At 37.2% G+C, this 60948-nt stretch overlaps 6 protein-coding genes across 9 annotated transcripts in view; 4 read left to right on the forward strand and 2 right to left on the reverse strand.

Moving 5' to 3' along the window:
• Nucleotides 1-906, reverse strand: part of LOC114540399 (putative adhesion G protein-coupled receptor E4P) — a 2315-nt gene extending 1409 nt beyond the window's left edge. Inside the window, exons 1-2 of the mRNA XM_028560592.1 lie at nt 696-906; nt 280-405 (exon numbers count right to left, since the gene is read on the reverse strand). Coding sequence (XP_028416393.1) covers nt 280-405; nt 696-906 — 337 coding nt within the window. The remainder of the gene's footprint in view (nt 1-279; nt 406-695) is intronic.
• Nucleotides 907-7110: 6204 nt separating this feature from the next.
• On the forward strand, nt 7111-11193 carry LOC114541733 (radial spoke head 10 homolog B-like). The gene is made up of 3 exons (XM_028561542.1): nt 7111-7318; nt 8906-9043; nt 10215-11193. Exons 1-3 carry the CDS (start codon nt 7116-7118, stop codon nt 10597-10599), a joined length of 726 nt encoding a protein of 241 aa, XP_028417343.1. The 5' UTR covers nt 7111-7115; the 3' UTR covers nt 10600-11193.
• A 9571-nt stretch (nt 11194-20764) lies between these two features.
• Nucleotides 20765-32234, forward strand: LOC114541500 (NEDD8-conjugating enzyme Ubc12-like). The gene is made up of 8 exons (XM_028561418.1): nt 20765-21065; nt 24898-24992; nt 25122-25160; nt 25635-25685; nt 26417-26469; nt 27477-27540; nt 28580-28610; nt 30145-32234. The coding sequence occupies exons 1-8, from the start codon at nt 20963-20965 to the stop codon at nt 30255-30257; spliced, it is 549 nt and encodes a 182-aa protein (XP_028417219.1). The 5' UTR covers nt 20765-20962; the 3' UTR covers nt 30258-32234.
• A 643-nt stretch (nt 32235-32877) lies between these two features.
• Nucleotides 32878-45703, forward strand: LOC114541402. 4 transcript variants are annotated; one of them, XM_028561344.1, is made up of 7 exons: nt 32878-33106; nt 41625-41689; nt 42252-42569; nt 42903-43247; nt 43690-43773; nt 44259-44345; nt 44906-45703. In XM_028561344.1, exons 2-7 carry the CDS (start codon nt 41635-41637, stop codon nt 45229-45231), a joined length of 1215 nt encoding a protein of 404 aa, XP_028417145.1. In that variant the 5' UTR covers nt 32878-33106; nt 41625-41634; the 3' UTR covers nt 45232-45703. The 4 variants fall into 4 exon arrangements, with proteins under 4 accessions (XP_028417145.1, XP_028417130.1, XP_028417150.1 ...); XM_028561329.1 differs by having other exon boundaries at nt 41625-42569; XM_028561349.1 differs by lacking the exon at nt 32878-33106 and having other exon boundaries at nt 41388-41689.
• LOC114541434 lies at nt 33530-35167 on the forward strand. Its single transcript, XM_028561356.1, has one exon. The coding sequence runs from the start codon at nt 34296-34298 to the stop codon at nt 35133-35135; it is 840 nt and encodes a 279-aa protein (XP_028417157.1). The 5' UTR covers nt 33530-34295; the 3' UTR covers nt 35136-35167.
• A 4710-nt stretch (nt 45704-50413) lies between the features above and the next one.
• Nucleotides 50414-58372, reverse strand: LOC114541286. Its single transcript, XM_028561236.1, has 4 exons — nt 58095-58372; nt 53154-53590; nt 52354-52563; nt 50414-51100 (listed from the first exon to the last, which is right to left on the reverse strand). The coding sequence occupies exons 1-4, from the start codon at nt 58213-58215 to the stop codon at nt 50768-50770; spliced, it is 1101 nt and encodes a 366-aa protein (XP_028417037.1). The 5' UTR covers nt 58216-58372; the 3' UTR covers nt 50414-50767.
• Nucleotides 58373-60948: the final 2576 nt, after the last annotated feature.

Below are 60948 nucleotides of genomic sequence, written 5' to 3' on the forward strand. Positions count from 1 at the left end.
TGGGGCCAGTTGTTCACTAGCGCTAACCCTCGGTTAAATTTTAACCCAGTGCGTTTGGACCGCTGTTAGTTTTTTCCTTTCCTGTTCAGCCTTTGACAAAATATGACTTTTCTCGGTCCAGAAAAGATTTATTGAAGAAGATATTTAACTTTGTAAATAGGGGAATAAAGAATTTGATGAAAAGATTTGGTTTAACCCAGGGTTAAGCTAACGGGCTTTTGAACAGCCGGAACTAATAAGGCAGTATGCGTCGATGTTCGTCGATGTTGATCTGTTTACCATATCCAACGTGAATAACTTCGGTTTCCCCCAGAATAAACGTCACCGCTACAATGCTGCTTGGAATGGACAGGGCAAATGTGACATAACGGCTAAAACCAGAGCGACTTGAATTAGAAGCTTTGCCTGAAAAAATACGGACAATTATATAAATATGCATGGTTTGTCAGTTATTGTAGATGAATGGGGTAACTTCCAGAATTTTATGTGTTTACGGGTGGAAGGTTTTCGCTTTGCACATTTAAACTTCAATTTTCTGTTAACATGCATTATATTGTTTCTGACGTGCAATTGAACGCGGGTTTTGTATCACCCACCTTTTCGGGAAAACGTTTTGGACACGTCGAAACTCATAACGGTCATCCATGCAAATGACAAAATTATCATGAAATGTAACGCAACTGCCATAGCTTTACATCCATATGATGTTGTATAAGGACTAGCCAATAGGAGAGCTTGATATGCCAGCAACGATAGTGATAACCCAAGCAAGACGAGGCCTGGGATTGTTCTCAATGTTGGAAACCGAGCGTATGTCATTACAACAGTCAGTAGACACGTGATTGATAAGGAGATACCAATAACAGTGAGGTAACTTTGAATAACTTCATCCAAACTCTCCTCCATCGCATGATCAGGCTTCGTGCCTCCATCTTGCTCACCGTTAGACCTTTTTGAAAGTGATTTGTAGTCAAAAAAGAGAGACAACGAAGGCAATTCAGGAATAATATTAGCAGGAGGTCTTTCGAATTCGCTGGCGTTTTTTCCGTTACACGAGGCACAATGAAAATTTTTGTATAAAACATTGTCTGCCATTACCAATTGAGAATATACTTTACATTTGTTGATAAGATCATTGTATTGAGAGTTCTCGGCAGTGCTCACCAAAGCCTCGCATAAAGCTGACAGAACACAAGGATTTGGTGATGTAGCGCTTTTATTTTCCGGTGATAAATACCAGGTACAATTCTCTCTTAAATAAGGGCTCTCATTAGTAAGATTACTCCAGTTAGTTACCGGATCTAAACACACAACCATTAGACCCCAGTGTTTAATGTTAGTCATTCCATGACATCGTGCACAATATTCATTTCTGTAAGTCTTTCCATCTTCGCCTGTCACCGGAAGACGTTCGGTTAGGTTCATACGGTTGCTGCCAGGTCTGATGCAACTTCTCGCGCTCTGATTGGTCAAAATTTTCGTTTCCGGGCAGCGATTTATCATCATGTACGCAATGTTTCCAGTGCTCCAGTAATATTTTGCTTGTTTAAACTTGGTGTCCACACAATCCCACTTCTCTTGCATAGAAATATTGAAAGGTTTGGTAACCACGTTACATCTGAGTAAATGATCAAAAAATGAAACTAAATTGACTTTTGTATCATTATTGAAGCGTCTTAAAGTCATTTTAGCTTCAACGTTTTGTCGGCAATACTGATTCTGCCTTAGCCTGTAAACTCTACTTTGTTCTAAACATCATGCAAGAACACAATGGCCGCGTTCACGCTAATCTTTTTTATCGATCTCAGATCAATCTTAGTGGTAACGCGGCTATATTTACCTTGCTAACCATATCATTTTGATAAAACTTATTCATAACAACCCTTGTAAACTAATTAGAATTAATGTAGTTGTACCTAAGGGTGTATTCGAGCTAATAAAATGACTCGTTTTCATTTGCTTTCTTTAAGTATCTTCTATGTTCTGCGGAACGTGTATTTACAGCATGCATGCACAAGTCAAGAACGAGCAACTATAATTTCGACTGAACGTACCTTCGCCAATAATCATAGCAACAATCTCTGAAGAGAGGACACAACCTGTCACATTGACAGTGAACACCACTATAGTTTCTAGTTTCATTGCAACGGTCTCCACAAGATCTTTCTTTTTTTTTAAGAATGAACTCGGAACGACCGGGTATTTTATCAAAGTTCGCATCCATTATCGCAATTTCAAACTTTTTAAAATCATCATGTAATTCATCGTATCCCTCGGACAAAGGATCATCTGAAAAAGAATTATATAAAAAAGGTAATGATACGCAGTAATACCCAACCAATAACAAACGTTCTTAAAATTCTCATCTGAAAAAATAACGAAATCCTCGTTCCCGTCCTTACCGTATATCTTGGATTTCTCTGCCATCTTAATGAAACTTACTAACAGCACCAGGCATCCAAAGAAGTGTAACATAGCGGCCATACCCGACGCGTTTAGGTTCTGTAAAATCACACAAATTGAACTTTTAAATCTTCCTTAGTTGAATGGAAATTTCCACTTTCGTATAAGGAGTAAATGACACTTATGGCATTACGAAAAACAACGCCTAGCTACTTATCAAATTTTATTACTTTCCGTCACTCACAATCGTAGCTATACGATTTAAGAAACAATTATAAAGTGCCTCCATTTTGACAAGCCATCGACAAACTTCTTCAAACCGATATCGGGGCCATTTCCTGAAACAGCTAATTCGGACAATTTAAGCGAGTACGAGAGTGTTTTTATTGATTCATTCAAACCTCCATTATGCCATCCAGAGAAGATAGAAATATTCCTGTACCATAAGGTGGTTTAATACTTATCTCATCCAGTAAACGTCCCATAAAAGACTATTCTGATATTTTTCTGAATGCCTGCACATCATAAACGCTCATCCATTGATTTTATCAGGGGGGATGATTTCATACAGGGGCCAGTTGTATAAAAACGTAGTAAACTCTTAACCATATAGTTAGTGGCAGAATTGACCAATCAGAGTCACGTATATTTCTGAGTTAACTACGATTTAACTACGCAAAATGTAGTTAAGAGTTTTTTACAACCGGCCTCAGTTCTGTGTGCGCAAAATCTTCACTAGCTTATTTTCACTAGCTTGAAACCGATATCGATCGACGTTAACCTGCATGACGTGTGGTAATAGTAATAGACAAGTATAGCAAAACTACTTACTGCAAATCACTAGTTTTGGACAAGTATTATATAGTCTATATGCACATACATGCAGTGGGGTCAAAAGTCTGCGTCCAGTCAATAATAATTATGATGTCCCATTGATATAACGACAGCACAGCATGTGCATACAAACACGATAAAAATTATATATATTGTATATTTCTTGTACAATTTAAATATCATACCAATTAACCAGAAATTAAAACATAAAGGGGATATTACTTTCAGAAAACGCGCAAGTTCAGATAAAAATATTATCCAATCTCCAACTCACAAGATACATTCATTGTAAATTAGGAAAAATTATCGACTGGACTCAGCGGACTTTTGACCACCACTGTAGATGCAGCTGATTTTCACGAGGGGCGTCATACACACAAATATTAATAAACAGGACTATTTACAAATACAAGTCGAAAGAATAAACACGTCAAGTTTGATTATGAATATACGTGCTTTATTTTTCCTTTAAAAAATATGCAAGGTTTCTGCTTGTTGAAGTTCCTGTGGCTCAACTATACGAAAAGGGCATTTTTCGAAATCTAGAGTTTTAGGTTCAATGTGGGCGAAATCTGTTTCAGAAATTATAATTTTTCTGATTTCCATTTTCTTATATTTCTTGTGGAACAGGTGCTCTTTAAGATCGCCCTAGTTTTACAAATTCTAATTTTAAACGTCAGGATTAACAATTTCTAAATAAATCTACTTGCTTTCCCTCCTGAGCAAGTACTAAACTATCAACGATCATCTCAAAAACACAAAAATAATTATTTAACATCATTGTTTTCTGTCATATTCCCCACCAGTTTGTTTACTAAAGGACATTTTCTTCTTCTTTAAATCCAATGCTAGCCCATTCTAGACCTTCGCCTACCTCGATCGCATTTATCTGAGCTCATTCACACTCAAACTCATTGAGATCTCAATTTTCTTATAACTTCTCCATGATGGTATTTTCAGTCAAACTAAATGCATATAGCTTAATTTTCAATGTTTTACCTTAAATTTTTTCATTGACTGAGAAAAAAAATTCTCATTGATGAATAATATAAATTATAACACTTTCTATGTCACACTCAAAGCGTGTGAGTGACTGAGTGTGCAAGCATGAGTAAGCTTTTTGAATACAGGCGTATATGCATGTAATCTCGCTACAAATACTAGCATTAATTTATTATCTTGCAAGAGCGTCGTTTCTGGCTCCGTTTCATCAAATGTTAAAGATCCTTTTGATCCTTCGTTTTGCATGCCTTAATTCAAAAGCGAGATCCTAGGAAATTTCCTTATTGCCTATGTCATGGCTGATAAAATCAATTGTGTCGCCTGAAGTTTAAGATTGTATTTTAAATTCCTTTCTCGCCACCAACCATGCAATATATAGAAGCTGTATATTCAACGATATATAGGAGTCGTTACAACTTAACCAGACACACTAAAGACTAAAGAGTTCATAAAATAATTTTCATTGCTTGCCATCTTATAAAGCCTAATTAAGGCCTGTTTTAGATGTTGAACTTTTAATGTGCCGAGCCTAATGATAATGAGCTAAGGTCTTTGTTAAAGATCATTTGCTTCGATTCGGTTCATGAAACGCTTGAGGTCTGAAATTAAACGATCTAATCACAATCACTAAACGATAATTCACATCTCCTATAATAATAAACATACATGTAAAGTATAGACTGATACATTCATGAAATGTGTATATTAAGCTCACCGTGCACCTTTGTTGTGTCTTAGGTCTTCGACTAGTTTTTTGGTTCGCTCTGTTTAGCTAGGTTTCTCGCAACAACGTTTATATCCCAAATCCCATACAGTGGCGTAGCCGGCCTGACGTTTTTGTCCCGCTACATAAATTTCGCGTTATTATAATTTTTTCATTTCCTTAGCAATTCATTGTTTTCAAAGTCAACAAGCACCAAAATATTAGCATAGCGGGGCAAAACGTCAGGCTGGCTACGCTACTGGTAGTATACTGGTAGTAGTATATATACTCTTTGGATCAATGCGTCGCGAATACGTTTACTTTTAATACTCTTTAGTCTTTTGATAATCAACTATTATATATCAAACATATCATTTAACTTTAGTGTTGAGTATTACTGAATAATATCCCTTGTGTACAGTATCCATGCATCAACAGACAACAACTTTTGGAACGGTAGCTCCTCGCAAGAATGATTTTCATTGGCTGAACTTTACAATACATTTCTGTTTCAACCAATAGCACAGCTTCGTTCTTTAAAAGTTATAGAAAAGCATTATCCAATTGGGCGAAAGCTTCCGAGCACTGCGACATGTCTCTTTGGAATATTCCTTGCGGTGATGCATGTCAGCGGAAAATTAATCTGCACACAATTTCGATATCTTCCTTCCATGTTGATCATTATTTCTGGAATTTCGAGACGCGATTTCGTAGGTGAACATATTCCAGTGGCGTAGCCAGAACGATATTTGGGGGGGGGGCATCTTTATATTTTCATGTTACGCCGGATTAATCAATGCTGGCTTCGCCACTAAAGTACTATCCGTAAATATGCTTGATTTTCATTCTTTATACAACTATCTAGAATATTTTTTGTATCTATCTTGGGCGGCAGTTTCGTTGCGCCGTTCCATCTTGTGACAAATAAGCTCGAACCCCTCATTCTGCTCAGTTCAATTGCCCAAAGCACAAAACTTGCTTATGTACTTGTTGGGACAAGATGCGATCATCATATGACCTATTATTATTTTTACCGGGACCATTCGCGTTCGTGCCTTCAACCCAATGTGTCACATAGTCGTTGCAGTGTTTGTACAGGTCGCTGATACACCGTCATTTCTCACGTCTTGCCAAGGCTAGCTGATAGTTTTAACAGGTTTACATGTATATATGTAGCCTTATAAGGGAAAATAAATTATGTGCTATGGAATAATGATGAAATGAAAAGTAGTGCATCAGAAATTCATTTAAAAAATAAGCTTGAATAAGAAGAACAATCTTGCAACCAGGACCCGCGAACCTTCAGGGGAAGGAGAACTCCCGAAAATGACAGGATATTCAGTATTTTAGTTTGAATTTGTAATCGTGGGTCAGCCTGTAATTGCATAGGAAGCCCAGACAAATGAGTTGAAGTTAATAAAAGTCCGTAAAACACTTGAGATATGTGTTAAAATTAATTAAAGTATGTTATATGCTACAAAACTACTGTTAGAACCATGTATGTAGCGTGCTCCAGAGGCGCTGCCATTTGACTATGCAACTAGTGACGTAACTTACTATATCATATATATCCTATATATATATATATAATATATAATATATATATATAATATATATATATATATATAATATAATATATTACTAATATATAATATATATATATAATATATATATATATATATTAATATATATATTTACGTCACTAGTTGCATAGTCAAATGGCAGCGCCTCTGGAGCACGCTACATACATGGTTCTAACAGTAGTTTTGTAGCATATTACATACTTTAATTAATTTTAACACATATCTCAAGTGTTTTACGGATTTTTATTAACTTCAACTCATTTGTCTGGGCTTCCTATGGTAATTGGTCAGGTAAGGCCTCTCTGAAATCATTCGCCCAATGTTTTTGGCCTTAATTTATCAAAAAGGCAAATCTTTTAGGTATTAATTATAGAAACATTGATATGAAACACACTTGATATGAAATGTTTACGAAAACGTTGAGGGAATACTGCATAAATTGCATAAATGTTCAGATCCAAGCTCTGTTCCCAGATGACGTATTGATTGACGCCGCATCAATCGCCGCATCCAGTTTGTCACGGAGCACCCTCTCATATGACCATATTCATCCCCCATATTCCCTAACCGGTACAACCACAACAACAAAGATGGGAAATAAAAGCGACAAAGGTCAATCTTCCGTGGAAGAGGATGATTTTGTTACCGTAAAATCTTACAAAGGGGAAACAAAACACGGGAAGCGGCATGGTCGAGGTGTGTATTTATACCCAAATGGCGATATGTACGACGGGGGATGGCGAAAATCAAAGAAGTATGGGAAAGGAGTTTACGTTTATGCCGACGGCAAAAGGTGCGCATTTCCTGATAGTTTACACAATACTGGGCTACTAGCATATCTTGCATAGATAATTACTAAATATTGAACTTGTATTTATGTAATACTTCGCATTATTGCTATATTTCCAAAAATATAAATGTTATATTTTTACCGTTGACTAATTTAATAATATTAAACACGAACGAGCAAATTGCGTGATTCCATTGAATATTATCTCATGATTAAAAATCAAATATTCTATTGATGACGATATTTATTCATTTACGTTCATCTTCTGTATATATACTGTATATGTATGCGGTTTTACTTTATACGACCATGGTTTATACCGTAAAATTTTGATCCTTAGATCTATAAAAGGTCCAGTGCATTTCAGGGACAATTATAATGTATTTTACCATTTTTAGAAATGCAAACCAGACAGTGGCATTGTATTGGCACTGTTGGAATGTTTGATGTGTACTTTATCTGCATTGTGTCACAATCCTTGTCAAAATGTGGAGAATAAATTCATTGAATGAGCATTTGAATAGGATTTACCGAACGTTTTGTTGACGCTCAACAAAATGATAAAATTATGCATGCGAATAATGCATGAATATTTTCCAAGTGATCTACCAGAGTTACAAACACTATCTGCTAGTATCTCTTGATAATTGATATATAGTTTACGATACTCTTTAATGCAAATTTACATTCATTATATAAACAAAATAATACTACCTATACCTGTTGGTAGGAAGACATATGACTATGGTCATTACTCTATCATCTTTAATTAACAGTCTTCCAAATTTATTACATGGGTATATACCTTTACCTGTGTTAAGGCATGTTTACACAATCAAATTTTGTCAGATCCAGTTCACTTCTGATGTTTTATAATCTGTTGACTTGCAAAGTATATGGGTAGCAAATCAAGTTTTATAAGGCTCCAATGCGGTACACAGATAAATATATACCGTACTAGGGTATAAACCTTGCATCTCAAGCCACAGTGGCATTTAATGAGCAGGCAATAAAGCATTATCATGACGTTTGGGGCATACTCCCACCAGAATTTTCTCTCCAGAAATCTTATTTAGTGGGATTTATTTGTGATAAATTTTTTAGAATTTCAAAGATTATTTAATAATTTGACAGGGCATGACCGAACAAGCGAGGTCAATAATCTGTTTATTATATGGCTGAACTGCACTCATGAGACAGCCATGATACTCATACTGGTCTAGATATGGAACGTTCAGACCACAGCCCGGATATGGTTTTTTACAGACCGGTAGTCAACCAATCAGAATAGAGGATTTTGGAAAGCCATATAATAATCAGTGGCAGATCTATGGGTGTGCAGAATGAATTACACAACTTAATTTTAATAACAACACTATTGGTTATAGATTTGAAAAGAATATTTTTACATTAAAATCTACCAATGCAATTCTGATTTTAAGCTGTAGTAATTTATTCTGCACACCCCTAGATCTGCCACTGATAATAATATACATACAGTATATGGTAGAATATTGCATTGTGTTATTAAGATAGTGCTTGTTTTCTAAATCTTTCTAAAATTCTAATATTTGTCTCTTTTCATTACAGAAAAGAAGGCTACTTCTACCATGATGAATATATTGGTAAAGAACCAAATGAGAAAATCAAAAGGCGGATGACTAAAAAGAAAAATGCTGATCAGGTGGACAATAAGCATGAGGAAACTAAGCAAAATGATGGAGTAAGGTAAGATTAAGGTAATTTTAATTGATGGAATAAGGTAAGATAAGGTAATTTTAATTGATGGAATTTCTTCAAAAGTTTCCTTGGCAATAATGAGTGCTTCTTTGTCTCACGTGATCACACACATGACAAAGCTATTCTCTTTTGTTACATGCAAGATATGAAGCCTGAAGAAACAGCAATGTCACATGTGTGACCAGAGACCTTGTATCACCCTAATAGTGATTTTTGATGTTAGGTAAATATTAGGTACTAAATGGATGATGTTATACACTAGTTGGTCACAGTATAAATAACTTGAAGCAAAGTCTGCTCAAGTAGGGGGGACCTTTAAGGTTTGATGCTCTACAAAACTAAATTCATGTCATGTTTGATGTTTCCACAAGCAATTAGCATCCAAAATGGATGGAATGTAGTGGATTACCTATAATTATTTTTACATAAATAGTGATAACTTAATTTTGAAGCATAATATTTGGTATCAATTGTTACCTTGGTATGCTTAACTACAGACATTTGGTAAATAACATGTTATTGAATGATTTTATACACTAGTCACAATATAAATAACTTACCGGTACAGCAAAATCTGCTCAAGTAGAGGGACCTTTAGTAAGATTTCTCACAGCACCCATGCATATCTATTGTATGCATCATTGTCAATTACTCTGACTTACATGTTATTACCTATTAGCTTTTTGTCGAATTAACATGCAAAACTGAGATGTCTGCTATTAATCTGGCAAGTCAAAGTCTCAAATGTGGTGTTCAATATGCAGTATCCTCAACCCAGAGGTTGAATGCAAATCTATCTCAGAAATTAAAGTTAACCTGTTTCATGGCTCATCAAAATTTCTCCAATTTTGACATTTTACCCACATTTTACATCCAGCTGATCCGACCTTGAGGAAAAGGCCCTGGACCTGGAACTAGCGACCAATTACAAATCTATTTTGCAGCATTTCCCCCCTCATTTTTTATTTCTTCATAAAACTGTTGAACTTTTATAATTATACTATAAATCTGACCGAAATTTCGAGCCGAAAATTGTTTATTTGAACAAGATATTCGATAGCTCTATTTGAAACTATTTTCATTTTTTTCCGCGTTTCCAAATTACTATTACCCAAATTACCATTAATTTTGTTTTACACCATTTTTGAACTTTATGTAGTAACGGGAAGTTAGATGAGACGGATGAAACGACAGAATCGGAAGTGAAATTAAAGACAGAGGGTGGACGGGAGAGACGGATTCAAAGCTTGAGAAGAAACAAATGGCTTCGAGATAAATACGACATCGACGTAAACACAGAGGCTCTTGATTTGGCGAAGCCCAAAAACAGGAAAAATAAAAATATTGAGGAACAAGACGGTGCCGGTAATTCAAAAAGATCTTTTAGTTTTGGCAGTAAAAAACAGAAAAACGAAGATCTAAAGTCTTTTGACGAGGCTACTGAAAGGCGAAATAGTAAAAGATTACGAGAGTCCATCCGAAAAAAATACAATTTACCAACGCCTGATAACTCCAGGATTGTAGACTCGACGAGAAGAAAATAAATTTTGAATTGTTTTAAATTGTAGAGGAATATGAATGAATAAATGGATGCATATAGTATTTAAAGAGGATACTAACTTCACAATTACGTCAATTAGTGGTTTAGAAAAGGTTGGCATCGCCGTTGAGTGTATTGGCTGGTATTGGTTGCAACCATTCATTTGTAAATTGGTAACTAATTATGTCTATTGTTGGTATCAGGCTCTTGCATGGTGCATGTTATGCATAGCTATAGCATTCTTTCTGATTCAACAGATTATAGCATAAATCCTTGCAACTTTAAAAGTAATCTGAAATCACAGGCGAAATTGAAAGCCGAACACAGTTGTTTGGTCTTAGGCTTAGCTACTAATGTTTTAATTTGCCGCCTAAAAATAAAATGTCGGAAGGCAAAAGTATATGTTACTTGCAACTTGCAAGAGCTAGATATTGCATTCCATTGGCTTCCCTTTCGTTCCAATTTAATACGCTGGCACAACTTGCACTACAGTTAATAATAGAACTATTAACTGTGGTTGCGATAAATGCGTCGCTATGACAATGTTTAAACCCTGCTGCACACGAGGGCTATACCAGCTGAGCTAAAGGATCTTCAGTTGATATTGCACAATAATTACACTATAGACTATAGTTGAAAAATCCTACCTATTCTCACATACACCTTAGTATAGCTTAAGAGCAGTTTGATGTTTGAATATCATTTTTCAGCAATGTAAATTTATATAGGGATAATGTATTGAACAGTTGAATGATCTCAACTTGAAGTTATAAATTGAAGTTATATGCTAAAACAACAAGGGAGTAAATCAAGAGGAAAAGGTAAAATACCATCTTGTGGGAGCAAGGGTGAGCAAATAACTTTCACCCAACCATGATTCTCTGTGGTGGAAGTAAAGCATTGGCCATTGAAATTCACTTTGTCAAAAACAAAAAAAAACATAGCCATCTTGGCATCTTCTAGTGTCGAAGCCACAGATATGCAGAGACAAAAAGCTTGAAAATGCCCAACCACAAGAGCATGTGCAATGTCCCCCTCCCCTGACAGATAATTTTACACCGGTAGTTATTTTCACAAGGGGAGTGCTGGCGAGTCTTATATATAAATAGTCATATTTGCATAGTATACTTTTCATTACAGGTCATTAGCTTAATTGTACCTCAATGGGCTATAAAAGTTTTCAATATTATCTAATTGCAGCCTTGAACCCCTGGTCTTATTAATGAATAATATTCATTCCTCCATAGACTGAATTACTCCTGATTAGCCTAATGAATTTAGTCCTCTTGAGTTTGATACCATATACAGAAAATTATAAAAGTGGTTGCATATTGAAGATACACTGCTCAGTCAATGCATGTGCATATTTATTTCTTTTATAAATATAACAATGGTTATAAAAATACCAGCCAACAACATATTAAGAATAACAATGCAGATTCATAACAATGAGTATAATGTGTTTAATATATCTCAGTTGAGTGTTCCAGCAAATTACATGACAATTAATGAGCTCTAGCCTGCTTTATTTCATAGCATCTTCATCCTGAAAAATATAAATGGAGATCTGATCAAGATTTATTCACCAGGTGCAGGAAGTTAAAAAATCAATTAATTATAAGCTATGATAATTGATAAATTGATTTGAATTTGACAAGGCAAACAAGATAATATATAAACAAGGTTTTAACAGTCACCATCATCAGAGGTTGAAATTTACACTGTTTGCAGCAAAAATCTTATTACTTTGTATCAGCACCCACTCAGCACTTTTGTCAGTCAGATCATGTTAATTAATGCTTGAATCTAGTAGACTCACTGGGGAGAAGGTTTACCTATTTACACTATTGTTTGCTATCATGAAAACAAAATAGACCAAACTCAGCAATTGACATAGCCAGGAATTTAATTCCTTCCCCACACAAGTCAAGAAAAAAGATAACGTTTGGCTATATAACATTGCACATGTACCAAAGGTCTAAAATTAAAATAGTATATTTGCTGTTTGTACCATAAGTTTTGATCGATTTATATGGCTCAGAACCTTTGGTAATCAGTTTATTTTCCAGTCCAAAGGCAAAAAACTGAAATTGTTATAAAAACCAGCTTACCTTGATGCTATAAAATAACAGCCGAATGAGAGGCGTCAGCAAAGCTCAAAATCCGCCATCTTCGTTTTCATCTTCTTCTTCGTGTTCGTCATCGGAATCACTTATTTCTGCAAAAAGACTTTCTAGATCGTTCTCACTATTATTTTCATCCGAATGCTTTTCTATGGACTGCTTCATCGCGACAATGTTTTTGCCGACACGATTTCGCCTGTGATTTCGCCTGTGATTTCGCCTGTGATTTCGCCTGTGACACAGTTTAATGATGTACAATATGATATACAGTTGTTGAACTCGGGGCGGAACCGCGGACCCTTTGACATTTGACACAGTTTTTATGATAATATACAGTTATGGAACTCGCGGCGGAAGTGGAACCCTCTGATGTGTTCTCTGTTCTCTGATGTTGCTGTCCCCCTGCCTACGCCATTCCACGCGCCGCGCAAATTGCTCTGGCAAGTGGCAAGTGTATTTTGACTCTAAGGTAAGTTTATAGGGGAAAAAGGTGTCCGAAAGACGAAAAATGTTAATATTTTAAAGCTGCTCTAACGATCTCCATTTTTGCGCCTAAATTTTAAAAACGAACGGTAAATGGTTGTGTTTTTGTAAAAAATAAATGCGTTAGGTTAAAGAGATAAGAAATACAAGCACGAATGATTTTCTTTATAAATATCAAGCTGATTGCCAACATCGTCGCCGTCTCGCCGATTATAAATTAGGCAGTTATTTTTCCATCCAGAAAACATCTGAGCTGATCTTAAAACAAGCATGATTGATGTGTTATTTCTACAATTCAAACACACGAAAAGATTTCTTTGAAAATAATTTATTTTGCCATAAAACTAGCAAAAACTACATGTTTTTTATTCGAATCTTGAACTTGAATTCAAAGGATTTACAATAAACAAATGCAACTTTTACTTATATTAGTTATATATACAATACTTTTTACATGAGCATAAATCCAACTTCACACACAAATGGTAAATGCTACCAGATATTAATTGGCTATCTTTAAAACCAGGAACGGGGAATCGAGGAAGGGAACGAGGAAGGGAACGGGGAATGATAAAACCAGGAATGCGAAAAGCCGGAATCTTTAAAACCAGGAATGAGAAAAGCCGGAATCTTTAAAACAAGGAATGAGAAAAGCCGGAATCTTTAAAACCAGGAATGCGAAAAGCCGGAATCTTTAAAACAAGGAATGCGAAAAGCTGGAATCTTTAAAAACAGGAATGAGAAAAGCCGGAATCTTTAAAACCAGGAATGGGAAAAGCCGGAATCTTTAAAAACAGGAATGAGAAAAGCCGGAATCTTTAAAACCAGGAATGAGAAAAGCCGGAATCTTACGGCCGGAAGTTTGTAACTAAATTAGTTACAATTTCCGCGCGTAATACAAAATATGCTAATTTGACATGGCTATATTTCCGTATTTTACCAAATTTCGCAGCCAAACTTAGCATTTCCACTAATTCAAGTACGCTCAATTCTTTTATCTGTTATATGGAACATAAACTGCATTCTTTTGTGGGAGAAGGAATGGATAATACATATAATTACACAAACGATGAAACGAACACAAGGACTGACAAGGTTAGTTTGTAAACAGTTAAATTTGTTGATTTGGTCTCATTCATAAACCTACAAAGTGGAGCTTTGCGCGTTGCTATCTACCGTTTAATATCTACATTGCTATTGAAATTGAATAATGTTTGGTTGGAAATGAAAACTTTTTGGATCCAAATTTGAATTTCCAGATTTTCATATGAATTGCATACTGCATGATATAAAATATGCAAGAACAACTTCACTAAATACACATATATTTTACCTTTTCTATATTCAGTACATTGTATTTACAGCTACTTAATATATCAGTATAAATCTATGCGAACAACAATTTTGCTCCATTTAATATATACATACTAAGCTTATTTTGCAATATATATTTGTCATAGTTCATGGTAACAGCTTTTCATTATTGAATCAGATTACCCCTGAACAATGCACTACACTTTTGTTGTCCCAAATATAACATGATTTTGCTTGTAAGTAAAGTTGTATAGAAAATAAAAATATTTTAGTGCATTTTGTACCTTAATTAACTCAGATTATAATTAAACAGTTACCATTCTCACCCATGGTTTTAATGACTGGAGGCAGATTAAAAATATACATAATAATCTGTAAGTAACTAACAGTTGCAATCAATTAAAATCTTGGCTCTTTGAGAACAACTTTATGTTGGGATGGAATTTTGGAATATACCCTAGGTCTTGTTTAGAAGAGTATAATTTCCAACCAGCATTTACTTTTACAAATAATTTATTCAAATAAAAATGCTTTAGAAATTGTGTAGGGAAAACATAGCTGTGGTTTTCTAGGCTAGCATGATTCAATATGAAAAGCTTTTACTATGAACTATGACTATACAGGGTGTCTCAAAAAAAAACGCAACCAGTTAAATATGCAATAATATTGTTCGGGTTTGCACCATAGTTCAGCTAAAATGACGTTTAGCATTTTTTTAGCATTTTAAATGAAGGATTAAGAGCCATTTTCAATTCCCAGAGGTGCACTTTAGAGCTGTATTAATGTTCTTGCATATTTAAGCGGTTGTGTTTTTTTGAGACACCCGGTATAGTGCAAAATAATGTATTAAGTGCAGCAAAATTAATTGTTGTTTGCATATATAATTATACATGTATTATATATTCCTCCAATCCTTCCTCCACAAAATAATTCAGTTTATGTTCCATATAACAGATAAAAGAATTGAGATATGTCGTTTAATTTTGGAATATTACCAGTACATTGTATTTGCTGCTACTTAATATAAATCTACTCTACAGTATGAAAACAACAATAGGATATATACCAAAATTCCATCCCAACACAAAGTTGCTCTCAAATAGCCAAGATTTTAATTGATTGCAACTGTTAGTTACTTATACAGATTATTATTGTATATTTTTAATCTGCCTCCAGTCATTAAAACCTTGGGTGAGAATAGTAACTGTTTAATTATAATCTGAGTCAATTAAGGTACCAAATGCACTAAAATATTTTTATTTTCTATACAATTTACTTACAAGCAAAATCATGTTATATTTGGGACAACAAAAGTGTAGTGCATTGTTCAAAAAGTGTAGTGCATTGTTCAGGGGTAATCTGATCCAATAATGAAAAGCTGTTACCATGAACTATAACAAATATATATTGCAAAATAAGCTTAGTATGTATATATTAAATGGAGCAAAATTGTTGTTCGCATAGATTTATACTGATATATTAAGTAGCTGTAAATACAATGTACTGAATATAGAAAAGGTAAAATATATTGTGTATTTAGTGAAGTTGTTCATGCATATTTTATATCATGCAGTATGCAATTCATATGAAAATCTGGAAATTCAAATTTGGATCCAAAAAGTTTTCATTTCCAACCAAACATTATTCAATTCCAATTGCAATGTAGATATAAACGGTAGATAGCAACGCGCAAAGCTCCACTTTGTAGGTTTATGAATGAGACCAAATCAACAAATTTAACTGTTTACAAACTAACCTTGTCAGTCCTTGTGTTCGTTTCATCGTTTGTGTAATTATATATGTATCATCCATTCCTTCCCCCACAAAAGAATGCAGTTTATGTTCCATATAACAGATAAAAGAATTGAGCGTACTTGAATTAGTGGAAATGCTAAGTTTGGCTGCGAAATTTGGTAAAATACGGAAAATATAGCCATGTCAAATTAGCATATTTTGTATTACGCGCGGAAATTGTTACTAATTTAGTTACAAACTTCCGGCCGTAAGATTCCGGCTTTTCCCATTCCTGGTTTTAAAGATTCCGGCTTTTCTCATTCCTGTTTTTAAAGATTCCGGCTTTTCTCATTCCTTGTTTTAAAGATTCCGGCTTTTCCCATTCCTTGTTTTAAAGATTCCGGCTTTTCCCATTCCTTGTTTTAAAGATTCCGGCTTTTCGCATTCCTGGTTTTAAAGATTCCGGCTTTTCCCATTCCTGGTTTTATCATTCCCCGTTCCCTTCCCCGTTCCCTTCCTTGATTCCCCGTTCCTTGTTTTAAAGATAGCCGATATTAATTTCAGCTCATACATGATTGTAATATTCATGAAGGACATGCAAATCAATTTCCAATCTAATCGACGCAATTCTGTGTGGCTTCTATGAGAAGATTAAAAGCGTTCCCAATTTTTTGATGTGAATATTTAATGAAAAATATAAATATTTTGTTCTCTAAAACTATAGCATGGTCATGAACTCAATGTGTCCTCACCTCCCCTCAGTTTACATTGAGTTTTAATGTTGTAGAATTAACCTTGCATGGATAGACTCAAGAACAAGGCTTTTTGTTGAGATTAATTACATGAATATAATTTGAGCAGTTAATGAAAAAAGGGGTAATATAAAAGCTTACCTATATATGAATAACATAAATTTCTTATACTAATATGCAAGCTATAATTCTAGAACCATTGTCTAACCTTGCTGCTGCTGGTAGATAATTCAGTTCTAGAATTTCCATTAGGGCACCAGCCCGAAGAGGGTCCAAAGAGTCTAAAGTGAAATAATAATACACATAGGAGACATAATAGGGTTCATAAATATCAGTAAACTGCGTATGCGAGGTAAAACGTTTTTTAATAGACATCTAACTTGCTATCTTTTTGAACAGTAGAAGTCAATGTCTTGATATGTCGTCTGCTCAAAAGTAACTGACTTTGAGAAGATTGTTTCGCCATCTAGAAAAAAATACGACTGCATGTTGGCGAAATATAGTCAGATAGACCTACATTTATTAGATGAAATACCAAACTTTGAATTTTTACCTGGCAGTTCTAGAAGCTTCGTGTGAAAATCGCACTCCTCGTAGTTGTATTTCCCGTTTTAATTCGTATTATCGCAGTCATTTTTAATCCAAAAGGAGCAATGTCGGATGGATAAATAAAATTTGTCAAAAAAACAAAGAGCAAAAGACCCTTCGCTTTAAAATTGCATTTTTTCTGCTAAAAAATCGAATTTTCCTTATTAAAAAGTGCAAAAACACTTGCCAGAGCCTAGCGCATTAAAAACAGGGGGACAAGATTTGCCGCGAGTTCCACCTCTGTGTAGTACTCCGTGATTTGGCCAGGAGGCAGCAGCAAGTCCTCCGGGAGTTTTAATATAGCTCAGTGGGCGGTAGTTCTAGAACCTGCCAAGCGGGTAAGAAACACCCAACCGCCTGCGTCTACAGAACTACCGAATGACAAAAGTCAAGCCATCGACTCAATATACTCCCCAGGTATATGTGCTCCCCAGGCTGTTGTCAAGAATAGGGAGCAGCAATTAGTATGAAAATTTAAATCTGGTCATAGAACTTGTTTATTCAATGCCAAAGAATTGAACATTTACAAGGAAATCCACATCCATTTTTATCAAAATATTTGTCTGTTTCAGAGTGCTTCAGAGACCCAGCTTGGTTCTTCTCCAGTGACGTCGTTTTGCATTGTACCTAAAAAGCAAAACTTGTCACTTAAAATGTTCCCCTTGCAACTTAATTAATAAATTCATTATTTAAAACCAGAAAGTTGACCAAGTTTTGGAAAACTGTGTAAGGTGACTTAAGCCTTGTTTACACTACAGTCAATTTATTGGCACAATACAGCTAAAATGGATACCCATGCTCAATTTTATTAGTGTCCAGGCTCCAGTATAAAGGCAGGGCACGAATGAAATGGCATGGGTACCCATTTTAGCTGTGCCAATAAATTGAGTGTAGTATAAACAGGGTTTTAAAAGGAAGACATTTCGAGGAAAGGAAAACCATTTGACAGGCAATGTTCATGAAATATGTGATGCTCTTTGTCATATCCCACGACCTCTCATTCACCAGTTACCAATATACCTCGCAATTGTGTTTCTAAACCACATAAATGGTACCCCTTCCACAACTGCTCTAACAGCAGACTATCAGATCAGTGCCACCCAAATTTACAATATATGATGCCTCATAAATTAAATGGTGGTACTGTCGGTTTCAAAGCAAATTTGTTTCTGTGAAGCAAACGACAATTCATATTGCAATGCAAATTATAGAGTTGTCGCCACAATCATTGAAATGGATTTTCCTTGATTGCATGAGTTTTTTGTACATAAGAACAATAATCATTTTACTTCTATGTTATCAACCTATTTTCACCTTGCATTGAATGAATCACCAGTGACAAGTCCACTTACTCACTGTAACGCTTTTAAACAAATACTTTTAAGAGCATCACATATTTTGTGAGTGGCTCATTAGGAGTCCACAATCCTCCAGGCATCACAGTTCAAACAAGCTTTTGTTGTCATGCCAAGCTTTAAGCATAGAAATTGCCAACCTCAGTTTATATTCAGCTGTTGGCCATCAATACAAGATCAATATGATTAGACTGATGAATCAAATTTCGCAGTGGCACACAACCAAAATATATTACCAAAAATAGTGCCTCTCTCGATTCTATAGGGTGAATTAACTATTTCTATGTGTAGTACTACGTTCATGATTCGAATTCAGAGCAAGAGGGAAACTTACCTGATACTGTTTCCTGTCCTCAACCTCACCCACTGTGGGATTGGCCTATTCGTCTTCATTTTTTTGGCCAGTTTTCTTTTGATTTGGAACGATTTGTGGGACGGCTACAAAGTATAAATAGTAAAAAATATACATTGAAAACAAGCCATCCTGCTTCAATCTCCCCTAAATCCAACGAATAAGTTTTTAGATAACTAATTAGAGCTTATTTTTGTGCGTTAAGTATTGAAATTTGAACGATTTTAGCTATTTTTTACTCACCATTTTGCTCTGATACGACAAACACAATAGCAAAATTTCGAAAGGAAGACTCGAGAGTCGAGTGAGCAAAAATTCACCAATCCTTAGATTATGCAAAAAAATTCCTTAGATTTCCGCAAAATACTTAGAATAATTTAGAATGTCCAAATTCCCACTGAGCTATATAAGAATGCATATGATGCAAATTCCGCTCTTTAGGGTACGAGTACGAGTGTTTTATCGTGTTCCATGTCTCTCTTAGAAAGTTTACCAAAATGAGCAAATAGAACGTAAATAACTTCGAATCCCAGTCTTCCCAGAAAACTCAACAATAAACCAGAAATAGGAAAACTGATAATTCACTTCACTTCAAAATGTTAATATCTTGCTTTGCGTGAAGGAACATATGTTTTTCTGTTGACCTGTTTTGTCGCTTTATTAATAATTTCCAACTCCATATCAGTGACTTTATATATTTAGAGTTGCTTTATATCAGCAGATTTAGCACGAGGACGTTAACGTGGAAGAGGACGTGTCCGCCGTGTACATGGCGAATAAATGGACTAATGCAGTGGCATGTCCATATATAGACGAGTGGCACTGTTGCATGCATGTCCATTTTTTTGTCATTTTCGAGTCGTCTTGGAGTCTATGACGTTCGCATCCTTTTGTTAAATCTCCCTATTATCTCAACAATTTTGACGTCATTTTCCTTCTGTCGTCTCGATAAAAGGTCTGAGCACGCTTGTAACTAGCTATTAGCTAATTAGTATAGATAATCATGTGCTTGCTAGCACAATTCAGAGTTAATACTAGTACGAGCGATGTTTGAAACTTTTGATAAAATTGGACGAGCCGCCGGGGCGAGGCTGGAGACCAATCAGCATTCAGTAATTTTATCACGCTAATTGTAAGTTTGATGACTCGCAAAGTCGATATATCTCCAAAATTTTGTGTCTGTTAATAAAGTGTTGAGTTTACAAGATTATGTTATCCTCTAAGTGTCCTTATTTTAGCATCCGTAATTTATCCACTAGTTCAAAAGTTCAAATCCATCGGAAGAAAAGATCATACCTAAAAATGACAGCGAATGTTCTAAGGGTAAACAGACTTCAAAGATTATCTCACTTTTACTTTCTATCGTCGAAATCGAGATCGACTCTGCGACGGAACTATGACGGAGGTCATTGTCAGCACGAAGTCATCGAACTCTTTCCGACGTAAATTCCGTAGAAAAGTTCATCACTTGTAAGTTGTGACTCCAAAGAACAGAGAGAGATCAGTTACACCAACGCCGCAATGATGTAGCCCAGCGGCTAACCGCGTAGAATATAAAATTGGTCGGGGAAAAAATTTGGCCAGTATACAGGGAGAGTTCTTTTGTATTTTTGTAAATATCGTTGTCAGTTTTTAGGCAAATTGCTTCCTACATTCAAATAAAGACATGATTAAGCTATTCTCTCTGAAGCAACAAAAAAAGGAAGGAGAAACGTCTAAGAGCAGCGGAGTAAAACGAGCTTCGGCAGCCCAGTTGAGAATCACGAAAGGTCAGTGTTTTCGTCTTGGTAATTCGTCCTTCCGTTCCCAGAATTTACTTTTATTGCTCGTCAACGCTTTACCTAAAGCAAAGCGTTTTGCCATGTATTGTTTAACTATGTGAGGCGTGTTATGATTAGTATTAAGCACGGATATTTTGTTTATAGCACATGTATACGTAAGTGATACATATATTGTGGGAAACATCTTCCTATGACTTAATCTATTAAGGAAACACTATAAAATTTACCCTAGATGTCGTTTGAAAACGACGGTTAATTATAATGTACACGTGCTTTGAAGTATAGGCGTGATAATAATACAATTTATAGAAATCATTAACAATGCTGTTGTCAAGGCTTATTCCAAAATATGAATCTTGGTATGTGACTGTATTGTTTTCTAATTAACCAGTATATTAGGGTGTGCACCAGAACGTGGTATGTACTCAAGTATAATTGTATTGTATAAGTTTCTGCCACAGCTTTAATTTTTTTTGGTGCTCACAGAAACCCAAATCATAATTGCTTCTTGTGCATCCCTGTAGTAATTAGCAATGGTTTGTTTTGAAGTAATGTTCATCAGTGGTATTAACACTGCTCAATGCTCATGTTCAGGTAAATTCTAATGGTAGTCATAGGATAAGGGAATGACCATACAGTAAATTTCTCATTTATAAATGTATGCTAACATCAATAAGCATTTTGATTTAATTGACATTTATCACATGACCTTGTAGAAGAATATGTAATATAAAATTCATTCATTCATTTTAATTATCACAAAAGCAAATATGTTTTGATTAGGTCTCATATTGGTCGTTCTACTTCTCATCAAATTTAATGAAATAGGCCATACTGTATATTATACTTCCATTTTATCTCCAAGATGAATACTGTACTGCATAACTCTAATTTTGAGCTTAGGATTGTCTCCCAAATATCATTTCTTGATCTACAGTAAAGACCATCACATTACCTAAATGTTCACACTGTCCACATACATCCCTCTTATATCATATATATAGTGCAAGTATATGATGAAAATTTCCATAGTGTTTATTGAAATGTTATAAATTCTTCTTTACAATTTGCATGAAATCTTCACCCTATTTGGCCTAGTACGTTTATAATGCTGTTACCAATGTTCTTTTCCCAATTAATAGCATCTACATAATATATTAAGCCTATTAAAAGATGTTTTTACAAATTCATATACATTATACATTAGTCCTGGAGCTTATAATTGGAGATTATAACTGCATTCTTTTCATAGGCAATCCATTTAAATGTTTTGAGGCTAGGTACAGCAATTATTGCTTAATGCCTACCCATTCCTAAGTTGCAATGTATGATGTGTAACACAATGCACTTGTTTTCAAGAGGTGTATAATCTTTGCAATCCACATATTTTTTTTATTTTTGTCAATTATTTCTTTGGTATGGCCTTTGCCAGTGTGTGAAGTATTGGATTTTATAATTCTCAATATACGCTAATGTTGTGCTTGGAATCACATACCTGTATATAAATACTATACACAACAAATGTCAATTTATTGGCACAGCACTGCTAAAATGGGTAGTGTCGTATACCTGTGCCCAATTTTATTAGCATTGAGACTACCAATACAAAGGCCGGGCACTAATGAAATGGACACACAGGTACCCATTTTAGTTGAGCCATGCTGATAGATTTATGCAGTGTGAACTACTAGTTGACATCAACCAACACCATCAAACTGATAAAATAAAATCCCTCAGATCAGAAGGAATTATCTACTGAATTAGTCTCATTACAATTTTCTCCTTTGCAAATCCGTTAAATATTCTAATTCATTTTATTGCACAGTAGGCTTCCATCTTCACCATCTGACACAGGTCTACGGGACTTCAGATAGAAAAGCCATAAAATATGTGATTTTAGGGCTGAGAGCTGAAATTAAATTCTTGTAAGACACAGTATGAACCTAAATAAGATTTCACTTAGGTTTTGATAAGGAAATTAAGTAAATTCACAGTCAGAAAACATGAAGATGAACCATTTGTAACCTGGCAAAATTAAGGCTATACATAATATCTATTTTAAGATGCTAGATTTTTTTTGGAGAAAGCCCTTAAGATAATACGGTTAAACTGGCGGACAGTACTTTGCACTGATGAAATCACGAATCATCTCGTGTTGACAGAAGAAATCCTAAACAGGCTAATCCCCTGTTGTAATTACGTCAGATTTTTCTAGCAGAGCGTCTGTATGAGCGTGACTCACCATTACGGATACCTAACAACATTCACCCACAGTAGCCTTACGCTCGACAATAATCTGGTAATTCACTAGAACGGGTGACTCCAGTGCAGGCATAGGAATCCCAATAAATACTATTTGAAATAATAGAAGTTAGTCCAGTTGGTCTGTGAGTTCAGTGACGTCGTGATCGCGAAGCATAAGATACAGCATGCTTCGCGATCACAATACACTGATAAATAAAGTCATGCCATTCACGTAGAAAACGTTTGATAAGCTCTTTGAAAGTCAGCTTGGTTTGCATTATAACTACATAGCTACCAGATTCACACAACATCTTAGTTTGCCTTTGCACTTTGTTCAAACTATAGCTACTATTCATTGTGTACCGTTGTCTTTCTGACAAATTCAAAGCTGTTCGCTGTAAATTCAAAATGGTCAAAACTATCCCTAAAACCAAAAGATTACCTCCGGGGTCAATTTGACCTTTTGGCAAAGTAAAGACATTAAAACCTCCAAATTCAGGCCCAAATTCCTACGAGTTTGTACAGTCGAGATTATGTACTTTTGATATTCAGTATTACAGTACTTCTTTATAAGCGCTATAGGATTTTTGCAAACCAGGGGCCGGTTGTACAAAGGTCGGATAAGGCTGTCCACCGGATAGTGTTTTTTCAGTCGCTTTAAAATTGCCTTTTGCTTGGTAAGACTTTCATTAATGTATGTCTTCACTGCATGAATCTCTTTACAAATGAGGAAACTTGACTATGATAAGCGTGGTTAATTTAAATAAAGACAAGTACAGTGGATGCACTTAGAGTATTAGTCCTTAAGGTGTTTATAGGTCAAGTGAGTTGTTCAAAATAGATTTTCGTGGCACACTTAAGGACACACCTGGTTTGTGGTTTATTAGAATTTCCCATATTTATACACGCACTTCCACAAAAAATGGCTCCGAAAATGCCTCCCCATTACGAAAAAAAAACCCACCTTTTTTCTCAGATACCATCGAGCCAATTCCATTGAGCTTGATATCCTAGGACAAGTTGGATAGCCTAGGACGTATTCATGTTCACGTAACGTGAAAAGCGATCAATCAAAAATGTAGAATTTGCTCCTCCTCTTAACAAGCTGGCTACGCCACTGGTTCGTATCATTTACAGGCTTAAGCGAAATAAACAAAACAATATTGCAATAGATATTCATGCAGACAGTAAACTTTATCTGATAAGCTTTCACATAACATATTAAGACATAGAAACCATGACCAGCCGACAATTTAAAAAAGTAAAGTGAAAAGCAAATTCCGAATAAACAAGACATCTTGAGAATCACAATATAATTCAAACAAGACACGGGTTAAGACTGTAAATTTTCGACTTTATTACAAAGTAATCTGTGTCAGTTAATCACGGATTAAGACTGCAGTTAATCTGTGTCTTGTTTGTGAATTATATTTTGATTGTATTTATTCGGAATTTTCTTTTTACTTTATATTAAGACATATATACACTATATAGCATTCAAGAATATATGTAAACAAAGCGTTTGTGCCTATTGCGGACGTTTTCCATCATTTTAAAGGATCTTTTATCTGTTTAGATATAAATGATCTTAGTTTACCAAAGACGTGTAAGATCGAGTTTCCAGATCCGGATGATTTGCTGAATTTTAAATTGGTCATTGCTCCTGATGAGGTAGGAATGGGCAAATATAGCATTGATCTAACATGCAGCCAAGGTTGTTCTATATATTCAGCTTTTCCATGCACGATTGTAGGCTTTAAATTCGTTCATTAATATACGATTCTTTCTTTCATTTTCTAGGGCTTTTATAGAAATGGTCATTTCGATTTCAGCTTTAAGGTAATGTAGCCATGAACTACATTAAGTATATACATTAATAGCAACAGCAACGTTTAAAATGTCTTCCAGATTCAGTTTAATTGTATTGAACCAAATATAGAGAGTAAAGACTCTTTAGATAGCTCATTAACATTGTTAAAGTTCTCCAGCTAAAGTTCTCCAGAATATGGGCATGTTTCCGTATCGCAGTCGTTGTGAGAGATAAATTTCATCTCTTGGAACGTCCCCCTATAGGAATATATACATATTCTGTTCACACGTACTGAAATTTTGTTTATATATACGTATTTAAACGGTTGAAAAAACACTATCCGGTGGGTAGCGCTATCCGGCTTTCATACAACCGACCCCTGTATGGCATCTTTACATTAATCACTGTAATGCTTAAGGTCCCCAGTATTTTTTATATTATTTACCAAGGCATTATCTCAAAAAATTGCAATTGTTGAGTAAAATTTTTCATCAACTTCTCAGGTTGGTCAAGGGTATCCTCACGATGCTCCAAAAGTAAAGTGTGAAACAAAGGTTTGTGATTTATTAACTTATTTTAACTACAGTACGTGTAACTACGTTTACGTTTCCGCATGGCGAATGCTGTGCGATCTTTCAAGGGAGAACACCACACACGTCTTACTCACTTTATATATACGCCGGCCATAAACAACTTTACCAGCTTTAGAGTGAACCACTATTATCACCACTAAAGGTCGTCCTCCACTTGCACGTACTGTCAGTGCGGCCGATTTGGCGTATGCTCGGTGACTCGAAACTGGTCACTCACGTATGCATGACAGTAGAACTGTATTCTACTTTCAAGACTGCCGTCAACGCGCAAGCCGTATACGTGCGATTTCAGCGCGTACGTACGTGCATGCAAGTGGTGGCCGGCCTTTGGAAAAATACTGGGAATCGATGTTCTTCAACTTCTTCAACTGTAAAATGAACAGTTTGGGTGTGAGACATGTTCCTGATGATCTTTAATCTTTAACTTTATTTACAGTAGCTATCATCAAAAACTTGATTTAAAATCAAATTGAGAGATGAAAATTTAGAGGTCTCATATGATGCAGGGACCGGTGGCGCTATATCCACCGGTTCTCTTTCCTAACTGTTAGCTCCAAAACTGTAATTTCATTGTTATTCAAGCAAGCATGCTTAAAACAGTGGTAAAAATCATCATCCGGTGGATAGCGCTTTCCGGCTTTTGTACAACGGGTACCCGATTGATAATATTTTTCCCGCTTTTCATTCTTCAGGTTTATCATCCAAATATTGATCTCGAAGGAAATATTTGCCTAAACATTTTGAGGTATCCTTAGCTTTTATTGTCTGTTTTAATGTTGTACATGTTATAATGGCTATAGCCACTCGTTAACAATGAGGGAGTTTGCCAGGTCGTGCATGAGGTTGGTGCATTCAAAGGAATATCTGACCGAGTCTTTTTGTGCTGACGAATATTTTTTTACCCGACGTTCACTGAAGATCGTATGTCATCGTATTTATCTACGTTAAAGTTTTGTCTCGCAATAGTTGTGGTGTGTTTATCGAATCTTGGAGCAATTTCTCGATGGGCGATTTGATTTGCTCACATAATATACGCGGCTAATCCTCTACGATGTATACAAAAAAACTGTTCGTTTATTTACAATTTTCACCTCTATACTTTATAAAAGTACGATGTGCTGCTGTCTGAATATCGAACAACATTTAGGGTTCGCAACGCTTCTAATGTGTTCAGAAGCTTTCTATTGAAGACTGACACGCGCGTCGGAGTTAACGCCAGAGCAGGCTGCTTGTTCTTGGATAGACTGAGCAAACAAGGTTTTTAAGCAGTTTGTAGTCGTTTTTGTTGAGTAAAACATTTTTCAGATTTATACAAACTGCTGATCAATGTTTCCCTAACCCCCTAGTTGATACCATTTTTGCTAATAAAAAGTATTTTTATCAATTTATCGCTTGTTTCGTCAGGGCGATAAAATTCGCGTGAATATTTTTTTTAGTATTGGAACATTTTAAAAATAACTTTTTCCCATTTTTATTTGAGCGGTCCAACACGACCGGTTATTGTCGTTATCGCCGGCTTTTTATCGGACTAATTGGCAGCTAATCAACGTGCGTCATTTACCTTAAGCTTGCAATATAACATACAGTATATGTAACCTTATTGAATGTACAGTACGTAGAGCTCCCTCGTTTTTCCTCATGCCGGGATACAGCGATGGTCTGAAAATTGGCCTGTAAATCTCCCGAATCATCTTGGATGATCTGCAATTTGATATAATCACATGGTATAAATATCTTCTAATTGTGTTCCAGGGAAGACTGGAAGCCAGTGTTAACGATTAACTCCATCATTTATGGTCTTCAATATCTATTTCTGGTACAGTAAATTCTCACGTTTTTTGCTTAATTTAAACCTGTTTTACAATGAGAATGCACCAAAAGTGTTCTTGGCAACATTGCAAGAAAAACACTTTAGGTCCGTTCACACGTTCCAATTTGTCGGATGCAATTCATTTTTGACGTATGGAATGTAGTCTGTTATTAGCATGATTTAGCATGAGGACGTAAACGTCAAAGACGACGTGAAAATGACGAGTAAATGGCGTGGTATGTCCATATTTGGGCACATCACACCATTTACTCGCCATTTTCACGTCGTCTTTGACGTTCACGTACTCATGCTAAATCGCCCTATTGATAAAGCAGTACTGCATTTCCTTCAAGTTAATTACAGTAGCTCGTTTTGCTGCCCAAGCATGTAAATTGCAAGTCAGCCGACAAGAACATCGATCAGAAGTGAATTGGATCCGACAAAATTGATACATGTGAAGAGAAATTTATATATCTTTGTATTTTTTTTGTATCTCGTTTGCTGCTTCCAATATTCAACTTCGTTTAATGTGCAAATGACACTGAGAATTGTGACATTACAATAAATGTCGAAGATTTTTTATAGAGATGAATATCCTCTTGGCATTACCATAAAAGTTCACTTTGAACAAAACCAAACTGATGAGGACTATTCGCTAATACCACTAGTTTAAATTGGTTGCCTCTGTTGCATTTATTTTTTATTAGTTTTATTACTTTTATATTATTCAGTAAACTCTATATGAATTGGAGCGATACTCGGCTGACATCTCTGAATCCGAATTAAGGAAGAAATTCCTGCCTATTTTATTGTTTTTGTCAACACGGTTGACGATCGCGCCGACAAAAACGATAGAAAAGGACTGGAACTCCTTACTTCGGCTTCAAATAAGCGTTAAAGATGGCGGTCAAATACCACTCTGTATTCGTTCCAGACTAAATAGATTTCACTGGTTTTATATGACTGCATGGAACAGCCGAATCTACACAGTTTACATAGTTTCATTCTACAATACTAAAAATTCGCCTCATTTTGTTTTTCACAGGAACCTAACCCCGACGACCCTCTCAATAAAGGTATGTGATGAAAATTGTAACGTGATTTCTGTAAAAAGAAATGTAGGCCTTTATGCAAGGCTGCATTTAATGATGAACGCGTTGTGTGATCGAGTAGATTACCTTCGAAAACGTGATCTGATAGTTACGATCGTTTAAAATATGGAGGCATGTTGATCTTGAAGACGTTTTAAAGTTTTAAAACGTTTGTTTGTCCCATCAATTCCAGGGCCGTACTTTACCTGTCGAGCCAAATTTTACACCATGCAGGAAGTATCCGAATATTTTTCCGACAAATAACCGAACGGTGTATTAAAGAATTTTATTTCAACTGAACAAGCTCGACTTTTAGGAATACTGTTTGGGATAAAATTGCTTGTGCGACATCCCCAGTACCCGACCTTCATTACGTTCCTGTATGAAGCACTTCGACATTGCGATTGTACTGAGTTCTTAACTAAATTTTGTGCGAGTGATAAACGCCCTCTTTTGCTTCGGGAGCTTTATGATTTCTCTTCACTCCTCTAAAACAAGGAGGAATTTCGTTTTAAACTAAAGCCTGGTTTTCACCACTCGCAGATAGACGCCGATGCTCGGCGATACTGACTTCGTAGCAGTCGGCGAGTATCGCAGAAAGGCGGTTTTCATCAACGCAATCTGTCGGTTCTTCGTGTATTTTGGACACTGGGTTCGAAATTAGGATGATTAGTTGACAAATTAGAACACTGGGTTCGAAATTAGGATGATTAGCATTTTACGATTGTCAGCGAAGTCCGTCAATGCGGTTTTCATGGTTTCATTAGTCGCAGCCTATCTGCGACAAACGCCGATCGTCGTAACAAAACAATTTTTTTGTTTTGCTACGATCGTCAGGGACAGTCGCAGATTCATTACGATGAGCGGTTTTCACCAATTACGATGCTCGGCATCTGTCGTAATTTTGATATCGGCGCCGACTATCTGCGAGTGATGAAAACCAGGTTTAATCGGCAAGTTTGTGTACATTTTTAAGACTAAGCCAATCAGGATATCTAAATTTTAAACACTTTGTGTAAAATGGTTGATGATCTACTTTTTACCGGAAGCAGTCAATATTTATGCACTCTAATTGGGTTACTGAAAATGTGAACAAATTTTTCGATTACGTTCCAATGTAACCAGGGAGCAGCGTGGCAGCGTCTTCAAACAACTTAGCATCAAATGTGGTATAACAACTGCCCAGTGGCAGATCTTGGGGTGTGCAGAATAAATTACTACAGCTAAAATCGGAATCGTATTGGCAGATTTTAATGTAAAAATATTCTTTTCAAATCTATAACCAATAGCGTTGTTATAAGCTTTGTAATATATTCTGCACGCCCCTAGATCCGCCACTGAACTGCCTAAAATAGAAAAAAACACTTCTCGGCGTTTTGACCTGAGGGCCTCCATGAGGAGAGTTAGGTCGAAACGTTGAGAAGTGTTTTTGTCTATTTTAGGCCGTTCCTATACCATGTTTGATGTTAAATTTTCTGATTAATCTAAAACAAAATTCTTTCTTGTTTTCCACTTATAGATGCAGCTGAAGTATTACGGTCCAACAGAAGGTTGTTTGAACAGAATGTGAATAAAGCAATGCGAGGGGGCTATGTAAATGGGACGTATTTTGAAAGATGTCTCGGACGCTAAAATATACGAGAAGAAAAATGTGAAGTAAACTATGGCATATCTTAACCAGCATATGCATGCATGTACAGTATATATAGTATAAAAATGAAAGATATCGTAAAGAAGATGAGGAGCCGATCAGACCGGCATAGCTGAGACCATGCATAGTCGCTGTATGACACTGCCTGGGGCACATGTAACTGGAACTTTAAGACTCTTTTGCTCCTCACTGATCTGATAATATACTGGATATGGCAACAAGTCAGTATTAATGAACTGAAGTCCCTGCAGAACCGAGAGAAATACTGCTTCACGGCCGTTGTTATCAGGATTGATTTATAACATGATTCAAACTAAACAAAAAGAGCCTGAGACCTGTCCCGGGGGTTGCGTGAATTATCGATTCGTTTTAATCGGGGTTCCGGACGTTAATAAATTCTCACTTCGATTTTGATGGTTATCCAGTGTATTATCAGATCAGTTCCGAAACTTCTCCCATAACAAGACATATTGAAGCAACCAGCCAATTATATTCGAGTAGATGAACATTAATATTCGAACAGGTTAGAATTATTGTGTAGACAAATGTAACTTTAAAAAAATCTTCTCTGTGCGATACAAATTGGAGAAATACAAAGCACAGGCACAAAGTTGTGAACATATTGTACAACGAAATAATTCTGACCTGTTGGTTTGTAAAACAAAGGTTCCCTGGACTCTTAATACACCCGCAACATACACCCACGAGCATGATTTAGAGCTTTCCGTTGACAGACAGGCGTACAGAGACTGTGCTTAAACATTAGTTAGCCTGACCTGGATTAATTCTAACAGGTCTGCAAACAAGTTGCCCTATAACAACGAGGAGGAACTTCGTTTTGAACTAATCGGCCAGTTTGTTAACATTTTTATGGCTACGCCAATCAGAATGCCTAAATTTTTTAAACTTCATGTAAAACAGTAAATAATGTAATTTTTACCGGAAGTTATCAATATCTATGCATTCTGATTGGGTTATTGAAAATGAAAACAAATTTGCTGATTAGCTGAATCGAAATGCCTCCTTGTTCGTCTTTACTTCTTGTTTCGCGATGTAATAACTTGGAAACTAGCCTTGTTACAATGTTGTTTATATAAAGGATGTTCCAATGTGGAAACTGCACGAATTTGCATTATACATTTTATATGAAATTTGCTATATAAATTTAAACTTCAATTTTAACTAAAGTACCTATGAAAAATTTTAATAACAAATTAATTGCCCTAGTATGGTTTTGAAAACATACTCGAGCATTGGGATAAAAACTTGTGGAAGGCTAGTTGTTTGCAGACCTCTCAGTTTACTATACGTGTATAATCTTAGATGGTTTTTCGATTGGGTTGAAAATGCACGGGCAGTAAAAATTATTTTTGTCAATGTTTGGTTCGTCGGCCAGAAATATTTAAAGAATCATTTTCTAGATTTTTATTTTGTTCCTAAACCAAAAAAGTGCAAGTTTCAAAGCAATTCAACCTGTCCTGTTTATAGTTGGTGGATTATTGATAAAAAAATCAACATTATAAAGGGGCATTTGATTTCTTTAATTTTCAAAACGAAAGAAAAGCTTATATGTTATAATACTTTCGCAAATTTATTGAAAAATCTAGCATCCTTGGTCCTGCTTGTGAAGTTAAATAATTATATCTATTTGTTTCTATTTCTTGTAATATAAGCGAGATAAAAACTCTGTAAATGGACTCTGTAAGAAATGTCAACGTTTGTTTTAACTACACAAAAATTGTTTTGTTGCCATATTATATAAAGTAATTTGACGACCTCGAAGACGAAGTCGTAAAGTTAATGTACTCAGCTACGGTGTTTCCACTAAGAGCCAAGTCTGGCCTAGACCTAGCTTTAAATTTCACCTTTGAAGGAAAATCAGGCTCGACCGAGGTCTTGGCCGTGAAAACGAGTAGTAGAGAGCTGGGCCTATGTCAGGCAAGGGCTCTTATTGTTAACACAATGGCTTATCTAATCCTTATGAATCCTCCCATGAGGTATGTGAATAAAGTTGAATTTGTTTTTTCAGAAATCAGTTTTGATAAATCGTTTTAATTTGATTTTCCGCAGTTTTGAAATGAATGGCTCTGCTGATAAATTTCAAACCGTGGGTATGAGTCACTGAACTCTATATAAGCTGCAGCGAAACTTCGTCGCGATCTTTGAAGGCAATTTGAGGGTCCACCAGTCTTTTTCTTCAACTTTGGATAACATTACATATACACTTTATCCTTACTATATTACTAAACAGGTTATTCTGGGCAAAAACGTGCATGGATGAGCAAAATGAAATCGCGTGCACCACAACTCTTGGGAGACAAAACTGTGACGTAGATAAATACGGTGACATACTGATACACTTTTCAAATACTAGTATATTTCGCGCCAAAACACACATGCGACGACGAAAAATAATAAAAAAAAAACAAAAAAAAACCCTAGGCGAATTTTCAACTCCGTCGCTCACCAGAGTAATTATATGAAAATTATTGCAAATGGAAAACAGGCTTTAGTTGAAAACCGGATTAATCCGTGATCAACCGGTTATTGGATTAACCAGCGAACTGCACCGAAGGCATGATTAAACAGGCCCAGCCCAACAGAACGGATGTCTGTCTGTGTTCATGCAAACTTTTATATGCTGCTGTTCAGCTGTTCTTATCAAAGTTTATTTCAACTCCAAATTTATACTTTAGGTGAAATAATAGTCTTTTTTGTCGGTGACAAGTTCAAGCGGATAACAAGTTACCAAAGTGTGGTAAAACCGTACAATATAACGGAAAAGTAGCAAGGTTATACGAAAGGCTTCATCATACGGTAATCGAAATCGGTGAGTGTCAAATTATACGTATAAAAAATTGTTGAAACACGCTGAAACTCCGGCGTTTCATTGATTCGTTATGGCTCGCCCTCCTTATGTCGTTACACGACTGTGCTCTGATGACAGAAGGTTAAATTATGAGGTGATCTTGTTTTAATATTCGGTCGGAGATAACCAACGTTGGCTTGTTGCTTGGCCATACCAATGATACCATATATGACATTCATGTATCAAAGTCCAATCACTTTTTACTTTATTAATCGTAAGTTTTAGATTTAATTTCAAGATACACGTTGTGCCCATGCATTAGCAGAACGATGGAAAAGATACAGCTCTATAGATACCAAGGAAAATATATATTTTAGGATTTAGACTCGAAGCGAATGACATTTCTAGGCAGACTAGGCTGGGCCAGGGATTTCCCCTAATGAAAATACTGTAGCGTAGATTACATATTATAACATTTGCATAATATGGTGAATTATGTGACATAGCGGATGACGTAATTCTAGCAGCGCTAGAACGCAGCTACAAGGAGCTATATATATAAGCTTAAGTAAAAGTGACGCAACGCTGAAACCGCGCTTGAACAGTGCTAACACAGCGCTAACTTGGTCTTGCAGATTGCCTTCTATGGTAATCATGGAACTCCAGTTATCTGGTTATAGCGGATTGTATTACCATAGTTTGCGTGCCAAATACGTCATAATTAACTTATGCAAGCACTATATAAACGCTTGCACACATATATAAAAGATATAGAAGATAGAAATATAGAGGATTGTAAATAGAAGACAAGAAATATATATTCCAAAGCTTTACTAGTGTTGGACTGATTTCTATCGCGACGATGGTGCAAGCCTGAAATACTCAGTTGGAGTTTGGATTGAGTTAAGCTTATTGCTAACGGTCCCTGGGACACGGATGACACACCCAGTTCTACGGCCCAACGTTACATTGGTGGCAGCGGTGGGATCCAGAAAACCAGAAGCAGCCTAGAAAGACCAAGACTACAAAAACTGTGAGTGCTTAGTCACGATTTTTGGGCTGGGGCTTTACTGTAGTTCCAAAACTGGTTTGTTTCGGAGCTCTGGTGGTGTGTTCGCCTTTCGGGAGGTGTCCTTTGGTATTCGGTTGTGTAGATTTGCATTCTCTTGTGTTTATTAAGTTCGTAATTAAGTTTGCGTAGGGAAGCAGCATGTCTACGGATCAGCCCAGTAGCAGTGGAGGCAGCGCGCCAACTACGACGCACCATAAGGTAGCCGTCATGCCGGAAGCTTTCGGGGCCGGAGACAAAGAGGATTGGGTTTCTTGGCTTAAGTATTTCAATAATTGCGCGAAATTAAATAAGTGGAGCCCTGAGGAGAAACGCGATTTCTTGGCAGTTCGTCTCCGTGGTGCTGCGCAAGAAACCTACTTCTCTTTGTCCGACGAAGTTCAGGATGGAACATTCGACGGTCTCGCGGAAGCTCTCGGCAAGAAATTTGCGCCTGTGGAGCGTCTAGAGTTGTATAAGGCTGAATTTCAGGCTAGACGGCGCACGCCGGGCGAGAAACTAAGCGAACTTGCGTCCAACTTAAGTAAAATGGCTAGGAAAGCATTTCCTGGCGCACCAGCGGAGATTCTTGATCGTTTGACAATGGATCGCTTCATCGCGTCTTTGGATAGCACGGACCTTCGCATACGTGTTAGGGAAGGCAACCCAAAGACGTTCGATGAATGTTTAAGTCGAGCGATTCAACTTGAGGCAATTTACGAGGCGGAAATTGGCCAGAACCGTGGCAAATCGTCTCGGGTTCAAACGGTCGAGAAATCTGCGGAGATGCGCATCTCCGAGATGCTCACCAAGCAAACTGCTGCGCTTGAGAAGGCCGTCAATTTGCTAAGCGAGCGCGCCAAATCTGGGGATGGAAATAGCCGTAATAAGCCAGGGTTTAAGTCCAAGGGCAAAATTACTTGTTGGAAATGCGGTGGTGTGGGCCATGTTAAAGCGAAATGCCCCACACAAGATTTACCAAGCGGGAAGCCGGAAAACTAGGGTTGGCTGGCGCCGCGGGTCGCGCGTCAGCCAATGATTCATCCAAGACCCAGCAAACAAGTTCCAATGAGAGCCGGGAAAGGGGTGCAGAAGTGTCAAAACCTACACTATTAGGGTCGTACGGGGTCAATGAAAGCGCCAGCGTTTACGTCCCTGGGTGGATAGGAAATGTCAGGGTAGACATGCTTTTAGACACGGGTTCTGCTGTAACTCTCGTACATAAGCGACTATTGGATAGGGTTAACCAGGGTGAGGGGATGTCTAAAGCACAGGAAAGGGTTGTATCAGCAAACGGGCAGCCATTAGGAATCCTAGGAACGTGTAAACTTAGAATACGTCTAGGGGGTGTTGATGTTTATCACACGGTGCTAGTGGCGAGTGATATTACTCAGGATTGCTTGATTGGTGTTGACTTCTTGGCTAAGTATGATTGTAAAATTAATTTTGAGGTGAGTTCGGTTAACGTTGGAGGTAGGGAAGTCTCTATGGGGAATAGGTTTGAGGAAGGTGGGACATGCGAACGGGTTAGGTTGGCGGAGACGGTTACGGTGCCGGGTGGACATGAGATGATCATGTCAGCAAATGTCGGGGCAATTAGTGACGAGGTCACTGGTATAATAGAGCCCTGCCCAGAATTCGTTTCTAAGCACTCAATTCTGGTGGCCCGAATAGTAACAAAGCCACGGGATAACCATGTGCCTGTCAGGTTATTAAATCCTTCTCAAGACCCAGTCACCATATACCGAGACACAACCCTTGGGACGTTTTCTCCAGCAAACGTAGAGAATCCTGTAGAACCGAACTCGGAGGTTTACCAAGTGAAGTCTGTTCGTAGGAAAGCTAAATCGTCAAAATCGCCTAAAACAACATTAACTCAACTGTTTAATTTGGAAAACACGGACATAGACAGTTCGCAAAAATTGCAGTTGGAGGAGTTTTTGAGCGATTTTGAGGACGTAGTTTCGAAAGGTTCGTCAGACTTGGGTAGGACAAACCGGGTAAGACATCGTATTCCCACGGGTGACGCTGCTCCTATTAAACAATCCCCAAGACGAGTCCCCTTCCATCAGAAGGACGAGATGGAGAAGAATTTAAAGTCGATGCTAGAGGATGGCGTTGTAGAACCTTCTTCAAGTCCTTGGGCCTCCCCAGTTGTTCTAGTAAAGAAGAAAGACGGTAGCACTAGATTTTGCGTTGATTATCGTCGCCTCAACGACGTCACACGAAAGGACGCTTATCCGTTGCCGAGGATTGACTCGACCCTTGATGCTTTAGGTGGGGCTAAGTATTTCTCCACTATCGATCTTGCTAGCGGTTATTGGCAAGTTGAAGTAGACCCATCGGATCAAGAGAAAACTGCCTTTGCAACACCACAAGGATTGTTCGAATTTCGTGTTATGCCGTTTGGGTTAACTGGAGCCCCAAGTACTTTTCAACGATTAATGGAGTCTGTCTTAGCGGGATTACAATGGTCCACGTGTATGGTTTATTTGGACGATATCATCATTTTCAGTACGACGTTCGAAGAACATCTGGAAAGGTTACGAGAAGTATTCACAAGACTTCGTGAAGCAGGACTGAAGGTGAAACCACAGAAATGTAAACTGTTTCGGAAAGTCGTACCGTTCTTGGGCCACGTCATCTCTAAGGAGGGGGTCGCAACCGACCCCAGCAAGATAGATGCCGTGACACAATGGCCGGTACCACTGACCAAAACCGAGTTACGTAGCTTCCTGGGATTAGCTTCCTATTATCGGCGGTTTATCAAAGATTTCGCGGCGATAGCTTCCCCGTTACATCACGCACTGACTGTTGGAAATGAGAAAGCATTCGTGTGGACTACGGCTTGCGATCGTGCTTTCGGTGATTTGAAGAAAAAGTTGGTGAACGCTCCCGTGTTAAGTTACCCGAAATTCGATTTGGAATTTATTCTCGATACGGATGCAAGTGACCTGGGAATTGGCGCTGTGCTATCTCAAGTTCAAGAGGGCGAAGAAAGGGTGATTGCATACGCGAGCAGGACACTTACTAAATCTGAAAGGAACTATTCGGTTACGAAGAGGGAAATGCTGGCTCTAGTTTTCTATAGTCAACATTTCCGGCACTATTTATACGGTCGACGATTTACTGCACGAACAGATCACGATGCTTTACGGTGGCTTAAGAACTTTAAGGAACCAGGCGGACAGGTTGCACGTTGGTTGGAGAAGTTGGCAGAATTCGATTTCAAGGTCCAGTCGCGGCCGGGGAAACGACACGGGAACGCAGATGGGTTGTCTCGGAGACCACCGGATCCTGCCGATGTTCCTGAGGAGTCCACGGTTGGAACTGCTGCGGTTAGTCCAGAACGGAGTTGGTGTTTGCGATGGACAGCTGCGGAGTTGAGATCGTTGCAGCTGGCCGACCCTGTGATCAAAGATGTGTTGTCTTGGCGAGAATCCAGATCAGACCCTCCACGGAAAGAAGACATGCAAGGATTCAGCAGAACTGTACATAATTTATGCTCCCACTGGGAAGCCCTTGAAGTTCGAGACGGAGTTTTGTATCGGTGTTGGGAGAACGAAGACGGAACAACTTCGAAACCTTTGTTAGTTGTACCTAGATCGTTGGTGAAAGACGTGCTCACTGCGTTACACGACGATCCGACGGCGGGACATTTGGGCGTCACGAAGACACTGTCGAAGGTACGGGAACGATTCTACTGGCCTGGTCTGCGCACCGAAGTGGAAGAGTGGGTGCGACAGTGCGAGAAATGTGCCACGGGTAAGGGCGCAACGAAAGGACATCGCGCTCCATTGGTTAGCTGTCCCCCAGGCTTCCCAATGGAACGCGTTGCAATTGACATCCTTGGACCTCTTCCGGAATCTACGAACGGTAATAAGTACATCATGGTAGTTGGTGATTACCTGTCGAAGTGGACGGAGAGTTATGCGATACCGAATCAAGAGGCACAGACGGTAGCTCAAAAACTGGTCGACGAGTTTATTTGCCGTTTCGGGGCGCCGGAAAGGATTCATACGGATCAAGGTCGGAACTTCGAGTCTTCTCTATTTCAGGAAGTCTGTCTTCTTCTTGGGATAGAGAAGACACGTACGTCGGCGTATCATCCGGAGGGAGATGGAATGATCGAGCGATTTAATCGGACATTGGAAGCGATGCTTTCCAAGTACGTAGAGAAACATCAGCGAGACTGGGACGTTCACCTTCCGAAGGTTATGATGGCGTACAGATCTAGCGTACAGGAATCGACCGGTTTTGCACCTTTCTATCTGATGTTCGGTAGAGAAATTCGTTTGCCAGCGGACGTTATGTTCGGAAGCCCTCCAGATCGCCCCAGAGACACAACGAAGTATGTCGCGGAATTACGGGGAAGACTTGAAGAAGCGCACGAACTCGCTCGCGAACAGCTAAAAAAAGCACAGAAACGACAAAAGAGCTACCATGATGCTCGAGGCGTAGGTGGTAGTTTTGGTGTTGGCGACCGAGTCTGGCTTTTCAATTCAGCAACGAAGAAAGGAGAGTCGAGGAAGCTCATGCAGCCGTGGTTGGGACCTTACGTGATCTTAGACAAAATTTCGGACGTGAACTACAGAATCGGGCTCGAGAACGGGACCGGACGAAAGCAAATTGTTCACTTTAATCGGCTGAAACTTTGCAAAACGCAGAAAACAGACGGAGGGAATTCTGACAAGCGGCAGAAACCCGTAGGAGAACAGGTTGATCGTGGAAACGAAAGCGACGGCGAACGGTCTTATGTACCGGACGACACCGACCTGTTATATTCTGATAATCCACCTGTTTTCCTGCAACCGGACCACAATCACGAGCCTGAACCACCCCTAGTTGAGCGAGCACTTCCCGAGCGACAGCGACGTGTTGTACGACCACCAGTATGGATGGATGATTATGAGGTAGAATGAATGTTGGAACACTTGAAACATTTCTTTGAACAATTTTTTTAGTTTTATTGCATGCTTGGATGATTTATATAGCATAGAGTTTTATTACCGGCATGAGGACATGCCTTCCTCTAAGAAGGGGGTAATGTAGCGTAGATTACATATTATAACATTTGCATAATATGGTGAATTATGTGACATAGCGGATGACGTAATTCTAGCAGCGCTAGAACGCAGCTACAAGGAGCTATATATATAAGCTTAAGTAAAAGTGACGCAACGCTGAAACCGCGCTTGAACAGTGCTAACACAGCGCTAACTTGGTCTTGCAGATTGCCTTCTATGGTAATCATGGAACTCCAGTTATCTGGTTATAGCGGATTGTATTACCATAGTTTGCGTGCCAAATACGTCATAATTAACTTATGCAAGCACTATATAAACGCTTGCACACATATATAAAAGATATAGAAGATAGAAATATAGAGGATTGTAAATAGAAGACAAGAAATATATATTCCAAAGCTTTACTAGTGTTGGACTGATTTCTATCGCGACGATGGTGCAAGCCTGAAATACTCAGTTGGAGTTTGGATTGAGTTAAGCTTATTGCTAACGGTCCCTGGGACACGGATGACACACCCAGTTCTACGGCCCAACGTTACAATACCTTCATTGTGGTTAAAATATTTTGCCAAATCGCCCTACGGAGGGTCTAGAATTGTATATTATACCGACATACAGACCAATATCGCTATAAACAATCGGCTTTTATCTCTTACTTCATTATTGATACAACATAATGTAAGAAATCACTAAAAAATTAATATATAGCATATTTTAATAACATAACAAACAACCATGTGCTTTATACGTGTAACCCACGCGCGATCAAGGTTTCCACTTTCGAGGAAACGTTCCTTTTTTAAGGAATTTTTAAGAAATTATTTGACATTTGTCTCAAAAAACGGTTTCAATTTCAGTATTTTTAAGATATATTTCGAACACTCAGTAAAGATGAAAAAGTGAAAAAATACTGAATTATCAGGTTCTATCAAATTAGTCCGGAAATTCAAGGAAATTTAAGGATGTTTTTAATATAATGTAAAATCATTTTGTGTATTGTGGGTCATCCAACCCCACTTTCACAGCACTGTCTATTGCCATATACTGTTCTTTAAGGAGGTATTGTGATAAAATGTCAACAATGGGGCCCATGGCAAAAATGTCAAACAAAGCCTTTATCAATATTTTTTATGTTTATTGGAGAAACTGTACTTGAAGAAAATCAGGTTACATGTAACCAAGGTTTAATACTTAACATATCCAGATAATCTTGTGCTCATATTTTAGCCAGTCAATGCTCAGAAGGGTTGTCAAATTAATAGAAATCCATTCTGCTGTTTTTAATCAATTTTATCTTCTTGTTGTTCTTTATAAAACTAGTCGAAATGATTTGTGATTATGTTTAGTTATTAAAACTATGCTTTTAACATAAATTGGAAACTGAGAAAAGTATATCCCAAGCAATTGCATAAAGACTCAGTTACATGGTGCGATTATTGATGGGCCTGCTGAACAAATTTAACAACAGGGTCAGGGTATCCCACGACTAAAATGCATTTATTGGCAATGCATGGCTAAAATGAGTACCCGTGCCCAATTTATCCATGCCCGACCTTTTTATTGTTAGCCAGAGCACTAGTAAAATTGAGTACGCCTACCCATTTCAACCGTGGCGTGCCAATAAATTTACTATACAGGGTGTCCCAAAAAAACCGAAAACTATTGAAATCACCCATAACAATGCCATTGTTAGAGTTTGAATGCCTAAGCACTCTGTTGGGCCCACAAGTGTATAAATCGGGGTTGCCATAAGCATTTTTATGCATGCATCATGATGCAGTCAAATTTGCTTGTTCGCAAAAATGATATTTATTAACAATATTTACAATTTACAAATATGGATAACATTATTTAAATGTGCATCTCAAGGACCATGTCCTTCGACATGTCCCCTTTCTCTAGCAGCAAAAAGCATTTAGCATTTTATAAGCTGCATTAAATCCCCACGGGCTGAAATTCGTTAACACGGCATTCAAATTTTAACAATGAGTGATTTCAATAGTTTTTGTTTTTTTTGGGACACCCTGTAGTGTAAACAGGCTTTAAATTAGTCGTAATAAAATGATCTGATATTCTGATTGTTCTAAACGGCTGATGCGTTGGCCGTTGAGCTAACAATATGTCACAAGTGTACCAGCTAGTCTGCTGTTTTAGATCGAGCGTGTATTCGCTAAAGCCTGGTTCAGTGGTTCTCATATGTCACCGACGGTCGGCGACGACCATTGTTGGTGATCACTGATGAATAAAGTAATTTGTTATTTTGAATAAATTTTCTTCGTCATCGGCCGGCACAATCAATACATCGCTTAAGTATGTAATCAGGCTTATGTATGTAAGTGATAGTTTGAAATCTCAAAATATACGGCGAATTTCATGCAATTTAAATTATTTTATGCAGTATTCACTATTAATAATTAATACATCAAACTTCCCTCATTTTTAACACATTTTTTCGTTCATTAAGGTCACCGAAAATGAAAAAAGAAATCATTCTGATTGGATTTTTTCTTTTGTTGACTGCCACATTAGGTACTGATAATGATAAACTTGTAAAATTCACATTTCACCAGGGGCGTACGAGGCACACCCCCCCCCAAAAAAAAAAGGGCCCAAAGGTGCCGTTTTTGCTTCCCGTATGTATGCGCACTTACAGATGCCCAAACCTTTTTGTAGAGCATAAATATAAACCAGACTAGTGGCGTCCTTGCACTCAAACCGTCCCTATATATACATAGTTTTGCTAACACTGGAAGCTGGTGCCCTCCAATCTCTGGATGCTTCCGACGCTGCTGCATTTCACATTGTTAAAAGTACTGGAAGTTATTTCCACTGGAATTTATACTTCTGGGGCTGGTTGGGCCTGGATAACCTTTTTCAAGCGTTTAAAAAATGCTTGAAAGAATAAGAGTACAGATTTTAGAGCTAAAAATTATTGAAGAGAATCCCCAAGTTAGGAATAGTAAGGTTTATTTCAGGTTATACGGAACAGCGGCCAAGTTTGAAAAAAACTCACAATCCCGTGGACAGTTTTATACAGCTAGCTTTCTTATCCAACCAGCCCCAGTTTACAAATATTTTTCCGCTATTAAAGAGGGCGTGATCTTGTTTTCCCATCACGTGAAAAAAGGCGAAACAATCACACTTGATAGTGGTGTTCGACTCGATGGAATGCCGCGTGTGGATCGTTTGACGTGGATCTTTAACGGAACTGTTGTCGCAATGATGGAGCGTGTCCATAGAGCATTCTGGAGGGTTTTGGTGCAAGATAAGATGAAGTATGCTTTGACAAAAAATAGGGGCTTAATTATCAAGAACGTGGACAAAAACGATGAAGGAGAATACGTAGCAAGTTCTCTGGATGTTAATTTCATTACTCATAGTGTTCATTTGCTTGAACCGGAGTACAAAGGTATTTGGATATAGTTACAAAATACCACACAGAACTAAAGTCATCCCCACAGATTTTTGCGCAAACGCTATTGATTCATCACTAAGCAAGTACTGTAAACTTTAGTAGTGACCCCCCTGGAGCAAAGCAATTTTCCATTGTTGTTCCATTGCAAAGAGCATAGGCGCTTACGCATAAAATCACTGCAGATGACGTTCATTCAGGCTAAGCTAAACAGAATGCCTAAATTTTTAATACTTTGTGTTTATTACACATTACACATCAGTGATTACACTTCATGGACGTTCACAGTGTATATTTTGCTATGCCACAAATCGAAAATTTATTTTACAGTGGACGTCTCCGGTATCAAGTTCAGGTGTGAAGAGGACGGACTAAAAATAAAGTGCGACTTTAACTTCTCTGTTCACCCTGGCCGCAAAATGTTGGCGAAAATTTGTCGAATAAGCACAAAACAAGACCAGAGCGAAAGAAGTAAGAATTGTGACTACGATGCTGTCGACAGCAAACTGTTTGTTAATGATGAAGTCGAAGCGTATCAGTTTAGCGTAGAGTTCAACGATACAGCAAACCGCACCATCAAGGCCACCTCTAAAATATTCCTTCAGTATTCCGACTTATTGGATCCTCACAATCTGTACAATTACAATCCTCAAATGTTGCTGCTAAAAACTAAAGGTTAGTTAACTAACGATTATTGAATCTGGTTGAAGTGAATCGTGGAACATGATATGAAGAATTATCAAGCTAAGGTTTGTCGACAAACTGGGGCTTTAATGATAATTCTTAATATCATGTGAAAACCGAATCTCGAGATTTCCTCTTGCGAAAAAGCAATCTGGGAAAATCAAAATCAGAAATTATTTTAATTGGTCGACAATATTCAGGGTCGCTTAGGGTTACATTTAAGTTTGCATCCCTTGAAACTTTTAAAACCGGATAAATCAGGATTTTTTTTGCAGTGGGCCAACTTAACACACGTTATGACATAATAACGCGCATGAAAAATGTCGTATCACACGAATTGAGTTCTTTTAAATTAATAGTAATCGGTTTTAGGTCCGTCTATCAATCCATCAATCACGCATAACATGTTTTATCTCATTTCTGATTTATCCAGCGGCCACCAGGACTCAAAATCCTGAATTGAAGTTCGGTCAGCAACCGGCCAATGGGGAAACCACAGAAGGTCCAAAAAATCAAGGTATACAACCCATTTTTATATTGATTTGCTGCAATCGGGTGATCTGAATAGCGGGTGTAGCCCGGGACTAGTTGTCAAATGTAAATGTATATCTCGGTTGAAACAACCAGGGGCCGTGGAAGTCGTTAAGTGGGGGGGGGGGTACTCATATATTCACGTTCAGCAATATTAGTTCCATTTGAAATTGATTGTTTTTACGGTTTGCTGACTTGAATACATGAATCTCCCCCCCCCTTAACGATCCTCTGCGGCGTCTTGAAGTAACTCTTAAAATATACTTTATTTCGGTTTCAAAATTGTGTCAGAGCTATAGTCTATTGTCTATATTGTCCCTATAAATAAACAGAACCACAAAATTGGAGAATCATCCTGGGACCGAGAATTGTCCTGGGCGAAAACCTAGTGGATCATGGCTCTACTCTATGCTCAGGACGCAAATGAAATGGATTAATCTCACGTGTTCATTCCATTTCTGATTATTTAAGATGCATCAACGATCGGTCCGGTAACGCAACCGCAAACAAGTGTTTCCAATACAAAAGAGCAAGTGACCACCACTACTACCACGAATGGTATGTCACCTACATTAAAATTCATACATGCAATAGCGACGAGCCGGGGGGAGGTAGGACGGGTGTTACCCCGGGGCCAAAAAGGTCATGGCAATTTGATCTCAGGGATTGTAATTTGAAAGATTTTCATATTGGCACCTCATATTGACACTTCGTTATTGTAGGTTAGCCCCTTAAAAGGTGCTCCCTTATGTCGCGTCATTCACGACCATCTATAGCCAGAGAATAAAATGTCCTTGGAACGAGGTTGTAAAGACACGTTAATTAAAAAAATGTGGTAAAGCTGTTTCGCGCCAAATACACTAAATTTATGACAAGATTTGCCAATACTACATTTTTCCCATTTTTCAATATTTCGCAACCAAACTTCACAAACGTACTAATTTCAGAATGGACTCGCGGGATGTACTATAATTTTCCTTAGTATCCCTAGTCTAAAGGGGGATGGTCCATCGCAGAATATCTTCGAGACATGCACTAACTATAACTATATATGTTTTTGCAGCGTAATAATTGCAGTAAAACTATTTTCACAAATTCGGTTTTTTTCATTTTAATAGCAACATATCCAACGGCAACGACACCAGTAAGCTGTTGTACAAAAAGCCAATCCACAACCAGTGGCCCAAATAAAGTTCTTCTTACCATCCCGAAAGGTCCCTTGGGAACAATAAAGCCAACAGAAGATGATTATTTCGAAATCATTTCACTGTCAGTTTTTTTTTGGTGTATGCTTACATTGGCATTTTGTTTGGGAGCAATAGTAGCCACTGTTGTCATTTGCAGCTGGTATCATTGCTGCAAGAGTAAGAAACGATCCCGCGAATACGAACCGCCGAACAACAATGTCAGTGATCATGAATTAAGCGAGCTAACAGTGGCGTAGCCATCCTGGCTGACAATTTAGTCATGCTATGCAAGTTTTAAGTCATTATTGTTATTCGTTTCTTTTGAAATTCGCAGTCGATGGGCACCGAGTAAAACAGCATTCAAAACTTAGTAAAATCGAAAGGTTCATTGATGAAATTTAGAAAAGAGTGAAAAATATCGGCGTGCAAAAAACAAATCGTACTCTGTTCGTAGCGCTTTATCGCAAACGTTTAGGGCATAATTTTCAATGTAGATATGATCAGTTTCTTGTAAAAATACAGTCCTGCCAGACTTTTACCATTATTTTGTATCTTTGGCAATATCTTTTAATTATTCAGGGCTGTTTAGTTTACATGTAAAAGACCTCCTTTCCGCCTGCCTTGTTTTATTCAGTCGTTTGAGGAAACGCCCCCTTTAACGCATTCTTTTAGAGTTCACGCCCTTATTTACAATGGCGAACATATGCAAAGTTAATGCCTGTGCCAAACTCGATTATGTATTGTGTATATTATTTTTTTATTAAATCATTTTTGAAAATTTCAATGCAAGAATTTATGTCAAAGGTTACTGATATAACAAGAAGTTTTAAGATATAACAACAGTTTTGTCTCCAAAGAGCTGTGGTGCGCAGCAGCTGTGGCTAATTTCCGATACATGTAATACATGTAGATTCTGGTCTTATTTTAATGATATCACTGCTATTTCCCCGTTTAACAAAATATGGTTGTGTATGGGAATGTTGACATGTCATACTTTGCACAGGATTGAAGGTTTAATATAACTATATAAGCGCGAATTCCAAAGGCAAAGTGTAAGACAAAGTGAACGTATCATGCAGTTTATTTACATTTTTGAACAATTGAACTTCGATACTTTTTAAAGTATGATGTGCTTCTGAATTTCGCGATCGAACAACATTTAGGTTCGCAAGGCATCTAAATTAGTATGAACTCTATTGTTTATGTTCAGATATTGAAGACTGGCATGTGCACGGCACGCCGGAGTTAATGCCAAGACAGAAGACAGGCGTCTTGTTCTTTATATAATTCGTTCTTAATATATTTCTTAGAAAAAAAATATTGAGGATCGATTAGGGTGATATTTAAGATTGCATCCCTTGAAATTTTTAAATCACGATAAATGGTGATTTTTAGTGTAGTGGACCACCTTAAACCGAATTGAAAGCCCAGTTTCAGTCTATTTCTATTGTTAACATTTGTCAATCGTGCCGACAAAGAGTAAGAGAAATAAGAGAATGGAATAGAGTTTTAGCTTAAGCATAATCTTTATGGCCGTAGAGCGTAGGTAATAGAACCCTGGATACGAGGTTGTATGGATGGCTGTCAAAAACCCAATTATTGTCCAGTCTTTCTAGAGTTCAGTGGTTCACACTGAACCTATGCAGGCAGAATTAGCGAAAAGCAAGCGTTGAAAAGTGGCCCAGGGGCAACTGCAGGTATGACTATTTGAACCCATTGTCGCATAATGTTTTGCCTACGCCAGCGTACAAAACTAAGCCGGAAAAGCCTGGGAGTACTAGAATTTCGACACATAACATAATACACTGCGACTCACGATATTAGTTATCGTGCAAATATGTTCACAAATTTACTCGAGTAAGCTCTTTCCTCTGCACGGAGTTGGGAACATTGATTATCGCAGTGGAAACACGGCCTCAATGTTTACATTCACGTACATCACGTGATTCGTAAATTAGGCAGGTTTTTTATATAAAGGGTGGTCCACTTTATTAGTTTTATCATTCTGTTGTGACGATGAGACGAAGCAAAGACCTTATTGACCCAGAAAAAGAGATTATTATTAAAGAGTTGGCAAAATCAACCACAATCGAAGACATTGCAAAGCTTATCAAACGTCACGCCGTAACAGTAAAGAGATTTTTAAAACATCTTTTGAGGAGGAGGAAAAGAAAAACTGATCGCGGATCCACAAAGTCTGTTTCAAAGCGTGATTTACGTTGTTTAAAGCGAAAACTGCGAAAACTACCAGGAGCAACGAGTAATAGAATAAAGATAGCCGAGAACAAATGTTCACTAAAAAGGCCTCCACTAACGAATAGACACAAAAATTTGCGGTTGAACTGGGCTAAAAACTATATGAAGACAGACATGAAATGTGTATTGTTCACTGACGAGGCCAGAGCAACTCTGGATGGCCCTGATGGTTGGTCGAAAGGATGGGTCATCCAGGTGAACAGTGTCCAACAAGAACGAGACGCCAGCAGGCGGAGGTGTAATGATATGGGCTGGCATTATTAGGGACGAAATGTTTGGTCCTATTCGTGTACCAGAAAGTGTTAAACTAACATCTCAAACTTATTGCCAGTTTTTAAAAAGCGTTCCTGAACCTTGCCTGGAAGGGATCCCATTGTCGCTGTTGAGAAGGTTAATTTACACGCATGACAACGCCCCTTCCTATTCAGCTAAAGCAACAACTCTATATTTAGAGTCCTTGGGTTTCAAGGATCGAACACTGATGATTTGGCCTCCAAATTCACCCGATCTTAACCCCATAGAGAATATGTGGTCTATCATTAGGCGACGAGTTTATGCATGCTGATGGAAAATAGTATACTTCCAAAGACGCCTTGTGGAAAGTCATACAACAGGAATCAGATAGCGCTTCCATACCAAGATCTCTAAAAGGAAAACTGACAGATTCCGTGAATGAAAGACTCTTTGACCTTATTTGTCTCAATGGGTCCCAAGTTGGTAAATAACTCACTTTAATTTGCTGAAACGTGATCTGACGTTTTACTGTAAATTGCAGATTGACTACATGAAAATATCCGTGTTTGAAATATGTTAATTTGAAAGCATGTACCAAATAATGATTGATAATAACGTATTAGGTTAGCAAAATTGCTATTTCCTAACAGAAACTATTATCTTGGCTCAGGAAAAAGTTAAGAACAGTGTTATTAAAGAAATCGTTGCGTTAGATTTAATATTTCAAATCTTTTCATTTTCTGTGACATATTGGTTGGACTTTTTGTATTCAGTCAATACACGTAGTGTATTCCCTATAGTTTCCCGCTATACAATCAGCCGAAATTAAAGATTTTTTCAAATCTAGCATTATAACTAACATCGCGAGTCGCAGTGTATATTAAATAACATTGGAAGTGTAAAAAGGGGGAACAAATACAACTGTAAGTACTTAATAATGATTATATTTCAATAAATAAATATGAGATGCTATACTAATGTACGGTTATTTCTTGTTTCATTCTCATTCCCTTTATCTGATAGTAACAACGACGCCGAAACAGGGGGCGGTTGCCCCCCTTGCATTTTACCAGCAGGGGTAAGGTGGCTAAGATGCCCTTTCATTTTAAATTACTAAATCATAAAGCAGAAGTTCCACAAGCGAGCATCAGGAATTGCATAATCGTCTGGTGAAAATCTCCAAGAAACCGATGTTATCTTTAAAAGAGAAAACACGCAGAAAGGAAATTCAACAGAGGATGTTTTGCAAACATTCTATATTATTCACCGCTGCAGGAATGCCTATCCACCAAAATCTGACCCCCCCCCCCATTGCCCTTGCAACGTTCCGGCGTCCCTGCCTGGATAGAAGGGAACTTTAGCAGCAGGGCGCTTATATAGTATATAAGCGATGTTTAGCAGTGACTACGAGTGCGACTACGAATACGAGATTGCCAAAACTTTCGAGTACGAAATTTACTAACAAACTCGTACTCAAAAGCTGGCGACTACGAGTTTTGGCTGATGGCGTAAGCTAACAACGACGTAGTCGTACTTAGTCGCTACTAAAGCCCCTGGGGCCGGTTGTATCAAGCCCGTTTAGCTTAAACGGTGGATAAGTTAAACTTAAATAGCACTCTTACGTCTCTCTTGAATGAGTCAACTTGAATATCACGTAGTTGTAAACAGTATCGTTGTATTCAGGTTAAAAACATTTTGTTTGCTTCTTCAATAAAACGATAGACTTGCTTTCTATTTTGAACTTAACCACCGTTTAAGCTAAACGGGCTTAATACAACCGGCCCCTGGTAATATGGATGTAACAACTGTACGCAACATAAACAAAGCATAAATTGCAATGTCCTTGCTTGGTTTTAAGTCCAGTGTCTCACATTTGGTAAAAATTTTGCGAACAAATTTCAACAATTTTTGTTCTTAATTCATGTTCCAAGTTGTAGAGAAATATTGTCTTGTACACACGTGATATAACAATAGTCTTGTTGGCTTTTGAACAATGTGGTTAAAATCTTGTGTTGCCAAGTTTCTTGCAACCTTATTATATCATGGCAATATCAAACTTTTCAGAACAATCTGGCAACTAGTCTCACAATGCATCGGACTGCCACGAGTTGTTATTCCACAGGTTGCTCCAAACTTGCGACAACTTGTGAACAGACTTAATATTAGTATAACGACTTGTGTATTTTTTTTGTGTAAGCCAAAATGAGTAAAAAGAGACCGCAAATTTAGAACAGCCAAAAAAATTATGTTGGACAAATAAAGGACCTTTAAGAAATATTTTTAAATAATAATGAACAGAAGGGGTGAGGAAGTGCATGGTGAGAAAGGATCCAATGAATGTTTTAGCCCATACGCCCCCCCCCCGACACACACAACATCTTAGCGGCCCTAAGGGTGAAATGCGCAGTCACATTTATTAAATTAAATACATGCATGTATAATAAGTACAGAAGTGAATGGTAAATACATGAAATGAAAATGAATGAATTGAAAGCGAATTATAAATTACATTGATGATGGACCATTTGCATGATAGACTAGCGTTTGATGCATGTGTTAAATCACTGAGCAAATTACCAAATTTTGAATGAGCACATGATTAGTAAAACGGTGATGTTCGTTTGCGACGTGTCATGAAATACGGAAGATCCAACTTTAATTGCGAAGTTTTGAAATTTTTGTATACTTTTGTCTGTTCGATAATAGGGAGCTTTAGCAACGAGTACGAGTACGACCACAAGTACGAGTACCACTACTCAAAAGCTCGGCGACTACTGATGAGTTTTGGCTGATGGCGTAAGCAAACAACGCGCCAGTAAGACGAATCTCGTACTCGTAGTCACTTCTAAGACCTTTTTTCCACTTCATTCGTAGCGTAACGTGACCAGTGGCGGATCTAGGGGTGTGCAGAATAAATTACACACCTTAATTTTAAATTCAAAACACCTTAATAACAACGCTATTGGTTATAAGATTTGAAAGGAATATTTTTCATTAGAATCTACCAATGCTATTTCGAGTTATAGCTGTAGTAATTTATTCTGCACACCCCTAGATCCGCCAGTAGAGTATTCGACCAGAACTAATGACTTTAAAACAATGAAATATGCTACGTTTCGCTACAACAGAGTTGAAGTGGAAAACGTCCTTAAAGCTCCCTATTTATTAAAACTGTTACGATTTTCAACCCTTCAAAGTTTGCAACCAAACTTTGTAATTTTACTTATGTCAGTACTTTTGCATGGTAATGTATTTTTTTTCTAATGAAAAAGTGACTTTCGAAATTCGAACGCAAATCGCCTGTCATTCATGAAATTTATAATCCTTATAGAAAGGAATTTTTTTCATATAATCAAACATAATATCCTTAATTTCCATATCCCAGACAATAGCATTCCTTGATCTTGATACACTCCTGCGAACAATGCTGGTACAATCCTTGATATATTTCTCCGAACATTCGATGTTCAGGAAATGGCATATCTTGAGTAATTCAAGCTCCGGGTTTGTGACGACATCCTCTGATCTCAATGTATATACCCGCTCGGGAAACGATTGTAGAAAACGTGCGTTTGTCGTCGCCAAATTCATGCGATAGCGAATGTACTGGATCAACATATTTTTTGATAATTTTAACTACAGAAAATGAAAGAATGAATGCATTGTGGAGAAGTGGTCATCTTTGGGTTAAAGTGCCTATATCATGGTTGCAATTGCAGATTTTGAATATATCAAAAGTTATATCAAAAGTTGTATTCAAAAACTGTATTGCAAAGTTTTTATGTATTCCAAATCAGCAACCATGATAGAGGCACTTTAAGTCATTTATGGAGGCCGCCTTCTTAAGCCCTCCAAAGATATCAAAGTGAACGGGTGGAGGGAACAAAGTGCATTAAAACTAATATTATGACAATGATGCCTGAAACATATGAAAGAAATTCAGTAGCGTAGCCAGCCTGACGATTCAGGTTCATACACTGTGAGACAATGCGTTTCTGAGGACATGAATTATCAACAAACTCATAAATTTTTAACTCGAAATTTACATAGCGGGACAAAATCGTCAGGTTGGCTACACCACTGGAAATTAGAACATAGGTAATGGCTTCGACAGCCTAATAAATGTTGTGAAATTTCATCAAGAAATTGCTATTAGAAAATGTTGTCAATTTACAATAAGAATCGTGATTTTAGTTTGACGTTTACTATATAAACTGCCTGCAAAGGCGTGGTTCACGTCAGCGCTTTGGCGTTGCCATTTATACTGGTTTAACATTTAGTTTGGAGTGAGTTTGGAATATCTGCGTGGGAGGTTTCAAAAATTGGCATCATATTTATATTGAACAGTTGTACGTCCTTCACAAGCCCCCTACGTCCAACACAAGCTTACATTCTAAAAAATAGTCTATACTGCAAATATTGAACGGCCAAAGTTTATACCAGCTTAATGAATAAAATCATTTTATTTTGTACCGAATGATAGAAACATTATAGCTACCTATGATATACCCCATAAAATATAATATAGCCTGATTTGATAAAATATAATATATCCTGATTTGATAAAATATAATATAGCCTGATTTGATAGAATATAATATAGCCTGAGGTTTGTGTAATTTCATAATATATATTTTAGGTCAGGTAAGCTCAGGAAATTCAGAAATTGTGTACTTGGTTTGAAAAAGTGAGGGTTGCTGCATGCATGTATTTCTAGTATGGAGTATATTATTCATAACATGTTTCAATCATTCGGTACAAAAATAATAATTTTCGATTGAACTATTATCTCTTGTCCCAAATCACCTCAAACGTCCGGTTACGGGGCTGGGCTTATGCATGCGCACAGAACAAAAGAAGGCAAATTAAGTTTCGTAAGTTTCACTTACAGGCTTTTTATACATCTCTGTCCAGTTTAAGTTGTTTCCAAATTCTCGACGTAACAACATTGTCGCAATATTGTCAAATGGATTGCGGATGGTGTGAATAAATTTTATTGGAATATGTACTGTCTCCTGTATTTCTTGCAAAAATGACCAATATTTTTCAGAACGTTGCAACAATACTGTCGTCTTACCGCCTTTTTTATCACCAATAATCTGAAAGAGCGAAAAACGTCAAGTGAAAAACCTCTTGCATTGTAAGCGGAACTAAACTATAATTATGTTTAACTATGCAGGTTTTAATGCAATCATTATCCCCTATAGGCTATTAAAGGTTTAGTGTGAAAGGCATGGTGAACGAGCTAAGATTGGGAGTGTCATGTGATATCAACCAAATAATGAAAAATGACCAATTTTAAATCCACGTGCCTGACTAATTTTATTACATCGGCTTTACTTCTTCCATTTGGAGAAACGAAATTCAGGCAATTTTCCTTCAGAGGACTTCACACTGTTATGTGCAGAACCAATGCGCACAACAGACTTGACTTCCACTTTAACAATTTTAGACAAGAAAATTTTCAATATTGTGTATATACTGTGAGTAAAACTGTAGATTTGCAGTATTTTCTACTTCTATTTTAAAATAAAAGATTGAATTGAAAAGCCTCGTCTATGCCGTTATAGTCTAATGATGACCTGGATCTCACAATGCACTTCAGACAATTCAGTGGTGTTAATTTACATTCAGTTATATTGCGTTGCTAATTTTTGACTTTCTTCCCTTTCAGAAGTGCGTCACTAACCTTTATTTTTCCATTAAATTTTCCCTGCCATTGATTTGGGATCAAATAGTTGTATTTAGTCTTAGGAAGGCAATCTTTAGACGACCTGTCCCCTTCGTGAGCCTCGTTATAGCTGTTGGTATAAAGCTGTTCAAACAAATACTGCCTGTTACGGTGTTCGGTTGTATAGTTCTCCCAGTTGCCTAAAATATTATATTCATTTGCTATGACCATATTTGGATGTGCGTCTATCAATGAGCCAATCAGAGTATGCCCACTTCTCGGGTAACCAATAAACATCAACATGGTATCAACACCATCGATGATCTTTGGATCAAGTACGATCTTTTTGTGTTTTAAATAATCAGGAAGCGAACGACAAGGAGTCTTTTTTATGGTGGTTTCTTCACGTCTTTGCAATATTTTTCGTTGTACATTAAGGTTGATCGGAATGTCATCTAAGATCGAAAAGAATAAAACTGTAATTTATCACGAAGGACAAAAAATAGCGTATAAGTTATCATGTGATAGCGAGTAGAACTTGGCGAGTTAATAGTATAACAGAGACGTGAATTCGAAAACTTTGCCAAAATTGGACAAGCTCCAATTTCCCCACACGAGAATAAATTATCGATGTGCCGCTAGATTGAAGATTACACAAGGTGCATGTAATGGGGAAGTATAAAGGTAGAGTACAAATTAGTACTTCATTATCGGAAAAACACCCATCTGATACTAAGTCACAGTTAGGTAGCTATAAGCTGGAGCAATTACTGACCCCTGAGGTACACCACATGTTTGCTAACATAGCTACATGCAGATAAGTTCCAATATAACCAAGGAGCAGCGTGGCAGCGTCTTCAAACAACTTAGCATCAAATGTGGTATAACAACTCCCTAAAAAGATAAAACACTTCTCGACGTTTCGACCTGAGGGCCTTCGCCAGGAGAGTTAATATCTCACTAACACTCCTGACGAAGGCCCTCAGGTCGAAACGTCGAGAAGTGTTTTGTCTATTTAGGCAGTTGTTATACCACATTTGATGCATAGCTACATGCAGCTTCATCAGAAGATTGTATGATATCGTGGCGTTGTGTATGACTCGGAATTCGGAAAGTCTCAAAATATAGGTTTGGAAGTAATTCCATTATGGCTACTTTTTCTGTTAAAAACATTTCAATTCGAATTTAAAATTGAAAAAAATTGGCAAAAACTAATTTGTACAAAATTTGCCAACTTCGCTATATTTTTACGAAAGCAATTCTTTGTATTCACTTTTACCCCGGGGTAAATAGTACCCTACATAAAAAATCATGTCAAAGTAAACGGAAAGTTCTAACAAACAGCGACTATCTTTCATAAACTTTCACGTGCGTGTACGTAGCTAGGTGCAAAAAAACGCAACAGAGGAAAACAACCTTAAGGGCTTTTTTTCACTTTCGCATTTTTTGCGCGCTGAAGATTTAAAATTTTTATTATTTAACACGTAGGTAAAAAAAACCATACATATAAGGGCTGCTTTCCATCTTAAATCAAGATTTAAATCAGCTTTAAAATCAGTTTGATTGTTTAACGTCTAGCTAAACAAATGCGTATTACCATATATATTTTACGTACGTAGGTATGAAAAACGCGTAAGTGGAATTAAAGAAACCCTAAAATATCCATAAAGCTAAGTTATTTCGATTTATTCACCTATAGCTGCCGCAAATATGACATATATAAGGATTTAGTCTTAGCACGTGCGTGTGCGTGCGTACATGAAAAACGCTTTAAGGGCTGATTCCACTTAGGGCTGCTTACCACAGTCGCGTTTTTTTGCAGACACGCACATCATGCACGAGATTAAAACTTTCCAAATTTTTGTATGATTAATCAGTTACATGCACGAAAAAAAAAACTGAATCACCAACAGAATCCAACCCTATGCATCTATATCTTTACGTGTGTACACGAGGGACAGTGGAAAGCAGTCCTTAGTATATATATATATATATATATATATATATATATATATATATATATTATATATATATATTATATGTATATATTATATTATATATATATATATATATATATATATATATATATATATACGCGTTTTTAACTTCAAAGTGCCTATATCACTCGTGGAATCTTTATGGATTTGAAAAGAATGTAAAAAGTTAGTTAATATGTTAAAAAAGTTTTTTGATTTTGTGCAATGATTTTAAAGATACTAGCCTTTAAACTGCCTGCAGTTCCTGAGTCCAAGGCTCCTGCAAACAATGCATGGGCAGTTTCAAATTAAATAGCCGTGTTTAAACCCAGGAGGTTGGGACTCAGGAACCGCAGGTAATTTAGACGCTTGTATCTTCGAAATTATTGCACTAAATCAAAAAAACGTTTGTTAAATATATTAACTAACTTTTGACGTTCTTTTCAAATGCATAAAGATCCCACGAGTGATATAGGCACTTTAGGCTAAAGTCTGAAAAATGTTATCTTTAGCTTTGAAGACCTATAAGTGTACGAATCAAAGAACTTAGTTTTAAGTATGCATTTGCATGTAGAGTAAGATGTTAAATTTAAAAGCATTCAAAATTTTCCGTGGGTGTAGGTTCGCAAGAAAAAAGGCGTATAAGTGGCAAGCAGCCTGAACTCAGAATACACCACCATGACCGTCTATTTTCTTGATTTGCACTTGAACCGCTTCTCACATGAACTGAAGGGCGGGAAATGCACTTGAATGTATTACCTTATAAGCAATTAGTTTTTTTCTTATCGAAATTAAATAACTTAAAATAAAACACCAAAGAAACTCATGCCCGGGGTATCTCTATAAAAAGATTGTACAATCTGACTGAGTTCAGTTCCGCTGATATGCCGGCTAACTTAAATCACGGAAACTCGGAAACGGCACTATCGCGGATTTGTCAGAGTGTCGATTAGAGTGATAAATAGTTTTTTTTGTCTTAAGTATGCAGCAGTTTGGAATTATAGGTATGTGCAGCGGCGACAAACAGGTCATAGTATTATAAGTGCACGCTGGATTTGATTTTTTATTTACAAACCGCCGACGTAAAAATATTAACCACTGCATGCTTTTCAACGAAGTACTGCACACTTTTCTGCTACAGACACGAAACTGAAAAGGAATCCTTTCATACCTAAAATCCTAATCTATATCTTTATGCACAAGAGCACAGTTAAGCTAGATTAGTTTGTTGCAGTTTTCCCCATAAGTTTTTGTACCACTGCATGTGTAGCTTTGGTATGAATTAATGTGCACGACTCAACGGAAATTCTCAAAATCACCTGGCTTTTATTATATACCGCTAGAATGGTCATGAAGAACGAAATATATCGTTTTCGCGTGAAACATGAAAAACGAGATTATAGTACGTAATTTATCCAATCATATATATATTTGAAATTCTCATGCACTTGTATAGATAAATTTAGCTATTGTATGTAATAATGTAAAATGCCTGCATGCATGTTGGTGACCATGCACAGTTGATGACTATGCAGACCATGTTTCATGACGGCCGACATTTCAGTCGGCCTACCTACAAATACAACTATAGGACAGTAATGAACAATAAGACCATTATTTACCGGTAACATTTTGACTTAGGAGAATTTTTCCTCAGTTATAGAAGAAGCATCACAAAATTAGAGAAATTCAACGAACTTTTGTAACATGCCGGAAATTTTAGCATGCAAATTAGGGAAATTTTGTAGATATTGGAGTTGTATAACCGAATTTGATCATTGATACAGTTTCAGAAAATAATACCGGTCTATTTTTGTCGCATAATATAAAGATATACAAAATTTGCAAACCTCGCATGCATGCCTATATAGATATATATTTTGCAACATTTCACAATGAATAAACTTACAAATATTGTACTTATTTTGTGATGCCCTGTGGTGGACTGATTAATCAGGAGACTTGCTTGCATTGCGGGGGTTTCCAGTGTCTGCCCTGATTACATGCAGATGGTTTTAAGGCACGAGTGTAAAATCATTATCAGGCTTTAATCGAATTCACGCATACCTACACTCAGTCTGACCACCAGGTACTCAGTCTGAACGAGTGTTTTGTCTATTAAACTGGTAAAACTGGGACAATAACTGATATAAAATATTGATAAACATGGCCATATTTTCGTGACTGAAAACCGGCAAGTTATACTTCTGTATTTTGAAATATTTCTCTCTTATCAAAAGTCGAACTTTTTCGTATCCAAAAATCGAGAAATGACGAGATTTTGGCAGTGAGATCGATATGAACGCAGTATATTTTCATTATTTTGTGTGATTGACCCAAACTATAGCTCTATCGACCTATCAACGCCAATAATACTGTATATTAGTTGCAAATGATATACTCATTAATGCTGTCAGGTCAAATATTTGTTTCTATTATTTGTTGACGAAGGAGATAAATGTATAACCAGATTATAGCTACAATACTTAACAGCGTTCATATACTTACCCTACGCAACTGCAGAGAACAAGATATGATCAGATGTGATTGGACACAGAGTCACCGTCACACAATACGTGCAAAAATTTCAAAATTTTAGGCCTTAAAATAGTCGCAACAGCATATATGTAACGCTGAAAGTAAGATACCATATATAGCAAACTAGCTTCCAATTACAGGAATGAAGATTGTTCACATGAGCCCGGTTACCCGTGATTTAACGAAGCGTGAGATGATTTTGAGGAATTGAAATAAGTTTTTTAGAAACGAAATCATTTTTCGCTTCATTTAATCTCGGTTAAGCGATATCATGTAAGTACATAGCCTCTAAAAAGAGCCTCAAAAAAATAAACATGATATATTATAACAATAAAACATGATATATTATATATAGTTTTATAACAACACATTTTTGAAATAAATAAAGAAGAAACAAAGCGAAACTCTATGGTATATAGATGACGTGAATGTCAGATTTACGTACCGTACAAAAGTGTGGACGATGTTGAATAGGCGGGATCTCTACTCGACAGCGATATCAAAATAAACGCAAATAACAATGATACTAGGGACACAGTTAACAAACATCTAGCTCTGCAAAGCATTTCCCGATTTCCGTTTGACAAGCTATTTTAATGTCCACCCTAGACTACAGGCTCCGTGCGTGTATGTTATAGCGCGAACTTATCTTCTACCGCGGCCAATAAACACGTTCCCAATCAAATAGCCAGTATAGCCACCAATGACGCATGTATATAAACGGAAAACCCAGCGCGAATACAAATTCATTCAACATACGCGCCGCGCCGGAACTGCATGTAATTGTAATTAATGCTTAACCAGAGGAAAAGGTCAACACATTGTTTCCTATATATAGATCAAGAAAAAATGTTTTTCAGCAAAGGTAAAACAAGGGATTTTACTTGGACGTAAAACGTAACGTCTGATATTACGAACTTCGATCCTTGTTTGTTACATGGCATTGTGCCACTGAGTCGTGGATCCGTGACAGCATGACATATTTTTAGGGTCATGCGTGTCGCGTTAAATTTGTGTGGTTTATGATTGAGAGTATATCTGAACACGCAACGCAAAATGGACCGGGTAACACTAGAAAGACTGCGTATAGGAAAATACAGATCAAAATCTGAAAAATTTAAATTCTGTGTATTTAAAGCGATTTACGGTATAGCTAGTCGAGAAACACAGGCAAAGACACTAGCGACTGTCAAGTGTCTGGCGTTGTTTACCTTGTAGAATTTGATAATTTGAATCATCCTGAGGGATCTTAATTATTGCATGTGTATATTATAGCAACATATTTATGACCGGGCTTTCATCATACTTTGTTTTTAAATCAAAGTATCATCGATCAACGTACGTCAGCAGGGCCGTCGCTGGAAGCCTGTAGAAGCTTATTTGTGCAAGACATAGTTCAAAATATGGACTGCTGGACTGGACTGGACCATATTTTGTTTCTCTGGACTCAAAACTGGACTCAGCTAAAATTTCAATAAAGCCTGGACGGAAAATCAGTAGGGCATATGCGACGAATATATATACGAATATTAGAGAGTTTCACGTTATATATCAAACACGGCAAGCAAAGAAACATTTTAGAATAAAACTGAAAAGGCTATAAAGAGTGGTCTCGATGCGTGGTAGCGATTTTTCAAAACGACATACAGTATAATATGCGAAAACAGAGTCATGCATGGAAAAATTCCTCCTCGCGCGGAAAATTCCACCTATATATAGCTACATAGAGGAAAAGAGCCGTGACACAAAATAAACTGCACGGCCTTATTTTGAAATCAAAATACATAAAAAACTCCACTATAGATTATTGATTTCCAAAGAATGTTTTGAAGTAAAAATCTACCAATGACTGTAATTGCAAGTTAGAGGCTTAAGAGCTGTAGTGATGAAACATGCGTTAAGGCCGACACAGACCGGACGCGAAGCGGCAACGCGACGCGAATTTTCAGTTTTCAGAAGCATAAAAATTAAATACTGGGATCAAAATTTGGAATCTATGGACGCTAGAGCAATCGAAATTTATTATTTTTATGTAATCTACAAGAAAATTTTGATAAGTTAAAATTTATTTGCTTTTGAAAAATATAAAACGTTGAAAATTCGCGCCGCGTTGCCAATTCGCGTCCTGTCTGTATCGACCTTTAAAATATCACTGTAGGAAGTGTGAGAAGCGATAAATTTTTGGGATATTTTCACACAAGATTCCGGCAGTCAATTTACGGTAATTTCTTGGTTTATCTCTAATGTAAACAATGAAAATAGGCCCGCGAGGATAAGTTATGACCTTAAATGAGATAATGCATGTCTATCAGATAAGGCAATCCCGTATTCGAAAGCTTGGATGCGATAATGCTAATCAAAGTCAACAAAACTAAGTACATTAATACGCGTCGATGTTTTCTGTCCGTCCAAGCGGCTGAACCATTGAGTTTATTGTTAAAATGTACCGAGTTTAAGTCAAAAGACGCCCTTCCGGTATATCCGCGCTAAAAAGTGCCTGACTATTTTCAAAGACTCCGATACTTCATTATAAATTTAGAAAATTCACTCACAGTGGGAACTTCATACAGCGATAATTGTTGGAATTTTACCTTAGGTTATGCTCAAGGTGGTCTTTAGGTCTGTTCACTCAATACAATTTTGTGGGATCCAATTCACTTTTGATGGATGTTTTATAGTCTGTTGTCTTATGATGTTTATGAGCAGCAAACACATGCACTGAAGCTAATACAGTACGGCTTTATCAATAACAGACTACACTCCATACGTCAAAAGTGAATTCGATCCAACAAAATTGGATCTGTGCGAACAGACCTTTAAAACACAAAAAATACCGAATGTGGTCGTTTCCTTTGTATCTTTCCGCTAATAATAATAGGCCATATATAAATTATAAAAGATGTTTTAACCACGACACAATATTATAGACAGCCTGTTCGCAGAGTGAACCTAAATTTAAATGGGAGCGAGGTTTCTCATCTAAATTTAGGATGCGTGCGGGATGAATATTGCTATAACCTTTGCGTTTGCTTTTTGGCATAGTTACAAATCCTCATATTCACATGAAACCAAATATAACGGCGGGTGTCTAAATTAAACAAAGAGAATGCCTACTTGGCCTAAATGGCATTCGGCTGTTGTGAACCTCAAAATATACATTTTTTAAGCCTTGGAGCGTTCATTTTAATTATTTGGCAATTAAATACAGGAAACGAAGCCTCGAGAACTTTATATCAACCGATGTGACGTACTTGAAAGTCGCAGAAAATGCGTAGTTTAGAATATGTATACTTGCGCGC

Source organism: Dendronephthya gigantea, unplaced genomic scaffold (assembly GCF_004324835.1).
Source record: "Dendronephthya gigantea isolate DGI-Jeju-01 unplaced genomic scaffold, DenGig_1.0 000003F, whole genome shotgun sequence".
Lineage (NCBI taxonomy): Eukaryota > Metazoa > Cnidaria > Anthozoa > Malacalcyonacea > Nephtheidae > Dendronephthya > Dendronephthya gigantea.

Excerpts from the sequence above, each read along its gene's own strand:
- LOC114541733 (XM_028561542.1), top strand. The coding sequence starts at position 7,116 with ATGGGAAATAAAAGCGACAAAGGTCAATCTTCCGTGGAAGAGGATGAT. Across the intron at positions 7,319-8,905 it reads GTTTATGCCGACGGCAAAAG|AAAAGAAGGCTACTTCTACC; the intron begins GTGCGCATTTCC and ends TTTTCATTACAG. Across the intron at positions 9,044-10,214 it reads AAGCAAAATGATGGAGTAAG|TAACGGGAAGTTAGATGAGA; the intron begins GTAAGATTAAGG and ends AACTTTATGTAG.
- LOC114541500 (XM_028561418.1), top strand. The coding sequence starts at position 20,963 with ATGATTAAGCTATTCTCTCTGAAGCAACAAAAAAAGGAAGGAGAAACG. Across the intron at positions 21,066-24,897 it reads CCAGTTGAGAATCACGAAAG|ATATAAATGATCTTAGTTTA; the intron begins GTCAGTGTTTTC and ends TTATCTGTTTAG. Across the intron at positions 24,993-25,121 it reads TGGTCATTGCTCCTGATGAG|GGCTTTTATAGAAATGGTCA; the intron begins GTAGGAATGGGC and ends TTCATTTTCTAG.
- LOC114541434 (XM_028561356.1), top strand. The coding sequence starts at position 34,296 with ATGTCTACGGATCAGCCCAGTAGCAGTGGAGGCAGCGCGCCAACTACG.
- LOC114541402 (XM_028561329.1), top strand. The coding sequence starts at position 42,050 with ATGCTTGAAAGAATAAGAGTACAGATTTTAGAGCTAAAAATTATTGAA. Across the intron at positions 43,774-44,258 it reads AGAAGGTCCAAAAAATCAAG|ATGCATCAACGATCGGTCCG; the intron begins GTATACAACCCA and ends TGATTATTTAAG. Across the intron at positions 44,346-44,905 it reads CACCACTACTACCACGAATG|CAACATATCCAACGGCAACG; the intron begins GTATGTCACCTA and ends TCATTTTAATAG.
- LOC114541286 (XM_028561236.1), bottom strand. The coding sequence starts at position 58,215 with ATGCTTTGCAGAGCTAGATGTTTGTTAACTGTGTCCCTAGTATCATTG. Across the intron at positions 52,564-53,153 it reads AATTTAATGGAAAAATAAAG|ATTATTGGTGATAAAAAAGG; the intron begins GTTAGTGACGCA and ends TCGCTCTTTCAG. Across the intron at positions 51,101-52,353 it reads CAGAGATGTATAAAAAGCCT|TTAAAATTATCAAAAAATAT; the intron begins GTAAGTGAAACT and ends CATTTTCTGTAG.